This window comes from Theobroma cacao, chromosome 6, assembly GCF_053813885.1.
Source record: "Theobroma cacao isolate CCN51 chromosome 6, ASM5381388v1, whole genome shotgun sequence".
NCBI classification, from domain to species: domain Eukaryota; kingdom Viridiplantae; phylum Streptophyta; class Magnoliopsida; order Malvales; family Malvaceae; genus Theobroma; species Theobroma cacao.
The window spans coordinates 18,112,980-18,185,068 of NC_142644.1; the positions used below are offsets into that span (position 1 = coordinate 18,112,980).

The 72,089-nt window shown below is 33.2% G+C and overlaps 1 protein-coding gene, 1 long non-coding RNA gene and 2 pseudogenes across 4 annotated transcripts; 2 read left to right on the forward strand and 2 right to left on the reverse strand.

Annotated features, from left to right (window-relative positions):
* Positions 1 to 16,721: 16,721 nt before the first annotated feature.
* Positions 16,722 to 18,578, reverse strand: LOC18595758 (protein kinase PINOID 2-like; annotated as a pseudogene).
* A 1,305-nt stretch (positions 18,579 to 19,883) lies between these two features.
* Positions 19,884 to 21,316, forward strand: LOC18595759 (uncharacterized). The gene is made up of 3 exons (XR_016027038.1): positions 19,884 to 20,038; positions 20,468 to 20,657; positions 20,780 to 21,316. It is a non-coding gene; the product is annotated as an uncharacterized LOC18595759 (long non-coding RNA).
* Positions 21,317 to 22,682: 1,366 nt separating this feature from the next.
* On the forward strand, positions 22,683 to 27,038 carry LOC18595761 (F-box protein CPR1-like; annotated as a pseudogene). Its single transcript, XR_016027166.1, has 4 exons — positions 22,683 to 22,788; positions 22,941 to 23,047; positions 23,484 to 23,559; positions 25,272 to 27,038. The product of XR_016027166.1 is annotated as an F-box protein CPR1-like (transcript).
* Positions 27,039 to 28,446: 1,408 nt separating this feature from the next.
* BRCC36A (Mov34/MPN/PAD-1 family protein) lies at positions 28,447 to 35,115 on the reverse strand. Of its 2 annotated transcripts, XM_088807221.1 has the most exons (11): positions 34,797 to 35,114; positions 33,401 to 33,527; positions 32,852 to 32,938; positions 32,041 to 32,126; positions 31,728 to 31,946; positions 30,700 to 30,884; positions 30,247 to 30,405; positions 30,065 to 30,145; positions 29,930 to 29,984; positions 29,313 to 29,547; positions 28,447 to 28,951 (listed from the first exon to the last, which is right to left on the reverse strand). In XM_088807221.1, exons 1-10 carry the CDS (start codon positions 34,905 to 34,907, stop codon positions 29,347 to 29,349), a joined length of 1,311 nt encoding a protein of 436 aa, XP_088663347.1. In that variant the 5' UTR covers positions 34,908 to 35,114; the 3' UTR covers positions 28,447 to 28,951; positions 29,313 to 29,346. The 2 variants fall into 2 exon arrangements, with proteins under 2 accessions (XP_088663347.1, XP_088663348.1); XM_088807222.1 differs by lacking the exon at positions 28,447 to 28,951 and having other exon boundaries at positions 29,388 to 29,547; positions 29,896 to 29,984; positions 34,797 to 35,115.
* Positions 35,116 to 72,089: the final 36,974 nt, after the last annotated feature.

The following is a 72,089-nucleotide window of genomic DNA, read 5'->3' on the forward strand; positions in this document are numbered from 1 at the left end:
GTCTAAATTTTTAACTTTTCTTAAATCTGAGTACCTCTAATCTCTTGTGGACCTTTTATCAGTGTTAAAGAGTAAAAAGTCTGAGCCAAAAGGAAAGAAGAAGGCAAAGTCAACCATACAATGGCATTTTTGTAAATAAGTGGAACTTAGTCAACTATAGGTTAAATATCTCATTTTTTCCAGCACTTTCGCCTCACTTCCAGCAGCTTTTTCTTCTTCTTCCCATTTCTTTTCTCCATTTCACGTTTCCATCTTCCATGGAAGCCATCCCTTGATACCTCAATAACTTTCTCAAAGCAATTTCAATTCTCATGCTTTGGCACACTTTTTCGTAGGATTTTTTGTGCTCTTTCACTTCTACACCTCAAGAACCCTCAAAAGTCTTTCCTCAATACTTTCTCTCACTAGCTAGACATTTTAGAAAGAGAGAGAGACTTTCCATAATAGCTTGACAAAATCTTGGAAAGGAATTCAACTACAAAACCACTAAGGTGAGTAATGAGTTAGGTTTGATTTTAAGTTGTTGATGATGACCAATAAATAGAGTTATGGGTTGTTTTATTGTTGAGGGTTGTTTATTTACTCTTAGTGTGACTAGAGTAGTGTAAACTAATGACTACTCAAATGGTAATTGGAAGCTAGTAAGGAATAACTAGCAAAACTTGATTTAGGAAAATAGCTTTTGGAATAGTATTCATGTAAATTGAGTTGGTGTGATGCTATGTGTGTGATAGGTTCTAACAAGGCCCCACATCTTCACTTGGAGCATTAGTGAAAGTCGGAATCGATTAAAGAATCAACAAAGACAAGTGAGTGAACTTGTATTAAAATGTTTTGGGATAAATGCATATGTATTTGGTTGAATAACTTGAAATATTTTTATTGAACTTTTCTCTAAATATGCATGGGAACAAGACCTTGATGAAAAGTTTTTATGTTGTGAAATATGAATGTGATGAACTCATATGGTTCTACATTATGTTGATGTGTATGTTAAGCATTGAATGGCACTATTGGGTGATAATTGTAACCATGCGTGTGCGGTGTAGGAGTGCACATGACGGTGATAATGGTGTGCTATGTGAGTGCACACACTGATGATATATGCCATGTGCGATGTAAGAGTGCACATGATGATATTGCCTTGTGCGGTGTGGGAGTGCACAAGATGATTCTAGCTATGTGCGGTGTGGAGGTGCACATAAGCTGGTGAGACGAGAGTTGTATACATGTATACACATACATAGAGAGGTTAAGGAAAGTATTATGTGTTTGCATTGAGTATTGAATGTTAATATTTGACAAATGCTTTCCAATGGATTTTCACTGCAGGAAAAATGAATTTCATTATGACCAAAATTCTTTTAATTTTATTGACCTGTTTCTCGCTATAGGGAGAAACTCTCAAGTGTTGGGGGCCTGACTAGCCCAAAATTTCACTGCAGCGAAAATGCATTCTCACTGTAGCAAGAAACTCTCGGGTTGTTGGTTCAAAAATTTGCCCTGAAGTTCGCTGCAACAAAAATTTGTAGCTGCAGCGAGAATGCCTTTCCGTTGTAGCGAGATTCACTCTACTATGCTTGCCTTGTTTGAACTCTACTGTACTTTCACTTTTTAACTTCTTTATTGATCATGGATCTTTCAACACTAAGGCACTCAATAATCAAGAGTTGAATTAAGAGGTTTTAACAAGAAATTGAGCTAAATTGCATTGTTTTCAACATAAATGCACCATGTTTTCTAAAATTTCTCGTATTAATGCTTGTTCCCTTCCTATGTTCACTCACTGGATTTATACTCACTCTTTTTAACTTCATCTTTTTCAAATTTAGAGGTAGTTGGGACCTAGACTAATGCGTCCACTGACAGTCACCTTTCGGTAGGTACCATGGCATTTAGTAGCTGTACCTTCACCCAAGGTCACTCCGTTGGAAGTCAATGAGTCTTTTTGCCAGTGTATATGTACATGTGATGTAAATCACTAAGATACATGTCGTAAACAATAAATGTTTATTTTGATTAACGTTGCCACTATGAGTTGGCAATAGATGACATTATTTTAGATTATATAAATGTAAGTAGTTGACTGCCATTGTAAATTGTTGAAATAATCATACTTGAGAATCACGAAATATGACATTTAAAGTGATGGATAGAATGATGAACAGGATCATACGAAAAGGCTTGCTTGGGCTTAGTGGGCTATGCCCTTTGGGCCCATGCGCCAGTCATGGCCCGGGAATTGTGTTGTGACACTTTTCCACCATCAAGATTATAAATTTCAACTCCTAAACTCATGCATAAGTTGCCATCTATACATGATCTTTCAAAACATTCCCAATTGTGCATAGATTTAAAGGAGGAAAAGTAGGATTACAAAGCAATATAGCAGTTCATGAATAACTCAAACTCTTTTTATTTTCTATTTAAAAGAGTCACTCCTTCCAATATTTTGTTTACTCAAAACTTTGTCTACTATAATATGATATATGATATATGTCTAAAATTTCCTAAATATTTAAGATTTACAAGAAAAACTTCTTTTCTGCTAGACTTGTATAGTTATTAATACTATTAATAGGGTGTTTGATATTGCCAAAAGTAAGTTTGAATCTTTTAATTGTCTTAACTTTTAAGGTCACCAAAAATATCTTACTTAGTGTTTGAGCAAAACAAAACTAAATTGCTTCAATTAGTTATAAAGACTAGGATTTAGAATGTGGGCTCGAAATTACATAGCATGGGTCATGCCATTTAATCCCACCCTCGCTTGATAAAAAACCACATCAACTGTTTTCATTGAGATGCATCAACCCCTAGAATATTTTTATATTCCAACAATAGATTGCTTTTTCCTTTCATTTTTGAACTTATTTTAAATGAGCTCTTGTTATCATTTTGACTATTATTGTAACTTCATGTTGATATTGCCATATCTAATTGGTAAAGCTTCTACAGTATGATATATGCACTTTTCTTCTATAGTATGATATCTAAGATTGGAAACTTGTAAATAAGGCATGTAATAAATTTATCTTTAATATATATCTTCTCATTATTTACTTATTTATTTTGTTGTTAGAAGGGCTTTTAAGTGCTATTAGTGAGCTTCTTCTTTTCGTTGAACAACAAAGGTGTGCACGACACATCTTCGCAAGGTGGGGGAAGAAGTTCTAAAATGAAGACTTAAAGTTCCAATTTTGTCGTTGTGTTAGATCCCCAAACTAGCCAGAGTTCAAGAAGCAAATGAAACTTTTATGCTCCATGAATGAGACTCCATACAATCACTTGATTGAAAACTAGGATGCTGTGTATTGTTGTCAAGCATTCTTTTCCAATTTCTCCAAGTGTGATGTCATTGACAACAACATGTGTGAGACATTTAATGGATTAGTAATAGAAATAAGATGCAAAGCGATCATCAGCATGCTTGAGGATATTAGGCTTTATGTCTTGAGGCAATTGGTTCAAAATAGGGAATACGACATGAAGTGGAAAATTGAGTATAGCCCTTGTATACTCACCAAATTAAAGAAGTCTAGATTGCTGGCAGTTAAATGGGAGGTGGATTAGAATGGGGTCCATTTGTATGAAGTCTTTTGGGAAAATCCTAAAAATCTGGTAAGGGAGAGCTACATGGTATCTTTTGAGCATGCGACTTGTTGTTGTTGGGCTTGGGACATTAGTGGAGTGCCATGGCAACAGGCCATCAACGCTATTTATTATAAGGGAGAGGACCTACAAAGTATTTAGCATATTATTTTAAAAAAAACTGAATACCTTAAGGCCTATCAACAACATCTCCATCTTGTTAGAAGGCCAATGTTATAACCTCAATGAAATGTGGAGGTTGTCTTACCTCCATATGTGAAGAGATCTGCTGGACAACCAAAGAAAGAGAGGAGAAGAGAAAAAGGTGAAGGGCTAAAGAAAAGGATGTCAAAGGTCGAAAAGAAAATAAAATGCTTTATTTGCTATCAAGAAGGACATGATAGGTCAAATTGTCCTATGCGAAATGTAAGTGTTATCTATTATGTATCTTGTTGCTTGATTCAGTTATTATTTATATTGCTAGTTACTTACCTTCTCTAAGTCTTATGTCTAAGTTCAAACAAGCACATAAAAAAGTCATAGTCGAAAGAGGAAATCTTATACTAGTAAAGCGAGTGAAGTTGCTACTGGTGCACTAAGTGAAGCTGCTACTATTGCACCAAGTGAACTTGCTACTAGTGCAAGTCAACTTGCTGTTGATGCAAGTGAAGGTGTTGTTAAGTCCACTGCATTTATTGCTGTTAAAAGGAAAAAAATGGGGGTTGCTAAAAGAAACCAATCTACCGCTACAACTACTAAGGGCTTTGATAACTTTATGATATAGAGTTATTTGGGTTTAATTTTGATAGTAATCTAACGTAGTTCTTATAGTAATACATAGAAATTAGTGAGTTATATTTAATTATTTTAAATTTTAATTTAGTTGAGTCAATCTAATCTTAGTTAATTTTATACTTAATTTGGTGTTAATGTAGTTAAGAGAGATTGTTATTGATTTATTTATGCTTTTGTAAGTATGTGATGAAAAAAGAATTTTAATGAAAGAAGGAGAGCAATTTCAAGGTGTAGACTTGCACTGCACATGTTTCGGTATTTTGACCATAACTCTCTCTACAGAGCTTAAAATGAAGTGATTCTTAGACCATTGGAAAGATAAGAGAAAAAGATACAATTTTATGTTTACCACTTTGTCCATTTTGGCTTAAAAGGTGGTCAAAACTCTTATCGAAATTAATACATTGTAGCAGTCCTAAAACAATTACAATTTCTATTAATTAATTAGGTAAGGCTGCGACCCACATAGTTTGATGTGGACACCCCAACTGGAATAGACTTCCTTCTTCACCCAACTTGGCCTAACTTCAAAAACCTATAAAAATAACCTTTTGAAAGACTTTAAGGAGAGAAGAACGAAACATCATATTGACATCTAAGAGTCAAGCCACAAAGTCATTGAAGCTAAGAAGAATTTGAAAGATGCAAGGAGATTTGGAGATCAAGAATACAATTCTTGAATTTTTCTATCTTTTTTTTATTCTCTTATTCTTTTGGTTTTATTTTTAATGTTTAAACTTTATTCAATGATGATGTGTGACTTGATGGGGAACTAATTCATTAATCTAAGATTATGATTGAACTCAATATGTAGTCTAAATTATTTATCTATCATTTACTTATGTTTAATAGATTTACGTTGTTTATTTTATTTTGATCTTAATGCTTCTGATTGACTGGCCACCAATTAGATTGAATTGGAAACCTACATTAGACTTTGATGAAGGAGATTTGGGTAGACCTTGAATAAAATAGCGTATGATCGAATGCACTTAGTTGATTAGGTGGTTTGATTTGCATATAAGATAGACATATACTTATTAGCCATACGTAGCTAGAATTAGAGCAAAAACCTAATGAATCTTTCTTCAATTTAATTTACATAGACATATAGTAAATTAATTGGGAGAGGTATTTTTATGAAAAACTCAACAGAGAGTTATAAATAATTTAGGACTCTAGGTTATCAACTTAATCCATTAAACTAAGTTAAGAGAGAAAGCTAATAATCAAATGAAGTATTGAGGGATATCATAATCTTGGTCTGATAGTTGATTGAAGTTTTAATTTAATAGTTTTAATTTTTTTAATAAATTTAATTATTTGGATAAGCTTAGGGTGTTATAATTTTAGTAGTTAATAATTAGGAATTAATTCAATTCTCTATGGGATTGATACTCTACTTATCATCATATTATCTTTGCAATACGTATACTTGCATGAGTAGAAAATTGAACAACAGGCTTCATTTTAGAAGATGTTGTTGTCCCAAGATTGAAATTGAAGTATACAAGCCCTAAGAGAAAGGGGACAGTAGTCTACAAACACCAAACCTAATCTACCTTGGCACCTACAACTCCTCCACAACATATTTTTGGTATAAATGTGAGTAACAATTTAGTCCTTGTTCATGTCATGTTGTTTGATGATTTTGCTGGTTGGATATTTGATGATTTAGGGTCCATGCATCTTTCAATAAGTTGGAAGGCCAAATCAATTGGTTGTTGCAATTGGCCATGGGGATTCAAGGTCATTGATATCTAGTAGGCAGTTATTGGTGAGAAAAATTATGACTTGCAACATGATCATATTGCTTTAGCATTATTTTTGTGATTCAAACATTGAATTTGTTCATATTGCCATAGGTAATCACACGCTAGAAGCAATCCAGTAAATCGGATTCGGTTACTGATTTGCCCACTCAAGAAAGCATTGAAAATGCTTAAGAATTTGTTGTGGTTTGTTGTGTGGTTTATATGCTGTCTTGGTACAATTTGTTGGTATATTTGTTTTTGTTGCTAGGTACTTAAATGTTGTGTAAATATTGTTGCCATGATTTTGCCTATAATAGCTAGTTTTTTTTTTTATGCTGGAAGTTCTCGCAAGGCCCAGCTACTCTGTAATTATTTTATTAATAATCGAAAAGTTAAGTACAAAGGGGAGGGGGACCGAAACCTTAACTCTAGAATTACATGAGCATATGACAAAATCGAAAAAAACACTAAAAGTAGGAAAATCTTATTTACCTGCATAACTAGTGATGCTACAGTAAAATAGAGATCACCCACTATTACAAAGAAATAAGGAATTAAAATAAGAAAAATAAATAAGGAGTACTACTCCTTTACAACTATCTAAATCAAACATAAGGTAAATTTAGTCTATCTAACTTAAGCATACCATGTAGTTCACCTTGTGCTTCAGTAATTAGACAAAGATTCTGATGTGTGTATCCTTGGTTTGACAGGAAATATGCAGCTTGATTACCTTCTCGAAAAATGTGCAAGATTCTATAAGAAATACTACTCAAGCCCTTTCTAATGGACGTCAACAAATATCGTATATCGTGGGACCCTTTCTGATATTGATGGATCATCTGAATCACCACCAACGCATCCATTTCTATCCATAGCCTCTCAATATGCTGTTCTTTACATAGGAGTAATCTTCTGAGCAATGCACGTAGTTCTGCCTGCAAAGAATTACAACGACCTATATTCTCTGAGAAACCAAATACAAGCTTACCTATATGATCTCGGAGCAATCCCCCACTTGTTGCACTCTGACAATTCCGGGAACTACCATCTACATTCAATTTATATTCACCTGTAAATGGTTTAACCCAATGAATAATTTGAGGAGTTGTACCATGTTTAGGGGGAAATAGGAAACTCCACATAGCTGCTATATCTTTGTCTACTTTCCACTGCCACTGTTTCAAAGGGGAACCGTCATGTAACTGCCTTAACAATTTCATAGTCTCCCACACCACTCTGTCCGGATACATGCCCAAATGCCTGTGCTTAGCATCATTTCTTTCCAACCATAAAAACCAGCATATGAATAAGGGAATTAATGCGGATATGACCCTTTTTTACATAATCACCAGAATAATACCATGCCCATATAATCTAAGAAATATGTTGAGGAGTTGAAACATAGATTTGAAAAAAATTTGCAAAAAAATTCCAAACTTGTTTCGCTACCGGATTATCCCAAAGAACATGAATTAGTGATTCCTCAGAATTACAGCATACGCATCTAGAAGCCAAATGAAAACCTTTTTTCCTTCATTCGAAGTTCAACCAAGATCCAATTGTTTAATGCTCTCCATAGGAAAAAGGAAATAGATAGTGGAATGCTTCTGTGCCAAATTAAGGATCCCACCACATTAGGGGATTTGCGCTACCTTACTTCCTCCCAAGCACTCCAAGTAGAGAGTTCTCCATTCGAAGTAAGAGCCCAGTAAGCAACATCCTCCTGTGATCTATCGAATGGAATCTGTAAAATCTCATCAACTAAATTCATAGGCAGGTATAATTTCAATTTATCCACGTCCCAAGTATCACCCATATAAAATTTATTAACATAGGACATATCATTTTGGAATGAAGGGAAAGATGTTACCAAGGGATGGTGTCCCATCCAACAATCGTGCCAAAAAAAAAAGCTCCTCTTTTCCTAACCTCCATCAAATCTTCTACAATGTCATAATTCGACCCCCGACCATCCGTTTCCACACTTGAGAGTCACATAACTTCGATTGCACATAGTATTTTGTTCTCAGAAACTGTGTCCATAGGTTATTACCAGTTTGGAATCTCCACCATAATTTTAATGTAAAAGCCTAACATACATCATTCAGATATCGGATATCAAGTCCTCTTTCAGAACATGGAAAAGTACTTTTAGACCAAGCCGCCTTATGCATTTTCTTACTCTTAGTAGAATCACCCCATAAGAAGCTATTAAAATGCCACTCTATTTTCTCTATCACTGTCGCCGATGGTTTGGGGACTTGCAATAAATACATCGAAAGCGAAGAAAGAACGCTTCTAAGCAATGTGATACAGCCTCCTGATGATAGAACCTTATTCTCCCAACCTGAAACACGATCTCGAATCTTAGTAATTAAAGAATAAAAAAGAATTACCTTTTTCAATCCTTTGTACAAAGGAGCTCCGAGATAAGTAACAGGGAGTATTTTATGCTGAAAACCAGTCGTATGAGATATGATTTGCCTCCTAGAGAGTGGACAACTATTAGCTGTGATAAAACAGCTTTTCTGATGATTAATCTGCTGCCCAGATACCTGTTCATATTCTTGTAAGAAACTCAAAACTTTTTGCAAGGCTGAACGATTATTCATATAATAGCTAGCTTTCTTTTGTAATTGGCATATATTGTACATGGCTCTATTTGATTTGTGTCAAACTACTGTTAGCTTACAAGCCTCTTATAAGGGTTTTGTAAATTGTTTTTCATATGTATGTGTGTGTGCCTTTCTTTCCTAAGTAGATAGATGTTCTTTTCATATTATAATTATAATTACATAATTTCCTTAAGAATGTGCTATTTATGAGAGTGATTTCTTTTATTCTAGGCTTGTTTGTAGATGTTATTCTTGTTATGGTTATTGGTCTTTGAAGCTCTTATGAGCTAGAGCAATTTGTTTTGATGAAAGCTTTTTGTGATTTGTAATGTAACCTAGGCTTGAGATTGTTGGAAATATTGGATCCTTGCTTTTGCATAATGGTTCCTTTTGGTTTACATTTTGTTGATGTTCACTTTTTCTTGGGGTTGAGTTACAAATGTTTTGTTAGTCTCCACTAGTTTTGTATAGTTTATTGTGTGCAAGGGAGTTGGTTTTTGTGTAAATGCTAGGCTTATCGAGTATTCTAAAGAGCCCTATGGTTGATTTTGATTTTTAGGGTGTGGTTGTGATTGACAAGGTGTTTTTGTGCTAAAAGTCTAACCATCTTAGTGTAAACTTGAAGCAGCATTGTAATCTTTGCTTAATGGAATTTAGATTTTTAACTTTCAACAAAAAAATTAATTGTCAAAGTACCTTTGAAAGAAATGATCATAAAGCTAATTATGACTCCATTTACTTTTATTTTTAGTCCAATATATTTATTATTGAAATGATACCAACAAGAAAAGAAAATAATTTGAAAAGTGAGTTAACTATATTTTTTTGGGTTCAATTTAATCCCCATACATTGAATTAATATTCAAATTAGTCCCTATACCTTAAATTTTTCTTGAATTTAGTCTTTTTGATTTTTTAGGTGGGAAATTTTTTTTTCTTTGTCTGCCATGTGGCTGTGCCACATTACCATGTCAATGTTGCATGGCACTACCATGATCAGACTGATATGATGTTGTGGCAATGCTACGTCATCATGTTTGGGTGACGTGGCACTACCACATCATCGTGTCATTCACTCATACGTAGCTATTGTAACGACCGCTTCTCGATCACTACCGACGTTCGAGTCTTGTGGGAGGACCCACCAAGTCTCGAGCAAGTCTTATTCGAAACCTTTGTATAACAATGAACCCATTCCATTGATTTATTTAATTACTTGAACCATACATCCTTTATGTAACATAACTTAACATACATTTACATTAATACTATTTACAATCAAATTATGCCACAAATGACTCGACCTTTAGTAGCGAAGTGACTCAAAATGAAATGCCATGAGATGCCTTTACCTATCCGTGGTGAACCATAAGTGCTGATGATTGCACGTTAGGCCAATCACTATCTGCAAAAGGGAAATAAGGGGGTGAGTCTCATAAACTCAGTGATCATCGACTCCGTGAGTAGGGCGTAGATGGGAAACAAGCATAAAGCAGAAAAGATTTGAATATATAAAAACATAAGAACATGTAAACCATTTAAAAGCAAATGGGACATTGTGCCTTAGGCATGGAACCAAGGATTTTTATGCACAAAATATTTAACCATCATTGTGTCAAAACCAGTGTGAGTGAAAGATTTCTATCATCGAAATTATTTCACATCTTTACTCAAATCAAATCAGTATAATCTCGCACGCTCCGGTGAAATCAAATATTATCAAAGCTTATACACAAATTTGCAAATCACCTCATATGCGAGGAGCTAAATCCAACATCATAGTAGAAATAAGGGAGCTGTGGAAAAGCTTATAGTTTTCACCATGCAAAAGCATACAAGTTTGAAAACCCAAAGAGATATCACTCTCGAGTAGGTAATAGAAATAAAACTCGTCGACCCGCTTCCACGTAATAACATCTAGGAGCCTCACACCACTGGATCCCACAGCCATGGCAGTCTCAACGATGTTGGTTGACATCGAAGAATCAAGGGGTCGCAACCACGTAAATCACTTGTGGCCTAGCCACATATATATCACAGACCATGGCCCTATCCATTTCTAACAGCCCGTAGACGACCCAAAGGTTCTCTAGCTAGAGCTCACTTGTGCACAAGGGTCACACTTTTTCGATGTGACATCCGACTTACTCTCGATTCTCCCGGTTTAATAAAACCATTTAAAAATCAAGTTGGTTTCTCAAAAGCTTATTTTAAAACTATTTCCAAAGTACCGATCACAGTAACATGGTAAAACCCCATTTTTGTAAGGCTTTACATTATAAACCTTTGCATGAGGTTTTAATATCAAAACGGCATGGTGAATATGTGATTTAATTCATGAATGTACATCGCATAAACAATAAGGCACATTTTGATAGAAATAGTGGTAAAAAGCTTGTTTCTCGATTTTAAAATCCTTTATGTATATAACTTATATATATATATATATATATGGTCAAGACAAGTTCAAATACTTTGACATTCACAAATTCTTAGGATATCTACTAGCTCATGCTGTCCACAAATGACATTTAAAATAAATCAACACGTCTATCAATTGTATAGCAATATATATATATATAGTATGGAAATTTGGAAATCAACACCCCCTACTCACCTCATAATAGCGGGATATTACTTCGCTATCGACTCGGATGTGTATCTAGCTAATTTTACTTGCCGGTCACCCGTTACTTCCTCCGGCACGCCACCACAGCAACTTCTCTACTTATACACTTCCTAGCAAAAATTGGAACTCAATACACTTAATTATTCTCTAGTACGGTTAACACATCAATCATTAAATCCTTAACCTAATTTCATATTTTTCATCAATTTCAATAACAAGCATTTAACAAGCATTCCACATACTATCAACCGATCATAATCAACACAAAACATTTTAGACATATTACATGCTTACCTTTCGGTTTCAGCTTGAATTTCACACATATAGCTCACAATTTTCTCATACCCATTGTCACCATTGCTACCACAAACATAAACAATTAATACACATCTCATTTCTTTAGTTTACTTGTGATTTCAAGACCTAAATACTTACCCATAGCTTATCTAGCGTAAAATCACCATGGATTCCAAGATTGACCCATAAGCATGCATCTATTTCTTTCAATTCTTGAAGGACCTTTGCTGCCACAAACATCTTCACACAATTACCAACTCATTTCCTCAAGAAATTGTTGGTCCCTATAATATGTGCTAGAGAGAGGGGTGAATAGAACAATTCGGCTCTTAACAATATTGAAAACTAATTTCTAGAACTTAAGAAAATAAAACCAGAGTATAAGATGCACAGTAATTTAGAGTGGTTCGGTCCAAGACCTACATCCACTACCTTGATTATCCACCCAAGGATTTTCCCACAAATTCACTAAACACTGGTGAAATTCATAAGCTTTCACCAAGCTTTACAATGGCTTTTACCAAGCTCAGCCAAAACCTTTTACACTAGTTTTCACAGGCTCAACTAAAACCTAAAGTAGTTTTCCAAGGCTCAACCACAACCTTCAACAATCAAGCTATCCCAAGCTTGAACAATCCCTTAGAGTGACTCCCTCACTCTAAGAATACAAGAAAAGTAATAAAATAAGGTACATATGATCACTGGTTGATCTGAGTGGTACAAGATTGAGTACTAAATACAAATGCAAGGAGTAGGCGTTTAAGTGTAGACAAGTGCAGTGAAGCTTTTCTGGTTTTTCAACTTTCTATAGCTCAAATCTCTTTCAAGGCTTCTAAAAAACTTGATTCTAATTGTTGAAAGACCTTTTTATACTTGGAGATGCAACTTTGGTGGCAGTTTGACAATTTATGGCCATTGGAAACAGTTGAGGATGAGTTCTAGCCGTTAATCTGTCTTGTAGTGCTTTGGTTCAAATTACAGACAGAGAGCTCTTAATCGACTGACTTGATCGACTATGTTGGTTTTGTTTTAGGTTGCAGATTCTGGCAGAGAGCAGTTAGTCGACTGACTTGGTCGACTAAGTTGATTCTATTTCTCAAACTCTTCAGCCCACCATTTCTTCAATTTGAAGTTTGGTCAACCAATATTCTTTCTTGTTTCACCAATAGGCTTCCTCATTGTTATATAGTTACATCTTGTTGTTTTTATTCCTCCTTTTCTTTTGATATACTCTTTGAGGAGTTAAATGATTAATTTCATATATTAATTTTCTTGCACACTCAAGTAAAGATATTAGACACAAATAAATGAAAATATTTTATTATCATCAAAAACTAATGGAGCCAACAGAAATCACAACTAAATTCAAAGCTCCACTTACCTTCCTTAGCTTGGAACTACTAGGCCGAACCTTGTCTTTTTCTTCTTTCTCCTTTCTTTCTTTCTTTCTTCCTTTTTTTCCTTTCTCTCTTTGCTTCCAAGCTAATTCTCTCTCTTTTTCTTTCCATGGTGCGGGTTTTCTCAAGGTAAAGATATTTTGCCATTCCTTGGTGTGGGTGGATTCTCCCAAGTTCCCCACTACTCAAATTTTCTTTCTTTTCTTCTCTCATGGGTAGATTGCCCAAAGCTTGGTTATTTTGGCATTTCCTTATTCTTTTATGTAGTTAAAATTACAAGCCAAAAAGGCTTTTGGACTTTTCCACCCACCACCTTCATTGACCATTCTTTTTCCATTATTTTCTTTTCTTTTCTCTTTACATGTCATGCCAATCAATTCTTCTCTTTGACCCATTCAAGTCACATGCAACTCAATTTCTTTTTTCTTCATTTGACCACCATTGCACCAATCACATTACATGCAAATAAATTTTAGTCTCATTCTTTCTTTTACTTCACATGGTGGGGGTCCCCTATGTCCCCCACTAACTATTCCTTTTTGCACACTATAGTTTGCATGTAATAGTAAATTTCACATGTATATCTCATATTCTACATAATCTAACCTTCTTTGGTTAGTAATTTCCCTTTTAAATTCAAATATTAAAATTTACACATAAGTCCTCAAACTTTTCTTTATTTACCGTGTGAGCCTCCAAACTTTCATCCTTTACAATTTGGTCCTTCCTTTGCACTTGTACAAATAGGATATAAAATTTGCACTTCACCAAGATGTCACCATAATATTTAAATATTTACTTATCCGTTCTAACTCTATTTAATAATGACACGCGAGTCCCACTATCGTCATTTTTTTTTTGAAATTCTTTCCTATTTTTTCTCTCCCACTTAGATTAATCATATAATCCTCCTTCATGACTAATTTCGACAACAGATAAACTATTAATATTTTAATATTATTTTATTCCAAAATTCTCCACTTATCTCCTCAAGACCCAAAATATCTCACTTTGTCCTGGTTCACTTTCGAATCACCTTTTAACTCGCTAATTCATCCTCGATAAAAATATTATTATTTAATTATTATTTTGTTATGTGCAAAATATTTTACTTCAAACTATTCTTTTCACACGTCACTGCTCTTTGACACTTAAATTTACGTCAATTGCCTCTTCGTCTTATCGATACGGTTATATTGACTACTATACGAGGGTATGGGGTGTTACAGCTATGTCATCAAAGTTTACGACATCAGCGCTGATGTCATCTCTTTGAATGGTTAAATGGATGCTATTAGAATGAAGGATTAAATTGGAGCAATTCTCAAAATCAAAGTACTAAATTGCTTCGATTTGAGTATAAGAACTAAATTGGACAAAATTGGAGAATACAAGGACGAGATAGGTCTTTTGACCATATAATAATTATAAAAATTGTTCATGTAGTTTCTCATTTTCCTTTTTTCCTCTCCTAGTGAATTATGAGGTTTAATGCAATCTGATCATATAAGCTAGAAAAATTAAGAATAGAAACAACGGGGGAAAGAGATTGTTATATTAATTATTTTTCTGATGATCTACCTAGTTATTGGAGTTTTTTTCCAGCAAAAATTAATTTTTATTTGAGGTGTCATAGCAACAAAAGTAAATGATGATTTTCCTTTTTATCTCACTTTTTGGGCTCATATTTCATATTTACATTATAGTCATCCTCCCAAATCCATAATAAGTAAAAATCTCTAACTTTTAATTTTATTTTAGCATAATATCTAAAAAATCTCTAATCTATTTAAAAAAATTTAAATAAGTTCTTATTTTTTATTGTCTTCAATTAAACCTTTACAATTTTTATTTCGAGTAAAATAAATCCTTATGATCAATGATTTACTACTTTTTTAGTAAAATTTTACTTGTTGTTCTATGTCATGTAATATTGACGTGACATGTTGATATGTCATAATAGATGATGACATGACCATATAGCATTTTCACTTTCCACATCAATGTTGCATTGATGCTGTGTTATCGTTACATGGGTATAAAATGATAAATAATATTTTAACAATATTTTTTTTTTGACTAATGACAATTATTCAATCGTTAACCATAGAGTCTATTTGGTCAAAAATAATAAGAGTTTGATTAAATACTATAGAAGAATAAGTATTTATTTAATTTTAAAAGAAAATAAAGATTTTTTCATAAATTATGTTATTTATTTTTGTATAAAAGTAAATGAAGAAAAAGAAAACAATTTGGGGTTTGGAGATCAATTTGGGTGAGTGTTAGGATTCTTCCTTGTCATTACAAGCTTCCAACCTAAATTTGGGGTAGGTACATTTTCAATTTAATGCATCATCTCCAGGGTGTGGTTAGTAGTTGAGATAATGTAGGGCCTGGGTGGAAATAAAACAAAAGGCACGCATTCAAGGTTATTGTCGTTTCTAGGCTATGGACAATATATTTTTATTGTCAAATAATTTGTGATAAAGAGTTTTTTTCGTGTAAGAACTTCTCACTTTCTTCATGTGGCCAAACTCACAACAGCTTGTGTATTCATGCATATGTAGCACCTCATTAGATCATTGCTACCATTTTCATCGCCTTCCCTCTCATAGAGAATTAATACATGAATCAAAAGCCAATGATGTTGATATTGTTAAAGTCATTAATAAGTGTGGGGGACATTCGAATTTGAATTTAATTTTTTAAGTAAAGAATATAAACCATACACCTATCATTAAATTAAATATCCGAATATAAATGCATGTAACAATTCCAATTATGATGCATGTTAACATGTTGGTTCTTTAAGCCATTAATTTGTTAAATCTTGAGCATATAATTTCCTAAAAGCCTAAAAGAGTGGAAGCTATGCTATCATTTTTTAATTTTGTGGTATAAGAGAGTTAAAGAGAAAATTTTGCACAACCCATTCCCAAAGCCTGCAAGACAAAGTACACAACAGAAAAGAAGAGTTAAAAAATTCTTTTATGATTTATAGGCAAACTGTTCAACCTAATTCTTCAATACTTTTTAGGGATCCATGTAACTTGAAATATTTCAAAAGATCAAACATCATTGATTCGAGAATGAGGAGACGCTAGGGAAAATATATTGGTTTCAATAAACATAGATAAGTAATTATAACTTATAAGTACTGTCAAAACATTCCCCCTTATCTGTTATATATGTAGAAGTTAATGTTGGAATAAATTATTGGTAATGTTAAGGAAAACCCTTTCTTCCAAGTTGCCTCAGGACATTGTGAGAAGATGAGACAGAGAAAGAAGGGAGCTAAGAAGGGAAGAGATGGAGGTAATTAGTAATTAATATACGTGTCTACAATTAGTTTGCAAGTTTTCATGCACATAAGAATACTACTACTTCAGTTTGGTGTAGTTAAGTATAATTACTAATTGACTTCTACTTGTTAAAGAAAGCTGTGCAAGCAAAATTGAAAGCATAAAGGATTGCATAATATTTTTGACACATGGATGCATTTCTTAGTTTCCATTATTGATGGATACTAGTGAAACCACCAGTACTTCACAACAATTATACATTTGAAGATAGGATGGTGAGAGACCTTATATGCAGCATTTGTCTTTTTGTTGGGCATTTGATTTGGAAATTAGACTTAACCATCTCTTAGATGTTTGTATTTTGGAGGCTTGAGTGATCTAATTAGAGTCCAATGCATACCTTTGCAAAAAAATTATGCTTCTTTATTTCAACAGAACCCACAAATTGCCCATTCTCTTCTTCTGGATTTTTCACCAGAAGCTTGCTTATCAAGTCATTTGCCTTTTCCATGTCTTGGCACTCTCTAGCATTACTTGAACAAGTCCTAGGAAAAGTTATTGGTGTTTAAGGATGTTTCTTAATGTTGGCTCCTCTCTATCACCCTCAAAAGGGGCCTTCCCATACAAGAGCTCATACAAGATTACCCCAAATGCCCACCAATCTACAGCACTTCCATGGCCTAATCCCAGTATCACCTCTGGAGCCAAATACTCTCGAGTGCCAACAAATGAATTTGATCGAGCATCAGTCGGTTCAGCCCCATATTTCAACATCAGATTTATGCATTTCCACTTGTAGTATTATTTCAACATTTGAAGCTGTCTTCTTCTTTTTCATGCTAGACAATATTGGTAAATGAGAATTGCAATTGCGGTTATTGTCCATGGTATTGGTTTTAAATTTTATAAGCTTTGGTGAAACATTGCATGTCAGGGAGAGATCAACGTCAGAGAGCATTATATGGCCGTCTTCTTGAACAAACACATTTTCTGGCTTGAGATCACGATAAATTACACCCATCATGTGAAGATAATCCAAAGCTACAAGGACTTCAGCTGCATAGAATCTGTTGAAGCAACTTTAGCTATAGTGATTTTATATATATCTCCAACAATAACTATATAAGATAAAGAATGATTGAATACCATTAAAATGGGACTCTGCTTGCTTGGACTACACCAAAAAGATGTGACTATTTGTAGTTTCTTTAATAGCCATCAAGAAAGAAAAGAATTCAGATTTGAAACAAAATCAATAAATATTTTAGGCACAAACGAGTCTGGAGGAAAATCAAACGGCTTGCCCCTGTTCAATACAAGGTGAAACATTTGTGAGCCGCAAATTTATCAAAATCTTTGTAGCTTATATCATGTCTAACGTGTCATGTCACTACGCATGCATAAAGGTATCAGTGATGCACGAAACGAGAGCTTCTTTCCTCTAGTTTCTCAAGAAAATATCAATTCAACAGATATGGGCATAGCTACCTCAAAAGTTTTAGCAATATGAAGACTTTCTTTGCTGTTGGGATACTAAATCTCATATTGGACTCGCGCTGCAGAAAAGTGAGCAAGTCACCACCAGGACAGTATTCCATGACCAAACACGAGTACTGACAACAATCAAACTCTGCATGCAATGTTGGAAGGAAAAGATGATCAAACATTCCTAAAATCTTCCTCTCAATTGCAGCTTTATGTAATTTGTTGCTAACTCTTAATGCATCTGTATCTAACACCTTCATAGCATAAAGGCAGTGAGCATCAAACCTGATGGGGGTGTTCTTAATCTAGCAAAGATATACATTTCTCGTACTTCCACTGCCTACTCGATGAAAGAGCCGGAAGTGTTCAAGCAAAGATATACATTTCTCATACTTCCACTGCCTACTCGATGAAAGAGCCGAAAGTGTTCAAGTTCCACATGACCATGTTCCAATAAAAGGCGGTTAATGGCAACCCAAGCAGGATGGTTTCCTTTGTGAGGTTTGTGACTACAAGAGAAAGTGTGTCTGATGTGGGAACCGAAAGAAGATGAGGTTTGGTTTCTACTAGAGCTTAAGATTGCATTGTGAGATAGAATCAGAATTTGGCATAGCATGTGAACTGACCATTGTTCGAAAAGTAACTTTCTTGTGCATTCTTTGCTTTAGGAGGATTCTCAATTTATAGAAACTTGGACTCCTTGGATAGAAGCATGATAAAAAAAGGGGCATTTAATACAAAAATATTAATGCGCACGCACACACATATATATATAGCATTTCTAGTTTCACATAATATCTAATATTGTGCAAATTCAAACAGACTTTTTCTATTGTGTTTAATTAAATCATAATATTTTTATTTTAAACCAAACAATACATAATGACTAATGATTGACTAATTACTATTAGTCAAAATGCGGCTTATATTGTTCAATACCGTATGAAGTTGACATGTCATAATGGATGATAGCATAGTATCCTGATGTGGCTAGATGATATGATAATGTGAAATTTTCATCCTCAACATCACCACTACATGAGTATAAAATGATAAGTGACATTTTAATTAATTACAATTAGAAGTGCAAATGCTTGATTAAGCACAATAGAAGAATAGAAAAATAAGAGTTTATTTGAATTTTTTTAAAATAGTTCAGAGGTATTTTAAAGTATTATGTCATTTAATTTTTAACTAATTTTACCTAAATGATTTAATACATAAATATCATATTTATAATGATAAAGATAATATTTCATGGATCAAGTTTTGATTCATCCACAATAATTAACTTTTTTAAGGTAAATATTTTCATAAGAGAAAATTAAAATTAAATAAAATTTATGTGTAAGATAAAATTTTCTTTGTCAAAAACAATATACTATAACTAATCAAAATTTAGTTAACAAATTTTGAAATTATAAAGGTACAAGGGAAAAAGCAAATGAATTCTCAAAAATAAATATATTAAAGTAAAATTTTAAAATTAACTTTTTAATTAGTAACTATTTAAAAATTATTTATTAACTTATTAAAAATTAAATAATAATTGAGTAAAATTTTATAAATTATAAATACTTATAAAATGACATATAATTCATAATAAACAACAAAATAAAAAGGGTAAAATACACTTACTTCCCTAAGGATTAGCCATAATTACATGCAAGTCTATTAGTATTCAAAATGTAGAATTCACCCCAAAAGAATATTTTCTTTTGACACAAAAATCTTACCGTTGGTCAACTATCAATGTTTCTATGAATTTAATTAGGTGATAATATTTATAAGATAATTTTATCTTTTATTAATTTTAAAAATTATTACTATATAATTTTTAATTTTTCATTTTTAAAATTTTTTCTCTCTTATTCAAAAACATAATAATTCTCTCTACCTTACCTCTTGTCGACTAGCCACCTCATGGCTAGATCTAGTTGGAGTGCTCCAAATTTGGCTAGATCGTGCTCCCCCAAGGGAGCGCCGATCTGGTGCACCCTAGGGGAGTGCAAGATCTAAGGTGTGCGGCCAGATCTTGTGCTCCCCTAAGGAGATCCAGCTGAATATGACATTTCACAGCCAGATTTAGATGCAGGATGGCAAGTTAGTATAAGGGAGTGCTATCTACCGGCCTGAAAGAAAAGAAAATAGTGGAGAAAGAAAAATGGTATTTTAAATATTTCACATTTATTGGTATTTACATGTTTGAAGTGAACTGTCAATTTTGAATATTAATAGATCCACAAGTAATTATAATCAAAACTTAGAGAGATTAGTGTATTACATCCAAATAAAAATTATGAGTCATAATTTTTATCCTAAATAATAATTATTCATAGGTATACATATTTTTAAATTATAAATTTTGAAGCATGGTTGCATTTGCATAGTAAAACATACTCTCTCAATTTTGCTTTCTATTTCAACAATTTGTTTTCAATGTTATATGGGCTATTTGGAACGAGAGAAATGAAATTGTTTTCAAAAGTAAAGAATGAGATGGCATACCGATACTTGAGCTTATCAAAGTCAAAAATGCATGGTGGATGAAAGTTGAATGCTCTGACTATAATTTCTCTATTCGTGATCTTGCCAGATTTCCAAATCAGGGAGTTGTTCCAAAAAAAAGTCGAATGCCTAAGGAAAATGTTGTGGGATCTAAGAAGTGGCAAAATTGTTCAGACACTTGAGACCAAATCCCCTGTCACCAGTGCTGAAGTGAGTCAGGATGGCCGCCATATAACCACTGCTGATGGATCTAATGTTAAGTTTTGGGATGCAAATCAGTAAGTTTTGAGCAGGACTACTCTTGTAGACTCTGTTCTTTTGCCACCATGGCTGCTGACATTTGTAACTGCTGTTATTAGTTTTGCATTGGTTAAAAGCTACTACATGCCATGCAGTGTAGAATCAGCTTCATTGGAACCAAAGCATGGCAATAAGTTCATTGCTGGAGGTGAAGACATGTGGGTCCATGTGTTTGATTTCCATACTGGAGAAGAGATTGTTAGGTGCCTCTTTGATTTTGTGAGATGAGCAGCAATATTGATGATGACTTCAATAATGGCTGATGCGATCGTATTTTTAATGGCGTTTTGTCATAGTGGTAACAGATGTAATCATGTTGTGCTTTAACTATATATTCGTGTAGGTTGCAACAAGGGTCACCATGCATGGTCCTGTCCACTGTATGTTCCTCACCTGGAGGGGAATCCTACGCTTCAGGATCTGAAGATGGTACCATTAGAATATGGCAGACAGGCTCGGGGAATCATGAAAAGAATGATTCAGTACCTCCAAATGGACCTAGTGGGAGAGTGAAGGCTAGCTGTGGCTGCTGAGGTCACTGGTAAGATTAAGAGTGGCTTTCATATCGGCAGGGAAGGGGAGAGGGTAACGCTATATATGCATGACATTCATATATTTATGACTTAATTCCTTCCAACTTGTTGACTAATAAGAATGTTATTCATCACCTTGTTAAAAATTTAAGAAGGAAAAAGTATCTAAGACCCTTACTATAAAGCTTTATTCCACCACCTTGTCTTAGACTGCATTTATCAAAAACTTTGCCCGAACTCTCTGACATTCATCATACATCATCATTGCAATCTGAGTGAAACAACAAATCATTATTGGTCTTATATCCTTATACTGGCATGAATAAGAATGAAAATAAGGTTTAGTTCAAGTTAAGTTGGAACACTTATTAACAGCCAAATAACAAGTTCGGCTCAAATATGCACGAGCAACACCCTTACTGACTGAAAAGAAGTGTCAGATTTCATGCATTTAGTACTTTTACAACTAATGTGCATCATGAGGGCCTTTTGACCCCTTCCAATCCATAAAGTGCATATTTTAAATTAAGTCTAAACATCCACAAAACAAACAAAAACAATAGCAAGCTACATAAATTGGTTCCAAATTTCAAAAGTTTAACAGTAATTTCAGGATCGATTGGCTAACTTGTTTAAAAACTATTTGAAACAAGATTTCATCTGTAATCTCTAAACCAATGAAATTACAAGACATAGCATTCAACCTCACGTCTTTTTACATTAATTCAGAACGATGATCTCCCCAACTAAACTACTAAAGAAAAATTCAGTAACAGTTCCAAAAGTTTAACAATGAATTCTAATACAAGCCACTCCCTCCGTGCTTGTCCTTCATCTAGTCTTGTCTTGCCCTACAAAATGAGAAAAGAATTTACATTCTTTCATTTATTTATGAGACAGAGGAGCAATGATTACCTATCAAAAAAAGAGGTGACACAGGGAGCACAAATATGCAACATTTGGCTACTGTTTTGAGTGGTTGATGCTCATCTACAACAATTCTTATGGGCCGCTCATACTTCACAGAGACAGCCTGCTTTCCATCATTAATTCTAGTTTCTAATACATGTTTTCGGAGTAATCTTTCTCCAAACTTAGCTTCATTAAGTGTTATCAAGTAAATGACTATTTACCAGTCAAGACTTTCACTTTACCTTGTTTCTACTTGGTATTTTGTCTCCAACATTTTTTCTGCATTCTGATATGTAATAAAGAATGAAAATGATATGAAAAATTTAAGCCTCTCATTTGGTACACTGCAAAGTTTAGGTTCAGGAATCCTTAAAAAATTTGAATTTTATCATTTTGCTTCTGTAACTAAGGAGCAAATACTTCCCAGTAGGAACTATGACTCGAAGAAGCATTACATCTCACTTCATTCAACTTTCATTGAATCATAAGAAGAAGCAAACTTTCTATGTAGTTAAAAGTTAGAATGCCTTGAAAACCCAAAAAAAGAAACAGATCAACATGAAAAAAGAGTGGATAGAGCTACCTTCGGGGGTCCAACCGGAGCTCCGTCGAGAGACGGACAGCATCGAAGTCAACAAAGCTGAAGCAGTGGCTGTGGGATACGGCAAAATGGTTTCCACACAGCAGCTCATCTCCACCGCTGATCTTTTTAAAATTTATTCAAAACTCTAGATTAATTCCCTCAAACGATGCCGTATTTTTAATGCTGATGTGTACGTGTGTGCTATATATAGAGATATTAATACCAAAGCTCAGCTACTCTCCTTTTCTTCTTGTCCTTCTGTTTAGTGTCTCTTCAACTCCCTTCCCGTGTCGCCGGCCGTTGTTCACCGGTGCCGCTCAAGAAACGGCTCCGATTCTCGGTATCCCTTCTTTTCCGTTTAACATGTTTTATTTTGTTTTTCTTCCATTTTCTTTTATTTTTTCTGGAGAACGCATTGGGCATTATTTTCCTTTCATTTTCAAGTTCATGTTTTCTTGTTTTTTCTGTTTTATTTTTTTTATTTCATTTTCTTTTATTTTTACCGGAGAACCCATTTCGCATTTTCCGTTCATTTTCCAGTTCATGTTTTCTTGTTTTTCTGTTTTACTTTCCTTTGGAGAACCCATTTTGCATTTCCCTTTCCTTTTCCAGTTCATATTTTCTTGTTTTTCTGTTTTATTTTCTTTTTCTTCCCTTTTCTTTTATTTTTTTCTGGAGAACCCATTTTGCGACTTAATAAGCCCTCTCAAAATTAAATTATCATATAAAAATGGGCTCTCTCGCAATGTCCTTCCCTTTTTTTGCTTTCTGAGTAGCCGGACCGCCGCCCTCTTTGTCGCCGGCCGTTGTTGACTGCCACAGGACCTTCTCAAGCCGCTCTTCCGATTCTCGGTATCCCTTTTTTTTTTCTGTTTAATAAGTTTTCTTGTTTTTCTGTTTTATTTTCTTTTATTTGTTTTCATGTATTTCCATTTTGGCTCCGATTCTTGGTATCCTTTCTATTGGAGATAAAATTATTTATAATATCAAGTATGATACCTACTTTTTATAAATAGAATTTCTTAGTGGTTGCAAGGGCATTAATATTCCTGTCATCATTACCTCTGAAATTTTGGGTGATTCAATCTTGGTTTAGGTTAGCTTCTACCCAGGAAACCAAAACTTGGGGAAGCAGTTTTGAGTAGGAAAGAAAGTAGGACCGGTCTACTATGCCTGAGGAAGAAGAAATGATACTGCCTTAGCAAATGCTTAGCCTACAAATTTTGATTTTTAAACTCTACATAGAAACTCACCTTGCCACAGCTAGATAATTGATACTGTAAAAGCCAAAATCAATCAAAAGCTGCTTTGTCATTAATATAGACTCTATAAGAGAACAAAGGCACAACGTCTTGAATTTACAGTGAAAAGAAATTTCTTCGTTGGAATCTATAGGAACCATCTCTCCATCTTTGTAAACAAATTTTAAATAAAACACGAATTCGATGTTTGGAGAGGTGGTGCCTACAGAGTGACAGCTACATTCCGTTGGAATAACTAAACTATTTTCTGAGCTTTTACAACGACATTTGTGCCACTCTTGACACTTGGATAACTTTCCATGATTTTCAGTTCTCAGGTTTTCATCAAATTTATTGCTGCTATATCCAGCAGCATAAACTTTCCTAACTGTTGAAAGAAGATCCACAGACATTGATGCAAACATCAGCTACTGTCCGCTGGCTTCCATCTGATTTCAATTCTTGAAGCAGGAATTTTTGCATCAAACTAAGGACGTATCTAGAGTGTTTGGATCCTTATCTTTTGTATCTACCATTTCAAGTGATAGAAAGAAATTTGATAAAAGAGCTACTAAGTGTGTTTTCATAGGTTATCTTATAGGAATAAAAGGCTAAAAGCTATACGATTTGGAGATGCATAATGTCTTTGTATCTAGGGACGTCATTTTTCATGAATCTATGTTTCCGTTTAAACATTTGCAACAAACAGCTGATTCTTATACTTCATTGCCCATTCTGCTTGACACAGCTTCATCACCATTTGATTTGCTTCATTCTTTTAATTCACCTGATGTCACTTGACATTCACATATTCATCCATTACATACCCATCAAGAGCATGAAGTTGACACAAGTAATTATGATTCTCAAAATACCATTTCCCCAGAAAACAATGTTTCTGAAATAACCTAATTACTGATTCTATAAATTCTCAGCTTCTTAGAAAGAGTAACAGAGCTGGAAATCCACCAAAGTACCTTTTGCCTACCAATGTGATCTACCTTCTTCTCATTCCAATTCTGTTACTCATTATCCAATAACTAAGTACCTGTCTACATCACAGTTATCTACTTCTCATAAAGCCTTTACGTCTATCCTTTCTAATGTACCCGAACCAAGTCATTGTCATCAAGCTGTGAAGTATGCACAATGGAGAGATGTTATGAATTCTGAAATCTGTCATATAATTTCCTTCATTAAATAAATAAATTTATCTCTAATACCTTCTTTTCCGTGTAACATGTTTTCTTGTTTTTCTGTTTTATTTTCTTTTATTTTCTCTGTTTCCTCCATGTCTCTTAATCAACTAAGGCATTTTTGCAGTGTCGACCATCCACCTGTCTCGTATTCCAGCTGATCTCATCCCCGACATACCTTGTCGACTTCCCGTGGAGACACTACTCTGCTTCAAATGTGTGTCCAAGCTGTGGGCTTCCCTAATAGATAGTTCAGATTTCGCCCAACTTCATCTGCATCAGTCCTTGAAAACCAACACCAATCTCTAGCTTGTTCTTGATAACTCTACGACAAAGGATGAGAAGGCTTGTTCAGTGGACTTCGACTCGTTATGCAACTCGGTGCAAATCCCTCGCCCGTTTTAAGAATATTTGGTTCTTGCAATGGTTTACTTGCTGTATGCCATAGTGAACAAGGCGTCATTGCTTTGTGGAATCCATCAACCAGAAAATGCCATTATCTGCCAACACCAGGTGATGATATAATGGATCATGATATAGTACCTAGATATTGGTATTCTGACAATACAGTACTTGGATTTGGGTATGATGTCTGTAACAGTGACTACAAGGTGGTTAAAATGCTCAGATCCAAGACCCAAAATTGCTTCAAAGTTATGGTTTATAGTCTGAAAGCTAAATCTTGGCGGATAAAGGATTGCCCTTACGGCAATCCTCGGGATTTTATTGATGGTGCTTATGTAAATGGTGCCTTGTATTGGGTAGGGGATGAAATAGGCAAAATTTCTAGAGGTAAACTGATCTTTACTTTTGATCTTGGTACTGAGGAGTATTATGTGATATTTGAAGGTGACATAAGATTCAGAAAGGAAAAATGTGGCTATGATGGTACAATTTTTATTAAATGAATGTGAGGGTGTTGGGAGAATGTTTATATGTTTTTCGTTGGTACGCAACTTGTACACCCGATCATGTAAATTTATGGGTGATGAAGGAATATGGAGCCAAAGAGACTTGGACTAAACTACTTTATCTGTCACGATACATATGACCGATGAATATAATCAATGTTAGAGTTGTAGCATATTTCAAGAATGGTGAAAAAATATTGGTAGATGATAATAGAGATATATGGTTTGCTTGTTTCAATGTGAAGAATGAAACAGCGAAGTGTCTCCTTATTGGCTCCATTCTCCAGATTGAACCAAGCAGACCATGTATCTCCATTATTATCTACTAATATTGTTCATCATTCCTATAATATACTACAGTTCTAACATTAATTATATTTATCGGTCATATGTATCGTGATAGATGAAGTAGTTCAGTACAAGTCTCTCTGGCTCCATATTCTTTCATTACCCATAAATTTACATGATCGGATGTACAAGTTGCGTGCCAACGAAAAACACATAAACATCCTCCCAACACCCCACATTCATGTAACATAAAATTGTACCATCATAGTCACATTTTTCCTTTCTGAATCTTATGTCACTTTCAGGAATTATATAATATTCCTCAGTACCAAGATCAAGAGCAAAGATCAATTTACCTTCAAAAATTTTACTTATTTGATCCCCTATCCAATGCAGGGCACCATTTACATAAGCACCATCAATAAAATCCCTAAGATTGCTTTTCTACAATGATATATGTGGAAAGCCTTGTTTCTTTCTATTAAAAAATTGATTCAACAAACCTTGTTTAGCTTGTCATGCTTGGCGTTTCACCTTGAACGGTAGCGTCTCAATGGAAGTCTTTTTTTTGAATCTTAAAAGTCTTACCTTGCCTTTGTTTGTCCATTCTAAATTCTCCACAAGTTAAGACTCAGATCCTTTTTCCTGTTACTATGTCCTCTACAATTATCCAATTGCAATTTGGTTGTTCAGTTGATATGTAGTCTAGTAGAGATGGTTGTTGTGATCTTGTGTGTATTGTGTATACAGAATATCTTTTGTACAGGCCTTTCCCTCAGGTTGCTATGTGATGATCTCTGTTGATTTGTGTGGTCTTGTATGATCCCATAATAAGCAACCTGGTGTTTTGGCAGAGACATCTTGCATTGCAGCCACGCTGGATGTATTTTGTGACCATTGAAGTGCTGTCTGACTGCCTGAAGGTAATATTTTTTCTTGTACTAATTTGATGATTAATTATAGCTAATCGCATTCCAAAAAATATTTTGAAAACATAAAACATGTTTGGCAAAGATAATGTTGCTTCATGTTGGAATTGTTGTAGATATAACAATAATGAAAGTTTTAAGGATAAAAAATAACAATATATTAAGTAAATTAAATTAAAAATTTTTAAATATGGATGTTAAACAAATATTATTTAATCATATCTAATAATACTATTAAATTAGAATTATTTAATCATATTATAGTTTAATATAATTTAAATAGCATAATAATCATATAAAATATTAAATTATATATAATTATAAAATATTAATTAATTAATTATTGAAGACTACAATTCTATACCACATTAATTGATCTGATTTAATATTAATAATTTCATAATATCAAATTATTTAATATAACATAAAATAATTTCATAATAATTGTAACTATTATAGTATTAATATTCTATTAGTGAATATTATTTCAATTATATAATATTATTGTTTTAAGTAGTACTAAATAACCAAATAATTTTATTAACTCACTTATACTAAATAACATTATATAATCTTAAATCGTTTAATATTAGATTGAACTATTCATTAATAATAATAAATAATATATATTTAAAATTTATATCAATTATTTTATTGAACAATATTATTTCATAATATATTACTTAATATTTTTTTCAAATATATCTAATATTTTCAATAATTTCGTATAATCTTAAAATTGATTGAAAATGTTATACTATTATTTTATTGGTACTCATTATGTAATATGTTTAAAACTTTATATATAACAATTTGTCTTAAAATTATTGAATATTTAAGTAAATTATTTTATATTAAATTTAATATTATTTTATTTAATTAATTTAGTTCATAATTTTTATAAACAATTTTAATTTATAGATACTATTCACTTACGAAAAATGTCAAAAACGGGAAACATTGTTTCTGACAACCATCAAAGCCAAAAAAGTATATATTTCAATAAAGATTATTCCAATACAATTAGAAATTTTATATATAAATGAATAATACATTTAATAAACAGTACTTAAAAACATAATAAAAAATATATCCCTTTCTATAAAAAAAAATTTTACCAGCATAGATAAATAATGCACCATTCCAGTAAGAATACCAGCTGCTAAAGAGTAGAGATCCATGAATAATTACTTACATTTAACGCGAGAAAAATGTGCATACAAAGGGGTTCACCGTTACTTAATGCAAAATGCCCCAAAAAAAAATTTTACCAGCATAGATAAATAATGCACCATTCCAGTAAGAATACCAGCTGCTAAAGAGTAGAGATGCATGAATAATTACTTACATTTAACGCGAGAAAAATGTGCATACAAAGGGGTTCACCGTTACTTAATGCAAAATGCCCCAATCAACAAAAGTACTGCAGGGCCTCAAGGAAACATGATGAAAATGGAAACAAGATTATGTACACCAGCATTGTTTCTTCCATGACCCATCTCGTCCCCAATCATTCTAGTTTCCCTTCAGGAATCTCCTTTTGGAAATACCAGGAAGACAACAACAATCACTAAGAAGCTCTCTTAACAAGCTGCCTCTAGACTAGACCTGCTTTAACTCGGATGCCGAGAACCAAGTTGCAGAAGTTCCTCCGATAAAACCAAAAACACAGTCAAACCCTACAGGAAATGGACTCAAATAAATAGCAGTGATCAACATGTAAATTTTGAGATCGAATTCAGAAACATAATTCAATTTATGATCTATCTAAAAATGGTTACGCAACTTCTTCATCTTTTTTTAATAAGGAACATAATTTCCCAAAGAGAAATTCTTATCATTATCGGTAACAACATTTGGGGTATTCTAATCTTAAAACCTAATAGACAAGTGAAACAAAGTCTACAACACCAGAAAACAACATGCCAGTCTGACACTTGACAATCTCTACACATAACTCATATCTATGCAATGTAAAGAGCAATGAAGAAATAAAATAAGGGGAAAATTAATGGAACAGGCACAGTTACAATTACTCACAAATGCATGGAGAAGAAGTTTGGTCTGGAAATTGTCATGATCGTTTTCTGCTTCGGCTCCCAGGACCAGCATATGTCCTCATACTGATGGACTCAGCTGAATTGTGCAACTCTCTCTGACCAACGAAAGCACTTCCTCGGAATCCATGAGATGAAGCATGATGAGGAGAACTTGGCCCACTCCCCCTGACGGCTTCAGTCTCCAAAGTCTTAGCTTCGTCAGTCAGCATTGCTAACTGTTTTAACAGAAGTTGTTAAGTCTCCAAAATAAATTTCATATCAGAAAGAACTTGATTATATCATGAACCAGCAAAGAGAAATATAGTATTGATTGTGTCTATATCCAAGGACCAATCAAATAGAATATGATCATATTCCACCAAGCATGTCTTGTCCAAAGAAAAAATGGAAAGCAATACTCCTATCCAAAGTGCATAAATCAGAGAACTAACAGGACAATTCTCTGACAAAGTTGGTACATGGAGTTTGCAACTCGTAGTATGGGAATGTCCAAAAATATGACAGGTAGGCCAGTCTAACAGAAAATGTAACTTTTATCTGAGCTATGTTAAAATTAGGAGAACCTGCTATACCAAACAACTCAGTTTCATTCTGTACCCGAATTTCATTCTCTTTTAATCGATCCTGAAGTGCATTGATGGCAGGACTTAAACTGCAAATTATAAGAAAGAACATAAGTACAAACATAAAAGCAATCACAAATGATTAAAGAGATCTGCATCTGTTTCGAACCAGTATTCAATTAACTTGCACATGGACGCCTGATATGTTGAAGTGTGATGGATAAAAGAAAGAGGATGCACTTTGCCGTCTCTAAGTCAAATGAAGCAAGTTAGAATCGGTGATAAATGATAAGTTAAAGTTAGAAAGTAAAAATACTTATGAATGGTATATTAAATTCATATTAATAAAACCTCATATTTTGCAAGATGGCTTGGTTATATGCTGCCCGCTCCTCTTCATATAGTACACGTTGCAAATCCGTAAATGACATTAATGGTGAGTCAAGATTAACAAGAGATGATGTTGGCAAAACATGAAGAGGAATTTCTTTCCTGACATACTCTGCACCACTGTCAGCAAAAAAAAAAAAAAAAACAAGATGAGGATTGCTCTGTACAAACTCCAGATAGAATAAGACAAAATTGATTAGCACAAACTCCAGATAGAATAAGACAAAATTGATTAGCAGATGAAAATGCACCAGAAAAATATATGCAAGTGTAGGCACATGCCAAAGCACACATGGATGCATTTGTGTGTTTTTGTGTATATGCTAGCCAAATTATCTCCTTTGCACAAATTCAAGATCTCTGAGTGACAATTCCAAAAAGGTATCATGAGATCAAGTACATACTCATTTATACCTCATGTCCATGTTTGAGCGGTGCATGGCTTCTTGCATGCTTTCTGACATATCCATGGGGTCAATATCAACAACAGCATTCTGTATATTACTAGCATTATAGTTTCCTTCGCTTTGCTCTCTCCCTAAATAGTTGGCATCAGCATTAGCGAAGAAACCTCCCAAGTCAACAGACCGTCCCCCACCCTGGTCCAATTCCATATGCAGCAACATTGAAAGAGAATCATAAGGAACAACAAGCATAAAATATGACACAGAGCATAAAAGCATGAAACAAATAATAAGTACAACAACAAACTTAAGAGTGGTCACCACTCTTGTAAAACACATCGTCTAGATACCCAGCCATTTTCACCACATTAGTACAATGAAAAATAAATACCATATCTTACCTTAGGATAGTTCTCCAAAAGAAGCAAAAACCTCAATTATAATTTAAAAGCTAAATGTATCGCATTGCATTCATAATGTTCTATTCCCAGCAAACATGCAGACAAGACATTACAATATAGTTTTCAAGCAACTAAGTATACTTCAATTAGGCTTTCTCCTACATAGAAGATAGAAATGGACCTTGGTTTATTGACCTTATGGAGTATATGATCTTAAATACAGCACAATGGTGCAATATTATCTATACAGCTGATCCTGCATGGTAAAAAAGGTACAGTTTGTTGTTTTCTGTTGTAAGCTTTCTTCTCTGCAGACATAGACAGCAGGAATAGCCCAGTGCTTGCCTTGAAGTAAAAACCTTTTTCATTTTTTCCAAAAACATAATTCCTTAGTGAGGAATTTAGAGAGACCACTATGAGATACCATATACTAGAGACAAGTTAAACAAAGCAATAGCAAATCTAAACAATAACCACCTCTTTTATGCCAAGCTAAAATCAAGTGCAGCATAATATCAAATATGTTCCATTCCATTACCTAAAACATTCCTTATTCCCTCTTCGTTTTGCTGGTTTAAGAGTCCTAATATTTAATAAGATATATGACATATTTTAACTTCGTAATCAGAAATGGTACCTTACTGGATACCAGAGTCAATCTGGAATCACCAGTGTCTTGCAGAGGACTATCTACTTTTGCAGATCCCAATGTCACCAATGGATTTTCAGAAGAACTTAAAGATGACTCAAGATCGATGACTGAACTTCTATTCACTGGAGATAAAGCAACAGGTCCTGATGCATGACTCTGCTTCCCATCTGATGACTGAAAAGCAATGACTTGGATTCTTCCCACCTGAAATTAACAAAATTTTATTTTGACCTTTGCAGGGTTAAAAATACTTTTATAAGATAAGTTTTAATTTATCTATCATCCATGAAGCACTAACCTTGTTTGTATCTTCACTAAAACAAGAAAATATTAGTCCAATAAATCCAGAATCTAGAAGTTGATACATTGCCTGAGTCCGCACATCTGCAGAAAGTAGGGGATGGGAGATACTTTTAAGTGTCCAGCAACCAATCATAAATATGCAGCTATCTAAAAAGAAATAACTATAAGTAGTCTTCAGTTAAAATAAATGACCAATAAGGTCAGTTCAATACTTCAGAATTCCAATTGTGCTTATAGCAGAGATTGATCAGAACAAATGAAGAATCCTCTTCTTTAGAGCCTTGTTTCACAACAAGCAAGCACTCTAAAGCTCAGCTACACAGGTTCAAATTTAGGGAGTGTGATTCCACACTTGCTAGGTTTAAACTTCCAGCTAACAAAAATAAATAAAGCATCCGAATTGGCATTTAATGTGTTAAATTTAAAACACAGCCAATTAAAAAGGAGAGTGTACCAGAAAATTGTATAACTTAGACATGCAAAATGGCTAATCATTCTTCCATTCAATAATTCATGATACAAAATAGTAATAAATTCACTGAAGAGAATAGTGAATACTACTTAGGATTTTAAAAAGTAATTGAAAGTGAAGTGAAAATTTTCACTTAAAACTCGAAGAAAACAGCACAGAAAGCTGAAGCACTTTAATAAACATTGATTTCAACTCATAAAAAAGGTAAAACAAATCACATCAGTCTCCTAGATATTTCGATGTAGAGCTTCAAACAGACAAATATATTTCTCTTGGAAAAAAGATGGAGCAACAAATTAATTTTACAAAAAGAAAACTAAAGTTCAAAGCTTACCAACATGAGAAGGAAGAACTGTTATATGAGGATGTGAATGGTACCACCCAATCACTCTTGTTGTTCTGCCAGTTGATGCCGTCATTCTGTGCCTTGAAGTTAATTTCACAACAAAACTAACAACCTCGAACATATCACTATGCATCAGAACATGCAAAAGATATTTATATTCAAAGTTATAGTAGCTCTACATTTTCATACCAAAGGGGTTAGAAGAGCATTGATTTTATGTTAGCACTTCAACGGCTTTCGGCGAAAGCCGGCAAGCAGAAAAACTATCATGCCACATTAAACATCACAAGCAGATTTATAACTATAGCTTCACATAATTACATAAATTATTAACTTGATACCAGAAATATGTCATATTGCACAAAACAAAAAAACCATTTCTTTTTGACACATATTAACAAATTACAAGGTTTGAATCATTACTAAAGAACCACAGTAAATGCCGAAGCAAGCATCTTGAAAATTAACTTCTATATTGTAATGAAGACCAAATAATTTTAAAACCAAGATGGAATAATTGCACAAAGACTAAGGATATATCAGCTTGAGCTGATGCAGCTGCCAATTGTTCAGGATTTGTCTCAACTCGGTCCTTCCGCCGATCTGATCGTGATTGTGGTGATGCTCCCCATATCAATGCAGTGACATTTCCATCTTTTGAGTACTAAAATTTGCAACATTTCAACATAGTATCATAAACAAAGTCATATGAGAAAAGGGAACAGAAAAAGACCAATGAGAAACCATCATATTAAAACTCTGTAATACTCCTTGGTAGGAAACCAAAGATTACTATGATCAGATTGTTCATCAGTTATTGCCTGTATACAAGAGTTTCAAGTTCCTAGTACAGTATTTGAGTAAAAATACTAATCAGATGCATAGTTCCACAAAGTCAAAATGAACAAAAAGGTGGATACACTTCCAACATTATTTTTGTGAAATACATCAAACATACATTTGAAACCATGTTCAACAAGCCCCAATATAAAGAATGCCAGAACTGGAACGTCCGCATCAGTGTGAGGGAAAAAAACACAAGCATTCAAATAAGCTCGACACAAAGAGTAAGGTATTAACTTCTTTAGCTAATCTGCGCTAGCCAAACTGAAGTAGAATTTGTTAAAATCACAGTTCAGTAAACAAACAAAATACCTAAGATGTAAACAACTTCTCAACATCTACAAAGCATTTCAGGCTCCAATAGCAACAAGACAACCTTGTTAATTTACATATATACAATATAAGTGGCATTAAAAAGGACATAAATTAATTGACTTGAAAACCCCAAATGACGTTGAATCGAAACAAGAAATTTTCAAAACTAATAACTTCTCTTTTTAGTGAAGAGGAATGAAGTAATAACTAAGAACACCAAAGTCTACACGAAATCAGGGAAAACCAACAAAGCCAGAACCCCAAAATCCCACTCCAGAAACCAACCAGAAAAGCACAAAAAACACACCAATCAACTTCAATTTCACTCTCAGTAAAAGCACAGAATGTGATAAGGAAAAAGATAAAAATGAACTTTGAAATCAAATATAACCGACAACAAATAAATGAATGAATGAATAATAAAAGCTAGTACTTGCAACTTCAATTCTGCTCTTACTAAAAGCACACAAGTTTATAAAGAAAAAGAAAAGGATAAAACTTGAATTCGAATATAACCCACAGCAGATAACCAAATAGAATAGAATTTGGAAGAATACAATCAAATTTTGACTAAAATTTTAAAAACCCCTATCAGCTAACAATTTAAAAAATCCAAGGTATTTCAAAGCTAATCCCCATATTAACATCAGCACCATATACGAATTACATTACGAAATAATCCCACAATTAAAAGTCAAAAATAAAAAAGCTTGGATTTTGGGACAGGCGATTTATGTAAAACCAATTACTAAAAAAAAAAAAAAATCAAACAAACCTCAATATCACCGAGAAGAAGACCCATGATCTCTTCAGTTTCAGTAGACAATGCATGCGTGAGACAAGTTAACCAAACATCCTCAGACATTTTCACACATGTTAAAGACATTTCTGTTTATGAGTACACCACCAAAAATTATATAGATAAGTTTTCTTCTCTAAAAAAAAAAAAACTGTCTTCTTCTTTCTTTTTTTCTTGGCTCTGCTTCTGCCTCTTTAAGAAGATCTTTGGAAGATTTTCACTTCTCCGAAGAGACTTCTTTTTCCTTTGGGGCGAAGGATCTTACGGGACAGGAAAGTATAAAGGGGAATAGAGTAGAGTCAGTTGTAATTTATTTGTTTACAACCATAAAATCTAGACCGTTGGATTTCTTACATTAAATCCATTCCTTCGAATTCCTGCGACCCCATCATTGTTTTCAACGTTTTTCTTTTTGCATTTGATGATGATGCTATTCACATTTCTTTTTCTAAATTAAAATCTTTATTCTTAAATAACGGTGATTTTTTAAACCTATTTTTTGAAAATTAAAAATTTTAATCCCGTAAATTCAAAAAAACTCTCAAAATACTTTAAAAGATACTTTGGTCCATTTTATTTCAAAATAATGTTTTTAGTCCATTAATTATTAACACCATTAATCAACAGTTAAAAAAAATTATAACTAATACTACATAAATATTTTAGGATACAAATGCCTTTTTAAAAACACCTACTTATGTTCCTTTCTAAAACTTAATAAAATTTATTTTGATATTAATAAAATTCAATATTTGACAAAAAAGAAAAAAACTTCATGTTTTATAAAATTTTAAAACGAGATTTGTGAATGTGGTAATTTGTTGCACTTTAATACTTAATAAAATTCAATATTTGACAGAGAAGATATAAACTTAAAATTTTTTGTATATAATAATCAAATCAAAATCTTTTTATGTCACCCTATAAACCTTAGTCTCAAAGAACAAATTTTGGGCCAAATTATTTTAATAAAATTAGTAATCACAAGTAAAAAATTAATCTCTTGACTTGATACTATCAAATTTGAAATATCTATCATTGGCCAAAAGATTTACTTTTTAATATATTTTTTTCAATAAAAAAAATTCTCAAACTGTTGAAAAAATAAAGAGTTTAATGATAATAGATTTTACTTCAAGAAAGAAGTTTATAGTTTTAATGCATATATGACTTCAAATTTTCAAGCCTTTAAATAAAAATGTTTTATGTTTTTTTTTCTTATTAAGGTTTTTAAGGGATTGATGAGTAGTTTCTTTCAAAAGAAAATATGTTTAAATTAAAAAAATAATATAAAGGATATTTATGTTTTTAAACATTTATGTAATATTGGGTTTAATTTTTTTAACTATTGACTAACGGTGTTAGGACTAAAAATATCATTTTGAAATAAAAGGAGTTAAAGTGTCTTTTTAAAATGTTTTGAGGGGGCTTTTTGAATTTTATCCAATTTTAATACATGTCAATGCAATGTCGATGTCTACATGGTCTCACATCACAATCGAATTTCATTTTTTTAAATATAATGTTTTAAAAAGTTCTTTAACTATTTAAAAAGGGTTAAATAAATCTTTATTCTTTTATTGAGTTCATTCAAAAAATTTATAATTTTATTTTGAATCAAATAAGTTTTTATGATTAAATCTTAACTAGTTGTAACTAATTAAAATATTACTTATCATTTTATACTTATGTATCTTAACATAGCATTGACATGATGTAAATGGTGAAAAATATTTAATAATCATGTCATCTTATAATATTAGTATGTGACATTATCATCCATTATGACAAATTAACCTATCACGTTAAGGTTATATGATATAAAATGACAAGTATAATTTTAATTATAAAAATTTATTTAATTTAAAATAAAAATATAAAAACTTAATTAAATAAAATAAAAAAAAACTTATTTAAAATTTTTAAAACAATTTAACAACATTATTTTTAAGTTGGATATATATTTTTTTAGTATTTCATGTTTTGATCCTTGTTTCTTGGCTTCTCACAACTACTATCTATCTAGCAAAACTAATCAAGTTTCGAACAAAGCATCAATTATGACGCAAGGCAACCAAGCCATAACTTAAATATTTTTTCATTGGTTACCACTTAGAGATTAGATTCTCTAGAACACACTTAACTTTCTTCAACAAATACAACAATATTGAAACCTACTCTTTTAATCACTATTCCATTCCCTCACTTCAAAAAGAAACCCTATTCCCTTTTTTAAGATCTCTTATCCAAGAATTGATCAAAGTATTTTTTCTCTAACTAGGAGTTGCAAGATCTCTTGCTTTGTATTATTTTGAGATTTTTAAAAATTTCTCATAGTTGTACAGTATTGTGATTGTGTTTGTTCATTTTTGCTAAAAGATTAGAGCTATCCTATTAATACAAAATTAGAATCCTTGTGTAATTTATTTGTCTATTAGGTTTCAACGGATTTGTACCTTGTTATTAAAGACAAATATTACATCACCTTTTTCAAAGCATAATGTCATGAGCCAACCTTATATAGGGCTATGACAGGGTAGAATTGCCAAGAAAATTAAGTCTTTTGTATCTTAAAGGGAGATGTCCCCTTTTAAACATTGTAATGGTATTTGGTGACATCTCTTGAAATGCTTGTTAAGTCTTTAAGGGAAGACCTTTTAGAAAAGAAATTGTCCTTATCTCACGCATTGTAACAACTCTTGGTGAAATACTTGTAAAATCTCATAAACTCTTTATAGGGGGTGAGCAATTGGTAAATTGTTGGATTGTACCTAGTACTCCCTTCGAGCCCACGACAACCTCCGTGATGTCCCGATAGACATTCATTACCCGAAATGCCAACCGAAACCTCGCAAGGCTTAATATCAGTTTTCGCACCTCCCTTGTGAGCAATAATTACTAAACATCATATTTTAAAAGATTATAAGCTATTTCCAAATCGAAACAATAAAAAAAATATTTTCTGTCTCACAATGACATTTTGGTCATTTTTCTCAAAAATTTTGAAGCCTGTTGAAAATATAACACATGGGGGAAAATACACATCTCATAACTAAAAACAAGTTTTTATGTTTAAAACATTCATTTAAAGTGAAATCGTAGCTAATAGAATAAAATAAAAATATTGAATAAAATATTACATTTTCTTACAAAACAATATTTATAAAACGCTACATGAATAATTTTTTACAGCATAAAAGCAAAATAAATTCATATATGTGGTAACACAGATAACCAGAGTATGTAATTTAATTTACAATGACGTGTGGGTCCTTGAATGACCAACGGTAACAAAGGTTGTGGACCTATAATTTCTGAGGGGGCGTGTAAAACCCAACCTTATAAACTCATGTCATGACATACATGCACTGAGTAGCATGTTATTATGCTAGGAAAGTACCTAAGAATAGACGAAACCTGGTATCGTACCTAACGATACACTTGAGTTGATTTAACCTTAAACTAGTTCAAATAGGAATCGTAGGATAAAATTTAATATTTTATAGTCAAAGAATGACTAAAAATGATTGTTCAGAGTTCGAAGGTTCATTTGGGGTAAAATTGGAAATTTTGATGTTTAGGGGCAAAATCGTAATTTTGCCACCCGCGAACAAAATTTGAGATTTTGAGAGAATTTAAATCAAATTTGACAAATTGGAGAATGGTATGAGTATAAGGGATGAAAAATATGTCTATGGGCAATTTTTCAATTTTTTGGGCAAAAATGTAATTTTTCACTTTTACGGGGGCAAAAGTGTAAATTTTAAAAATTACTCCACCGAGACTTTGGATAAGTCTGAGAATTTTATCTAAGCTATGGATATGTGGGACAAGTGTATGGTGAAAATTTGAAAACAAATGGATGAAATTTTAAAAATGGGCCAATGGGAAAATGACACGTGGCATTTTTTAAAATGATATAATATTATTTTAATGAAAAGTCAGCCCATTTAAACCCCATTTTAAGTGCTGGCCGGCCATAAGGGAGAACAGGAGAGAAAATAGAGAGGAAAGGAAGAAAAAAAAGAAAAACCAAAGAGAAACAAGAAAATTCAAAGGGAAATTCGCATTTTTCACCCGTTTACGCGACTAACGGTAAAATTTTTCGACTTGAGCTTGATTTCTACCTTTCTTATGCCTTTGTTTCCATTTAGCATGCTTGAGGAGAGAGATCTAAAAGTGACATCAAGGGCTGGACGAAATTCTAGGGGAGAGATTTTGAAATTTTTAGGTTTTGATTTTTAGTTAAATTGGTAGTTTTAGTTAGGTAAATGTGTTTAGAAATTAAATTGGGCAAGAAAGCATTAAATTTTCACAAACCGAATCTGCAATGAGGTACAATGATGATAATCTGATTTTTATTCTAAGATAAATGAAGAGAAAATGATGAAAAATGGTTAAATGTGATAGAAAAACAATGTGGAAAATTAATCAAGTTAATGTCCCATTTTTGGCCGAATTTTCCAAGGAAAAGAGTGAGATGATTTTGGTGATTTTAGAGGAATATTGGCTGATAATTAATGGTTAGAAATGTTGGAAAGAGAATGGGACAATTTAGAGCTAAGATGGAGCGCGTTAGCAATTTATCGGGTAAAGTGCCAAAAATAGGTTAATACCGCGTTTAAGCCGTTTTTGGCTATTGCATTTCATACCATGCATTAGTATAGGATTTAAGTTAAATATATAGTGATTTAGCATTAATGTGATGAATTGAGTAAATTTTTGCAATGTGTCTAGAAGGAGAGCCTTTTGGTAAAAGCAAGGAAATCGTACCCGACGAGTAGTTATCGGGGCACCTAAAAAGCAATTAGTTTGTACAAACGGTGAGTAAACCTATTATTATTGTGAATTATCTAGAGTTATTTTAAAAATGCTCTTTATGTATTTTATGAAACGAAAATGAGATTAAAACAGGATTTTTGATGTTTTAGAAATAAATGTGACAAAAAAAATATATTGTGTTGATTATGAAATTTAGTAATTGGAGGCTGTTAACTGTCTTGAAAATTATATATTTTCTTATGAATGACTTATGAGATATAAGTATATGTGGCTATATTTTGTAAGTGCATTGGAAAATTTATGTAAGCTGTTTTTACTATGCAGGCTGGATAAATAAATAAAAGCCACGTTATACTGTCGAAATTTTATTAAAATTGGTGGGTTAGTCACTGCAGTGACGAGTTTTCGTGGACTGCCTATTAGAGAGGCACGGTAAACTCGGTTATATAGTTACTCCGGTTGTAGAGGCGAGGAGGGTAACTCCCGGGGTAATATTAGAGCTCACTTCACGTCGAACCCCCACGTGAATGTGTAACTCGGCCAACGCCAAGGAACGACTTGTTTTAAAAATAAAAATGTGTTTCACATGTAAATGTTATAACAACCTTGGCAGACTCGGTTAAATGCCTCGGCCAAGGTATCCTCGAGGATTAGTTTTGGCTTAAGCCTTATTTTCTTTTATAAAAGACATAAGTCTTAACAATTGTCTTGGTAAATTACAAATATTTTATGGTTTAAGAAATAAATTGAAAACATTATGAAATGGTTTGTGATTTGTTGTTTAAACTTGCCTCCCTATTACTCGCCTTCAGATATTTATGATAATGTCTGTTTACTCATTAGGATTGCAAAATCTCACCCACCTCCTTTCCAAACATTTCAGGTCTGTGGTAGCTTGTATATACCCTATTTTGTCGAGAATTCCAGTTGACATCTCTACCACACAGACAATAGGTTTCTAGCACCAGCATTGGGTGTATTTTGGGCCACTTGTCATTGTAACCATTATTGTACATTATAACTTAGTAAATTTTTGTATGTATGAATTTATTTTACTTACACATTACAAAAGATTTTTTACACGTGTTTCTATAAATATTGTTTTATATAAAAATACTATATTTTAATCAATATTTTGAATAGTGATATTTGTCTATAAATCCTTTTTAAAAAAAATTATCTTTGGATTTATTTGAGCCGGAAACGACCGGTAATTGTTTAAAATGGAATGTTTAACAACGATTGCTCACAGGAAAGGAAAGAAATTGATATATAAGCCTTGCGATGTCACCACCCGGAACTCCCCATCGAGCCCCGTGACAATCGCCGCAAAGCCTCGACAAACATTCTTCACCCCGAATGTCGATCGAAACCTCGCAAGGCTCTCGTATCAGCTTTCGCACTTCCCCGGTGAGCAATACTTATCAAATAATCAAAATACGAAGGATTACAAATCATTTCCAAATCATAACATAACATTTTTTTTTTGCTCACAGGGGCATTTTTGTCATTTTTGTCGAAAACCTCGAAACTTGCTAAAAATGTAGTAGGTAAGCTGAAAATATATATTTAATGATTTAAATAAAATTAAGTATCTAAAACGTTCATTTGAAAGCAAATTGTTGACAACTAGTACTATTCAAAAATAATAAATAAAATATTCTATTTTCTCATAAAATAAATTTTTATAGAAATATTCGTAAATAATTTTTCGCACATGAAAGTAAAGTAAAAATTGTATGAATAGAAATACAGATAACCAAAATATAAGTTTTGATCTACAATGACACGTGGGCTCCAATTGACCAAGATGATGTAAGACTGTGAACTCTTACTTTCTATAATGCAGTTCCGAGCTTAGTTCTCGTCCTACTCGACTATCTACAAACTGTCCTGAGCCTGAAAAATGTATAGGAAGAAGGGGTGAGATTTTATAATCTCAGTAAGTAAACAGATACCATCTAAAGTATCTAAAGCCGAGTAAATGGAGACAATTAAAATAAGTCATCATACCGTAATTTCACTACCTTTCAGTTCATTTCAACAAAATAAATCAATCCATATAAATCGAGTAATCAACTTGGCTTATGAATTTCTTAAAACTTTGGCTCGTGCCAAAACTCATACTCGGTGATACCTTGCGCAGGGCATCCAACCGAGTCCGCCAAGGCTGTTAAAATTTTGTATACACTTAAAATATATTATTAGTTTGAGAAAAATACAGCCGTTCCTTGGCGTTGGCTGAGTTCCCCTTCACGTGGTGGTTTGGCGTGAAGTGAACCCTAAGCTTTACCCCAAGAGATACCCTACGCGCCTCTCCGTTCGAGGTAATAATATAATGGAGTTTACCGTGCCCCTCTAATAGGCTGGTCCACGGAACCCCCTCTGCAGTAAATAATTAATATATACTCCACCAATTCAATAAAATTCTTTCTAGCGTGGCATGGCAATTTATCGTAATCTAGCCTCTCAAGGCTGAATACACAATATAAATAATTCTGACACCAAAATCATTTTAACCATTCATGCTCATATATTGTCATAAGCCATTCAATTTAAAACCATAAATTTACAACACAAGCAGGCAATCTCCAATTACTCTATTTCCAAAACCAATATTCGATTTTTCAGAAAATTTATAAAATCACAATTTCTCTTAAAACATAGCAATTTACCATTTAAACCCATTTTCTATAAAATCACACAATTGTATAAAACTACTATAGATAATTAAGACGATAATAAGTTTACTCACAGTATTAAGAGTAGAAATACTCCTATCTTTCGCCCTCCGGTGCAGTCTCTTACCCGAAACAATTGACTCACCACCTATCCATAATCCATGACACAAAATTCAATAAATTGTGTCAATTTATCATAAATTATTTCAGGCTCTTATCCATGCGTATGCACTAGATAGGATTTGAAATGTCTAAACAATCGCTTAATTGCGGTGTCCGACCTAACTCGCCTATACACGGTGTAAATTCCTAAAATCCCCAATTCGACTCCAATTCCATCCATTTCAATTTCAATTATCCAATTATATCCACAATACCTCAATGACTGTGAATTTGGTCCAATTTATCAGTTCGGACTATAAATTACGCTTTTACCCCTAGTGGGTAAAAATTTCAATTTATTACACCGAAAATTCCTATTTAATTTCAAACCTCATAATTCATCATTTTTCCACCCAATTCTCTTAAAATAAAGTCAACCTCATCCTCACATACCATTGGCCAGATTCGGCCTAGAGAAATTCATGGAGAAGATAATATTTTTCTTGTTGTTTTGCTCATAAACATGCTAAACTAACACTAAACACTAACATAGCTCAAAATCAAATTTATCTAACAACTTTCTCTCTCTAAACCCATATGACCAGAATTGAAATCATCCTCAAATCACATGATTCAACCATGGAAAATGATGGGAAATGCATGGGAAAGGTAAAGCACAAGACAAATTTAAGAAATGTTACCTTTTTTTCACTTGATTTTTGAATTTTCACCTATTGTCCCTTTAAATTTCTTGGCTAGGGTTTTATTTTCTCCTTTCTCTCTCTTGTTTCTTGCTTGGCCGAATGTTGAAGAAGAAGAATGGGTGGGCTGATTTTTTTTTATACTTTTTTAATTAGTTTAATGAAAAAAAATTATTTTATTCATATTTTGAATATTTTATTAATTCATTTTTTTTTCTAGCCATCCATTTGTCCTACTTTTTCCACCATGCATTCCCTTTGACTTATCCAAGTCTTAAGTGAAATTTTCAGAATTTTCCAAAGTTTTGGTGGAGCAAATTTTTCAAAATTACACTTTTGCCCCTAAACTTTTCAAAAATTACATTTTTGCCCCAAAAATTGAAAATTTGCCATAATGCATAATTTGCACTCCTCATACTCATTTCATACTCCAAATAATTTAATTTGATCAAAATCCTTTCAAAAATTAAATTTTCGATTATAAGTGGCAAAATTACCATTTTATCCTTTTACTCCAAATTATACCGAAATTAAAATTTTTCACTTCTAAACCTCAAATCTTACTCCAATAAGTCAAATGGAGCTAAAACTCTTTTCTAAAAATTCCCATTTTGTCCTCAGGTGGCAAATGACCATTTTACCCCTAGATAGCGAAAATTTCGATTTGACTCCAAATTGATCCTCGAACTCCGAATTACCATATTAAACCATTCTGGGACATTAAAATTCTTAATTTCATCGTGAATTCTCTATTTGATCTAGTTCGAGGCTTAAATCAACTTTGTTGTGCATCTAGGTATAATACCGACTTTTGTAAATTTTTTTCGGGACTCTCTTAGCATGCAAACATGCTATCCATCACATGTATGTCATGACAAATATTTTTATAGAGTCGGGCTTTTCATCTTATCCCCCACTTGGATCAACCATATGATCCTTCTTCATGACTGATTTCGACATCCGACTAAATATTAATATTTTAATATTATTTTATTAATAAAATATTATTTTATTTTAAAAATTTTATCTTGTCTCCTTGGTATCCCAAATACCTTATTATGCCTCACTTGACTTCTGAATCGCCTTTTATCTCACAAATTCTCCTCCAATAAAATTATTATTATTATTTTTATTATTTTCTTACTTGCGAAATATTTTATCCTAAACTACTCCTTTCGTCTTTTATCACTTTTAAACATTTTAATTGACCTCAATTTGTATTCGATCAACTTTATTTATCACTATATCAAAGTATTGGGTATTTCAATCTCCCCCACTTAAATAGAATTCGTCATCGAATTCCCGTCGATGTTGCGTTATCAATCTCCTTCTATGATCCTACTCCTTGTTCCTTCTATAGGGACATTCAATTTATTCACCTCGTTCACCTTCGGTTCAATTAAATACTTTATTTATGGCAATTATCATCCTTTGGAACTGGATCAGTAATACTTTTCATAACCATGATCTCTTATATCGAGACACTAAGCATGCCTTTATCACCATTATTAAATTTAAACCATAACTTCACCTCAATTATACTGATTTCGATCACATATCATACTTACTTATGTATACCTAATCATCATTTTATTAATTCACTCCGTACCAAATTTCTCAACCTTGATTCATCCATCTTATACTGGTCCATACCCTTCCTTTAATAGAGTTCCATTAAGAACTTAAACAATTCAAGGTTTACCTTCAAAGTCACTCATAACTTTAATCGTTCATTACATGTCCGTTAACACTTTAACTCACTGACCTCTCTGGACACTATTGCAAAATCTCCCAATTACTAAGAACCTTTCTTCTCTTTAGTTAGTAAAATTATCAATTTCATATATACATATATACATGCATTTTCAAATGTCAACATCTCTCTTTATATATAGGAATCCATGTGTTCACATGCCTTGGACTACATTCCCCCTTTATTCATCTGTATCCTAATCCTAGTTTCAATATAATAATTCTTATAGTGCATGTCAACCTTCTTGTTATACTTGTGTATAACTTCATATCATTCATATCATTTCCAACCATATGTTTGAGTTTCCTTATACTATATATCATTCATCACAATGTCATCTCCATTGAAATATAATCTATTATGCGTGTATGCTTTATAATCCTATTGATGCCTCAAAGATTTATCTCAACTTGATCATTGCATCTCATGCAATACCATAATTCCTAAGAGTCATCCTTTTGTCCTTAATCATCTTTCATGCCTCTATATTACCTTGTATCTTTCTTGCATTACGATATTGATTTGTCACTTAAGACTCGAACCCATTTGAATCATGTATGCCTTAAGCATTTTCGAATTCCAATTTCCATAATATATTAGGAAAGTTTCATTATCTGACTTCATTTTCAAGGTCAACTTCTATCATCCTTTGTTCCACTCCTTCATATGAACATAACATCATTCTTCCTTAACCAATTTATAAATTGTACTTGAAATTGTAAAACTTAAAACTAGATTCTCCTCAAGTATTTTTCAATATTAATACTAATATCACTCTCAGCTTACAACGTCCTTTTTATAAACACATAACTTAGTGCTTGCTTTAACGAGATCTAAAGTAAAACTTCTCTTGAGTTTTTCCTTGGGAATATCTATCTTAAACTTATGTCTCACAACGTATGATCCCTTAACTTGTGATTTAGTCGTTAGGCTTCTCAGCAAGTTTAAAAAATTTTATGTTTCATACTTGCTGTGTATGATTATAATCTCTTCTCAAAGATGTTTATGTATTCCTAAAACACTTAATCTTAAAGATATATAAATACGTACTCATCCATTCAATCCCTAACTTATCTTCATAGGTTTCTAGGGTGCCACACAATTAGCCTCATGTTGTTACTAATCCTTGTCATTTTACTGTATCAAAACAGATATTACAAATTCTCGTAATGATATTCTATATAAACTGATTTTCTATACCAGTCTCGTAATTCTTCCTTCACACTTTCATTACTTGGTATCTCATCTCAATATAGTCATCTCAAGAATCTTTCAAATTTTTTTAATTATATGCCCATATACAACGCAATAAAGAAGTTTTTCAATTCATTTGGGTGAACATTCTCCAGAATATTTAAGACTCTCAGATAATAAGACACAATGACCAACAACCAAAATTCAATTTGTAAGCTCATTATCGTGTCACTCCCATCTTACTCATGCATCATAGGCGTGAGGTATTCGGAGCATTACAACGTTGAACAGTCAATGCTAAAGTACTGTAGCTATTGGAAATTTTCTCATCAAAGCTATTTGTCCGCATTCAAAGTCACCACATCAATCATTCTCAACCAGTGGTTTCCCTTCTAGATATATATCATGAGTTTCATAAGTATAGGTACCTTCTATTTTCTTGTCATACACACTAAGCCAGATTAATACTTTCATCTCATGTCATCTTTTAACTTTTATCAATATTCATAAAATTCCACCTCAAAACATCCTTTCCATACAATATAATAAATTCATGATGCATATACCACTCCACACATAAATTGCTTACTATCTACAACTTTTCTCAAATTTATTGTCATCCCTATCCAATTATCTTCTTTATCTTATACTCCAGTAATCTTATTGACTTTCGGTATAATTAACTACGAAAATAGCTCAGTTTCCTCCTTACTTTATTCTCACAATCCTTACTGAATTAAAATTTTATATTCCCCATATTCCATAATTTAACTTCATAGGGTTATATTTGTCAAACCTTGCTTTGTAAAATAATTATTATGTCATTTACATGCTCGATAGAATGTTTGTATATTTAGGAAGTTCGAGAAATTGTTAAAAGACGATTTGCCCCTAATGGTACCATTGAGTCGATTAAGCCTCGAACTAGTTCAAATAGGAATTTTAAGGTGAAATTAAGAGTTTCACAGTTCAGGGATGACTCAAAATGGTAATTCGGAGTTTGAGGATCAATTTGGAGTCAAATTGAAATTTTCACTATCTAGGGGCAAAATCGTAATTTTTCCACTCACAGATAAATTTTGAGATTTTGAGAGAATTTAGATCACATTTGACAAATTGGAGAATGGTATGAGTATAAGGGATGAAAAATATATCTATGGGCAATTTTTTAGTTTTTGGGGCAAAAATGTAATTTTTCACTTTACGGGGGTAAAAGTGTAATTTTTAAAAATTTACCCCACCAAAACTTTGAAAAAGTCTAGAAATTTCATGGAAGACATGGATAAGTGAAGAGGATTGAGTGGTAGAAAAATAAAGTCAAAAAGATGACTAGAAAAAAATAAAATAATAAAATATTCAAAAGGTAAATAAAATAATAATATTTTATTAAGCCTATTAAAAGGCTTGAAAATTCCAGAATTATTCATTGGGAGGGTCAGCCAAAACCAGCAGGAGAGAGAGAGAAATAAGAACAAACCCTAGAGTGAGAAAATTCAAAGAAAAAATGTGATTTTTCAAGGAATCAAGTGTTTAAAGGTATGATTTTTCAAGCTTAGCTTAAGATTTATCATTTCCATGCATTTCTCCTTATTTTCTATGGTTAAATTATGTGTTTTGATGATGGATTCAAATCTGATCATATGGGTTTAGAGAGAGAAAGTTTTTAGATTAATTTGATTTTGAACTATGTTAGTGTTTAGTGTTAGTTTAGCATGTTTATGAGTAAAACAACAAGAAAAATATTCATTTTCTCCATGAATTTCTCTAGGCCGAATCTAGCCAATGGTGTGTGAGGATGAGGTTGACTTTATTTTAAGAGAATTAGATGGAAAAATGATGAATTATGAGGTTGGAAATTAAATGGGAATTTTTGGTGTAAAAAAATTGAAATTTTTACCCACTAGGGGTAAAAGCGTAATTTGTGATCCGAACTGATAAATTGGACCACATTCATAGTCATTGAGGTATTGTGGATATAATTGGATAATTGAAATTGAAATGGATGGAATTGGAGTTGAAATGGAGATTTTAGAAATTTACACCGTGTATAGGCGAGTTAGGTCGGACACATGATTAAGCGATTGTCCAAACATTTCACACCCTATCTAGTGCATACGCATGGATAAGAGCCTGAAATAATATATATTGATTTGACACAAATTATTGAATTTTTGTGTCATGTATTGTGGATAGGTGGTGAGCTATTTGATACGGGTAAAAGACTACACCCGAGGATCGAGAATAGGAGTATATCTACTCCTAGTACAGTGAGTAAACTTACTATCGTCTTAATTATCTAGAGTAGATTTATTTAATTGTGTGATTTTATGGAAAAATGGTTTAATTTGAAAATTATTGTGTTTTATGGTAAAATGGGATTTTATAAAATAATTTTATAATATTTTTGAAAATTTAATAATGATTTCAAAAATAGAGTAATTGGAGACCTATACTATGATTGTGTTGTTTATCCATGATTTTACATTAATGGCTTATGATAAATGTGGGTATGACTGGTTATTTTTATGATTTTAAAAATATGTGAACTGCTTTATTTGCCTTGAATGTGTTAAGTGAGCCATGTCATACTATTGTGATTTTATTGGTTGGTGGATTATAAAGTGGGCACTGCAGTGACGGGGGTTCCGTGGGCCAGCCTAATTAGAGGGGCACGGTTCCCAATTATTGAGCTTACCTCGATTGGAGAGGCGCGTAGGATAACTCCCGAGGTAGGATTTGAGTACACTTCACGCTGGCCACCACGTGAAAGTGGGACTCAGCCAACGCCAAGGAACGGCTGTGTTGTCAGAGGTGAAATGTGTTTGTGTGTGTGACAATAAACAGCCTTGGCGGTCTCGGTAAGATGCTTTCGCGAGGTATCCCCGGGAATGGATTTTTGGCAAGGGCCAAGTTTTTGAAAAGTGCATAAGCCATGTTGAGTAATTAGATGAAATCTAATTATTTATATGGGTTGGGATGAATTATTTTAATTGTCTCCTATTACTCGGCTTTAGATTATTTTGATGATATCTGTCTACTCACTGGGATTTTATAATCTCACCCCTTCTTCCTATACATTTTTCAGGCTCAGAATAGGCAATAGACTGTCAATTGCATCGAGAAGTAAATTTCGGAGTTGCATCCTAGAAAGCAAGGTTATAGACTTAAACCTTCTCAGTTATTTGGGGGCTCACGTGTCATTATAATTTAAATTACATACTCCAATTTTCTATATTACAGTATGTATAAATTTATTTTGTTTTTATGTGCAGAAAATTAATTTTTTGATGTTTCAAAAATATACATATATATATATATATTGTTTTACATTAAAATAGATTATTTTAATTAATATTTTTAGTTTATTTTATTATTCAAAAAAAAAAGAAAAGGAAAAAAAAGAGAGAGGAATGGAAAAACTGGTACAAAAGCCTTACGAGGTCTCGAAAGGCGTTCGGGGGAAGAATGTCTATCGAGTCTTCGCGGCGGTTGTCACGGGCTAGATGGGAGTTCCGGGTCGTGACAATATTTGTGCCCAACTATTACCTCATAGTGTCATAACATCACTGAATAATCCCCTTCATGCTTAAATTACAATCATTAATGTAATCACATTATCCATTCCGAATGTCATTTATAATCTTATTGCTTCCTTCTATAACTTTCCTCAATAGTTATATCACCAATTTATCTCTGTTATACTAAAAGATTCCCATACATATCCAATTATTTAAACTGCTATTTTACATTCCGTTCGAGTCATACAAAATAAAAGCCACTCCTAACTCCTTTACACAGGTAACTACTACATTTTCCCTTAAACGACACTTGCCTAGATTTATGACAATACAACTTCAACTAAAGTATTAAACATCTTTAGGTTCCTCATTGTCCTGATTCGGGCACATCAATGGATCCTCTTCCTCTTGAGATTTTCTCCTTTGTTCTTCAATCTAGGCTTGTTGTATTCTCCTACGTTCCTCATCACTTATCGGTGCAGCATTTCTTCCACAACCGAGAGGAAAATGTCGTACACCTGACACTTTTCTAAGGGGTTTACTTGCCACTGTTACTTTCTCCTTATCCTTTTCTGGTTGTCCCTTTACATTTCTCCCACAGCCTGGTGAAAAGAGTCGGACTACTGTCACGCTCTTCTTAGAACGAATATATCCCCTTGCAATTTCTTCCCTCGTCCATTGTCTAGGGTGCTCTCCAGGTTGTTCTGAAAGGAAATCTTGTTCAATTTTCGATGTATTGGAGCTACTCTCACTTTCAAAATTCTCGCTACTCTCGAAGCTCCCCTTATTATGAACCCATTCTGATAAGTTCTTAGGAATTCTATTATCAAAAATTCGAGACGGACCACCTTCCGAATCACCTGTATCAAGGTGCCATTTGCTTCTAGTCGTAGAATCTAGAGATCTCTCGCTATCACTATGAGAGGTATCGAGACTACCACCACTTCTAGACATGGTGTGTATGTCACCAATGCACCTCAAAACTTATATGCAATCAAATAGTAATTGTTTAATTATTTATACATCTCAAAAGTAGGTAGATTTCTATATGAAGATGCATACATTCTATTCAATCTAACCTAACTTAACTTATCTTAACTTAACTGGACTTGGGGCCACACAGTGTCAGTGTAGATTTCTTAAAACAATCTTAAAATCAAAAACTTTAAAATCCAAAGCTTTAAAATCAAAATATCTGATCTTTAAACCATGCTCTGATACCAATAAAATTGTCACCACCCGAAACTCCCCATCGAGCCCGTGACAATCGCCGCAAAGCCTCGACAAACATTCTTCACCCCGAATGTCGATCGAAACCTCGCAAGGCTCTCGTATCAGCTTTCCCACTTCCCCGGTGAGCAATAGTTATCAAATAATCAAAATACGAAGGATTACAAATCATTTCCAAATCATAACATAACATTTTTTTTTTTGCTCACAGGGACATTTTTGTCATTTTTGTCGAAAACCTCGAAACTTGCTAAAAATGTAGTAGGTAAGCCGAAAATATATATTTAATGATTTAAATAAAATTAAGTATCTAAAACGTTCATTTGAAAGCAAATTGTTGACAACTAGTACTATTCAAAAATAATAAATAAAATATTCTATTTTCTCATAAAATAATTTTTTATAGAAATATTCGTAAATAATTTTTCGCACATGAAAGTAAAGTAAAAATTGTATGAATAGAAATACAGATAACCAAAATATAAGTTTTGATCTACAATGACACGTGGGCTCCAATTGACCAAGATGATGTAAGACTGTGAACTCTTACTTTCTATAATGCAGTTTCGAGCTTAGTTCTCGTCCTACTCGACTATCTACAAACTGTCCTGAGCCTGAAAAATGTATAGGAAGAAGGGGTGAGATTTTATAATCCCAGTGAGTAAACAGATACCATCTAAAGTATCTAAAGCCGAGTAAATGGAGACAATTAAAATAAGTCATCATACCGTAATTTCACTACCTTTCAGTTCATTTCAACAAAATAAATCAATCCATATAAATCGAGTAATCAACTTGGCTTATGAATTTCTTAAAACTTTGGCTCGTGCCAAAACTCATACTCGGTGATACCTTGCGCAGGGCATCCAACCGAGTCCGCCAAGGTTGTTAAAATTTTGTATACACTTAAAATATATTATTAGTTTGAGAAAAATACAGCCGTTCCTTGGCGTTGGCTGAGTTCCCCTTCACGTGGTGGTTTGGCGTGAAGTGAACCCTAAGCTTTACCCCAGGAGATACCCTACGCGCCTCTCCGTTCGAGGTAATAATATAATGGAGTTTACCGTGCCCCTCTAATAGGCTGGTCCACGGAACCCCCTCTGCAGTAAATAATTAATATATACTCCACTAATTCAATAAGATTCATTCTAGCGTGGCATGGCAATTTATCGTAATCTAGCCTTTCAAGGCTGAATACACAATATAAATAATTCTGACACCAAAATCAGTTTAACCATTCATGCTCATATATTGTCATAAGCCATTCAATTTAAAACCATAAATTTACAACACAAGCAGACAGTCTCCAATTACTCTATTTCCAAAACCAATATTCGATTTTTCAGAAAATTTATAAAATCACAATTTCTCTTAAAACATAGCAATTTACCATTTAAACCCATTTTCTATAAAATCACACAATTGTATAAAACTACTATAGATAATTAAGATGATAATAAGTTTACTCACAGTATTAGGAGTAGAAATACTCCTATCTTTCGCCCTCCGGTGCAGTCTCTTACCCGAAACAATTGACTCACCACCTATCCATAATCCATGACACAAAATTCAATAAATTGTGTCAATTTATCATAAATTATTTCAGGCTCTTATCCATGCGTATGCACTAGATAGGATTTGAAATGTCTAAACAATCGCTTAATTGCGGTGTCCGACCTAACTCGCCTATACACGGTGTAAATTCCTAAAATCCCCAATTCGACTCCAATTCCATCCATTTCAATTTCAATTATCCAATTATATCCACAATACCTCAATGACTGTGAATTTGGTCCAATTTATCAGTTCGGACTATAAATTACGCTTTTACCCCTAGTGGGTAAAAATTTCAATTTATTACACCGAAAATTCCCATTTAATTTTCAACCTCATAATTCATCATTTTTCCACCCAATTCTCTTAAAATAAAGTCAACCTCATCCTCACATGCCATTGGCCAGATTCGGCCTAGAGAAATTCATGGAGAAGATAAATATTTTTCTTGTTGTTTTGCTCATAAACATGCTAAACTAACACTAAACACTAACATAGCTCAAAATCAAATTTATCTAACAACTTTCTCTCTCTAAACCCATATGACCAGAATTGAAATCATCCTCAAATCACATGATTCAACCATGGAAAATGATGGGAAATGCATGGGAAAGGTAAAGCACAAGACAAATTTAAGAAATGTTACCTTTTTTTCACTTGATTTTTGAATTTTCACCTATTTTCCCTTTAAATTTCTTGGCTAGGGTTTTATTTTCTCCTTTCTCTCTCTTGTTTCTTGCTTGGCCGAATGTTGAAGAAGAAGAATGGGTGGGCTGATTTTTTTTTTATACTTTTTTAATTAGTTTACTGAAAAAATATTATTTTATTCATATTTTGAATATTTTATTAATTTATTTTTTTTTCTAGCCATCCATTTGTCCTACTTTTTCCACCATGCATTCCCTTTGACTTATCCAAGTCTTAAGTGAAATTTTCAGAATTTTCCAAAGTTTTGGTGGAGTAAATTTTTCAAAATTACACTTTTGCCCCTAAACTTTTCAAAAATTACATTTTTGCCCCAAAAATTGAAAATTTGCCATAATGCATAATTTGCACTCCTCATACTCATTTCATACTCCAAATAATTAAATTTGATCAAAATCCTTTCAAAAATTAAATTTTCGATGATAAGTGGCAAAATTACCATTTTATCCTTTTACTCCAAATTATACCGAAATTAAAATTTTTCACTTCTAAACCTCAAATCTTACTCCAATAAGTCAAATGGAGCCAAAAATCTTTTCTAAAAATTCCCATTTTGTCCTCAGGTGGCAAATGACCATTTTGCCCCTAGATAGCGAAAATTTCGATTTGACTCCAAATTGATCATCGAACTCCGAATTACCATATTAAACCATTCTGGGACATTAAAATTCTTAATTTCATCGTGAATTCTCTATTTGATCTAGTTCGAGGCTTAAATCAACTTTGTTGTACATCTAGGTATAATACCGACTTTTGTAAATTTTTTTCGGGACTCTCTTAGCATGCAAACATGCTATCCATCACATGTATGTCATGACAAATATTTTTATAGAGTCAGGCTTTTCATCTTCGCCCCCACTTGGATCAACCATATGATCCTTCTTCATGATTGATTTCGACATCCGACTAAATATTAATATTTTAATATTATTTTATTAATAAAATATTATTTTATTCTAAAAATTTTATCTTGTCTCCTTGGTATCCCAAATACCTTATTATGCCTCACTTGACTTCTGAATCGCCTTTTATCTCACAAATTCTCCCCCGATAAAATTATTATTATTTTTTTTATTATTTTCTCACTTGCGAAATATTTTATCCTAAACTACTCCTTTCATCTTTTATCACTTTTAAACATTTTAATTGACCTCAATTTGTATTCGATCAACTTTATTTATCACTATATCAAAGTATGGGGTATTTCATGCGAGGTTCCGGTTGGCATTCTCAGTAATGAGTGTTAATCGGGACGTCGCGGCGGTTGTCATGGGCCTGAGGGAGGTTCCGGGTCGTGACAGGGCGAGTCCAAAATAACCGTCGACGTAATTAGCTATTTATTGACTGTCCTGAGCCTGGAATGAGTGGAAATGAGGGTGGTGAGTTTATATAAACTCAATGAGTAAACAAACATCATCTAAAATATCTAAAGTCGAGTAAATGGAGACAACTTAAAATAGTTCATCGTACTATGATTCATAACGTTTCAAACTTATTTCAACTAAATAAAATAAATTCATTTCACTCAAATAATCAACATGGCTTATGAATTTTTTAAAAACTTGGCTCGTGCCAAAACTCATTCTCGGGGATACCTTAATCAGAGGCATCCAACCGAGTCTTCCAAAGCTGTTAAAGAAAAGACATATATCCATAAATCATAGTTGTACGTTTTAAAACATAGTCGTTCCTTGGCGTTGGCTGAGTTCACCCTCACGTGGTGGTTCGACGTGAAGTGAACTCTAAAGCTTTACCTCAGGAGATACCTTTTGCGCCTTTCGTACCAAGGTAACATATAATCGGGTTTACCGTGCCCCTCTCTAATAGGCTGGTCCACAGAAACTCGTCACTGCAGTGACTAATCAATATCCCACCAAATCAATAAAAGTTTCGACAGCATGACATGGCAATTATATTACTACCCAGCCTGTTAAGGCAAAACAAACAGTTTATACAATTTCAACACAATTTCCAATTCAGCCATTCATGCCAATATCACCATAAGCCATTCAATTCAAACCATAAATTTACAACACAATCAAACAGTCTCCAATTACTCAATTTCTAAAATCATCATTCAATTTCAAAATGATTTGTAAAACTCATTTCATTTAATCACATTTTACTTACAAAACATAAGGATTTACCATTTAAACTCATTTTTCCATAAAATCACAAAAACGAATAAAAACTACTTTCGATAATTAAGACAATAATAAGGTTACTCACAATATCGAGAATCAAGGTACTCCTAATCCCGGTCTTCGGGTACAATCTCTTTATCTTTATCGGAAGTTTCACCACTTAGACATAATGCACAATAAGCAATTTACTATATTTGTGCTAAATCGTTATAAAACTAATTTAGGCTCTATATGAATGCATGAAATGGGATGTGAAATGTTCTGATTATTATCTAAATATGGTGTTCTACGTAGCTTCAATTGTGTATGGGGTTGAAATGGTATTGACCTAATTCACACTATATGCCTGTTAATTGGCCAAAATATCCAATTCAACTCCAAATAAATTCATTTCACTTTCAATACTCCAAATCATCCAATATAAGCTAGAAAACATGAATTATAGCAAAATCATCCTCAACATTTTCTCTTGGAAAAATTCGGCCATGGAGGGTTCATGAATAATATGAGATTTTTCATGCTTGATTTTTACACTTTACATCATAAAACAACTAAAAATACCTAAATAGCATGAAATTCATCAAAGTCTATTTTCCAATTTCTCTCTTGAAAAATTCAGCCAATGGGTGTGGGTGAAGGGCATGAAATTTCTTGCTTGTTTTCCATGCTAAACATCACCAAACAACTAAAAACACTAGAATAACATGAAATATAGCTAAATCCAAGATCAAAATCCCTCACCCCATGTCCGTCCAGCAAAGGTATCTTCATGCAAACTTGATTCTCAACCATGGAAAATGAAAAAGAATGCATAGGAAAGGTAGATCACAAGTAAAAATCAAGAAATTTTACCTTTACTTGCTTAATTCCTTGAAATCCACCAATATTCCCTTGAATTTTTGCTCACTAGGGTTTGTTCTCTTCTTTTTTCTCTTTGTTCTTGTCTTAGCCGACCATGAAGAATGAAATAAGAGAGGTGTGTGCTAGTTTTTTTTTTTAAAGGAAATATTAAAATAACTAAAGCTTGCCATGTGTCACCTTTTAATTGGTCCATTTTTAAACTTAATAATTAAGCATTCTCCCACCACCACATAAAATATCTCAATTATCCAAAGTATAATAGGTAAAATTCAAGGGCTTGACAAGTGTCATGGTGGTGCAAAATTTAAAAATTCCAATTTTGCCCCCATAGACACATAGAATGATCGTTTTGCCCTTATGCTCAGAAAAATATCGGAATTAAAATTTTTCACTTCTCAAGCTCAAATTATGTTCCAATAGTTAAACTTGATCAAAATTTTATCCACCATTCCAGTTTTTCCCTCAGGTGACAAAATGACCATTTTACCCCTACATTATAAAAATTTCAATTTAACTCTAAATCAATCCCCGAACTCCAAATCACCATATTAAGTCATTTTAAGGTTTAATAACTCTCGAATGCATCTTAAAATATCTATTTGGACTAGTTCGAGGCTTAAATCAACTTAATATTACCATTAGGTACAATATCGTCTTTTAACGATTTTTGAGGCATTCAAGTATGCAGACATTCTATCAAGTACCTATACAATATGGAAAATATATTATAGAGCTAGGCTTGACAGTATGCCTATAGCGAACCATCTAAGGTTGTCCCTATGGCCCAATGATGGCTTGTCTTGATCCCTTTGTACTTATCTTGATATTAATAAAATATTTTCTTTATATGGCTTTCGTGGTTGTTTATATGACATTTGTTATACTTTATGATTTTGATGTTGTGTTGCCTTAAATTAATTTGTGGTTATTATTAACAAGTTATTGGTTGGCTTGTGCGAAAATGTCCACTCAAATGCCACAAGGACTATCACATATTTAAACGAATGAGCGTAGTTCGTGACACATATGATAAATAGTACTTATTGAATTAAGAAATAAAACTCGTTTAGTTACAAAGATTTGAACAAAGGCAGCAATGAACCGTGATAATAGAGCTAGATTTCTTTACAAGCAATTGCAATAATAGAGCTAGAGTTTAGTAAAGTAAATGCATTGTAATTTGCAAATTACCATCATTAAGCGGTAGAAATATTTCATTATCAATTTTAGCTCCATATATTGCCAAGCTAATAGGGCATGCTATGTAGATTTCTTGTGGAATTTTTTTTAATAGTACATATTTTATTGCTTTAATGTTAAAAATAGAAAAAACTTTATATTGTATTTACATAAAAAATGAAATAGAAAAGAAAATAAGCCTTTGTATATAAACCTAGAGTTTGGGATATCTAGGTATTTTCACATAGTGAGTTAAATGTATCTATTGGCTCCATTAATTTTTAATGATGATAAAACATTCCCATTCATTTGTGTCTAATATCTCTATTTGAGTGTGCAGGATAAAAATTGTATGTCAATAATAAATTAATCATTCAAAGGACATATCAAAATTTATGAAAATAAAGAGTCACAACTGATCAACAAAACAGAAGCCTTTTAGTTGAATAATGAAGGGTGTTGGTTAGTTAAAATTAAAATTAAAAGTTGGCGGGCTCAAGAGGATTGAAAGACAGAGAACACTTAGTCGACCAAGATACGTGGTAGTCAACTAAAAGTATATTGCTAAAAATTTAGATTGCAAGGCAAAGACCACTTAACCGACTAAGAAGAATATCAGTCGACTAAGAGCTTACTGTCAAAACTAGGATTAGAAGATAGAGATGAGTTAGTCGACTAAGAATGCAGTTATTCGACTAAGATCATTCTGTTAGAAATTTTGAATTAAGCACTAGAAGACAGATTAACAGCCAAAACTGCCATCAAACTGTTTCCAACGATTAGAAACTATCTAACACCCATCAAATTTGATTTTTCAAGTATTTAAGAGACTCCCAACGGCTAGAAAACATATCCAAGGCTTCCAAGAACTAAAAGAGCTCAAAAACTAGCAAAAACTTTCTACATTCTTCTGCACTTCACACCTATTCTTGTAAAAGATTCAAGCACTTCACTTTGTACCACTTAGATCAAGTCAATGACCATAGGTACACATTTATTTCTTTTCTCTTTGTAAACTTAGAGTGTACGAGACACTCTAAGGGAATTTATTCAAGCTTGGATTACTTGATAGAGTGTATAGGTTCTAACTTAGCCTAGAAAAGTTAGTTCGGGTTTTGGTTGATCCCGACAAAAACCATTGTGAAAGATTTTGGTTGAGCCTAGTAAAAGCCATTGTAAAGCTTAGTAGAAGCTTTGTAAATTTCACCGATTTTAGTGAGTTGATTCTGAAAGTCCTTGGTTGAACAATCAAGGTAGTGGATGTAGGTCTTGGACTGAACCACTTTAAATTCTGGTGCATTATTTTCTCTGTTTTGTTTTTATTTTCATTCCTACTTATATTTTTCCCTCATCTTGCTTCAGACTTCTAGTTGTTAACCCTCAACTTGCTCGAAATTAGGAGCTAATTTTTGAAAGAGCCAAATTGTGTTGTTCACTCCCCCTCTAGCACATTTACTTGGGACCAACAAGTGGTATCAGAGCCTAATCCCCATTCTTAAGGTCTAACACCCTTTGGGAAGATCCAAATGGCTCTTCAAAAATCAATAGTTGCTGAGGGACAATTAATAAACAGATCACCTTTATTTGATAGCTCAAATTACCCTTATTGGAGTACTAGGATGTCAATATATATTAGGGCAATTGATTATGAGATGTGGGATGTCATAACTGATGGTCCCTTCATTCCCTCAACCATAAATGTAGTGATCAACAAGATGATTCCTAAGCCAAGGTTTGAATGGACCGAAACTGAAGCCAAAAGAGTCCAAACGAATTTGAAGGCAATCAATACATTACATTATGCTTTAACTCCCACCGAATTCAATAAAGTGTCAAGCTGTACCATAGTTAAACAAGTGTGGGATAAACTTATGATCATTTATGAAGAGGCTTCTCAAGTCAAGAGTCCAAAATAGCCCTCCTAACCCATAATTATGAAATGTTTAAGATGGAACCTGGTGAAGATATCACTAGCATGGTAGATAGATTCACAAACATCATAAACAAACTCAGTCAACTAGGCAAACCAATCTTAGAGCATGAAATTGTCGAAATACTTCTTTGAAGCCTACTAAAAAATTGAAAGCCAAAAGTGACTGCCATTCGTGAAGCAAAAGACTTAAATGTCATCACCCTCGATGAGATTTGTGGATCTCTCCTCATTCACGAGTTGGAACTCAAGGAAGAGGAAGAAGAAGATAGGAGAAAAGCTAAAGAAAAGAAGAAAGTATTGCCTTAAAAGCCAGCATCATTGAAGAAGAATTGGATAGCCTATCTTGTGATGATGATGAGGAACTGGCTATGGCTGCAAGAAGGTTTAGAAAGGTCAAGGGCAAAAAAGATAGGAGATTGGCTAAGAAAGGGTATAAAAGAGATTAAGGCTCATCATGGAAAACTAGAAATAAAAATGAGTTCAACAAGAAGGAAGAACTTATATGCTTTGAATGCAAGAAACCAAGATACTTTAGATTAGAATGCCCCTTGCTGAAGAAAGAAACGTCAAAGAAAAATAAGAAATCAAAGAAGGCAATGGTGGTAGTTACTTGGTCAGATAATGATACTTCAAGTTCTGATGCTGAAGAGGAAAAAACTGAAGAAAGAGCTAATCTATGTCTGATGACACAAGATGATGAATCCGAGGTATCCTCATCCCCTTGCAATATTTCTATTGATGAACTTCAGGATGAATATGAATGTCTATATGATGAATTCGAGAAACTTGTTTTGAAATACAAGACTTTAAAGAAAAAAACTACATCTCTTGAAACAGATTTAGAAAAGATTAAAGTTGACTTTAATTCTATTTTTGAACATAGAAACATTCTTTAAACGAAATTAGAATAATCAAAAGTAGATTTTGAAATCCTAAAATTGGAATTGGAAAACAAAACTAAAGCCTTACAAAAGGTAAGTGAAGAAAATGCTACACTCAAAAGTTTGAAAAGTGAAACTTCAAAAAGAGGTACATTCTTCAAGAAAAATTCTGATAAGGCATCATCTAGATGTTATATTTGTAATAGAATTGGTCATTTATCTTATGATTGCAATAGAAAAAGAAGTATGCAGAAAACAAGAAAAATTTAGGTTCTAAAAGGATCCTATGTTGCTGCTAACTTTCAAGGACTCATCAAAGTATGGGTACTTATCAAGAAAAACTAAATATTTGTTTTGTAAGTTGAGCTGAACTCAAAAGACACATGTTCAAGAGCTCAACTAAAGAAGAAGCAACCTTGGTATATGGACAGTGGCTACTCAAGGCACATGACTGGAGATGAAATGCTATTTGCTCAGCTGGACAAGAAAAAGGGAGGTACTGTATCCTTTGGTGATGATTCAAAGGTAGAATTCATGGCATAGGAATAGTTGGTAAGAACTCTTAAACTCAAATTAGTCATGTGTTGCTGGTTATAGGTCTGAAACATAATTTATTAAGTATTAGCCAATTGTGTGATAATGGTTTTAAGGTATGCTTTGATTTAACTAAATGTGAAGTGATAAACATAAGTGCTAACAAAGTCTCATTTATAAGAAAGAAAATAAAGAATATGTATGTTATATTTCTTAAGGATCTTGAGATGGATTGTGAAACATGTCTTGTGGCAAATATTGAAAATGATGGGCGGTTATGGCATAGGAGACTTGGACATGTGAGCATGCATACCATATCAAAATTAATTAGGAAAAATCTGGTTAGAGGATTGCATAAGCTTAAACTTAAGGATAATCAAATTTGTGATGCCGGTCAATTAGGTAAACAAACTAGAACGTCTTTTAAAATCAAGAAGGTTGTCTCCACATTTAGACCTCTTGAACTACTGTACATTGATTTATTTGGACCAATTAGCACAACTAGTCTAGAAGGCAAATCATATGGGTTCGTGATAGTTGATGACTACTCTAAGTATACTTGGGTCTATTTTCTTGCTCATAAGAATGATGTTTTACCTATATTTATAAATCATTGTAGAAAGGTTGAAAATGAAAAAGGACTTGTCATAGTTAGTATTAGGAGTGACCATGGAAGTGAGTTTGAGGGATGAGTTAGAAAATTTTTGTAATGAAAAGGGGTTGGATCATAATTTTTTTGCACCTAGAACACCCCAGCAAAATGGAGTTGTAGAGAGGAAAAATTGAACCTTAAAAGAAATGGCCCAAACCATGCTTTGTGAGAATAATTTACCTAAATACTTTTAGGCAGAAGCTGTCAACACAACAATTTACATCCTTAATAGAGTGTCTATAAGAGCCATGATGTCAAATACCCCATATAAGCTATACAAAGATAGAAAACCAAATATCTCTCACCTTAGGAGTTTTGGCTGTAAATGCTATATGTTGAACAATGGAAAACATCCTTTAGGAAAGTTTGATGCAAAGAGTGATGAAGCTATATTTCTAGGATATGCATTAAACTCAAAGGCTTATAGAGTCTTCCATAAAAGATCTTTAACCGTCGAAGAGTCCATCCATGTAGTTTTTGATGAATCCAATAGTTTGTAAAAGGAAATTTTTGATGATGAAAATGATACGGATGACCTTGAAAGACAAATGGAAGAAATGAGTTTATATGACAAGAAAAACAACGAAGAAAATACTCTAGGTAGAGAAACAAAACCTCTACCCTTAAAAACCTTGCAAAGGATTGAAAATTAACATCATGATCTTCCAAAAAGATGGAGGTACATCAAGGATCATCCATAAAAGCAAATCATAGGTGATATTTCTCATGTAGTTAAAACTAGGAGGGTAACTAGAGAGACATGTGAGTTTTCAGCTTTCATCTCACAAATTGAGCCTAAAAACTTTGAGGAGGCAGAAAAAGAAGAAAGCTGAATATTGGCCATGCAAGAGGAACCTGATTAATTCAAAAGAAACTGTGTATGGTCATTAGTCTCTAGGCCTTTAAATCATCCAATTGTTGGCACAAAATGGGTGTTTAGAAATAAAGTAGATGAGCAAGGAAATGTAATTAGGAACAAAGCTAGGCTAGTGGCTCAAGGGTATAACCAAGAGGAAAGAATTGATTATGATGAAACCTTTGCCCTGTTGCTAGGATAAAAGCTATAAGATTGTTGCTGGCATTTGCATGCTTTATGAACTTCAAATTATTCCCAATGGATGTAAAAAAATGCATTTTTTAATGGATTCATTCAAGAGGAAGTCTATGTTGAGCAACCACCAGGATTTGAAGACTTTGAAAAACCAGATTATGTTTTCAAACTTCATAAGGCCTTGTATGGATTGAAACAAGCTGCTAGAGCTTGGTATGAGAGGCTTTCAAAATTTCTAATTGACAAAGGGTATGTTAGAGGGAGCCTTGATACAAATTGTTTATTAAAAAGTGCTTAAATGATTTAATTATTGTTCAAATTTATATGGATGATATTGTGTTTGGTGCAACTAATGAGGCTTTATGCAAGAACTTTGCTGAAGAGATACAGGGTGAATTTTGAATGAGCATGATGGCGAGCTGAAGTACTTTCTTGGTCTTCAAATCAAACAAGGTAAGGAAGGAATCTTCATCAGCCAAGAAAGATATATTCAAGACATGCTGAAGCTAAAATTAATTAGCACACTAATGGGTTCATCCACCAAACTTGATGTTGATGAGAAAGGAAAAAGTGTTGATCAAAAACTCTATAGAGGTATGATTGGATCATTACTTTATTTAACAGCTAGCAGGCCTGACATTCAATTTAGTGTATGCTTGTGTGCAAGATTTTAGTCACAATCCAAAGAATCACACATGACTACTGTTAAAAGAATTTTTAGATACCTCATAGGTACACAAAACTTAGGAATATGGTACCTTCGAGAATCATCCTTTAGTCTTATTGGATATTCAGATGCAAACTTTGCTGAAAGAAAAACGGATAGAAAGAGTATTAGTGGAACATGTCAGTTTCTAGGAAGTAGGCTTGTATCTTGGTCAAGCAAGAAACAGAATTCTATTATACTCTCCACAACTAAGGCTGAATATATTTCTTTAGGAAGTTGCTGTGCTCAGATTTTGTGGATTAAGCAACAATTAAAAGACTTTGGAATAACAATGCATAATGTACCTATATTTTGTGATAACACTAGTGCCATCAACATCTCAAAAAATCCTGTCCAACACTTTAGAACTAAACATATAGAAATTAGGCATCACTTTATTAGAGATCATGTGATAAAAAGGGATATCAAGATTGAATTTGTTAAAATTTTACAACAATTAGCCGACATATTTAATAAGCCCCTAAATGAGGATAGATTTTATGAGATTAGGAGGAATTTAGGCATGGTTAATATGCAGGAGCTATAAGAAAATTTTTAGCTTTTACTCATAAAACAGAAGGCACTTAGTCAATTAAGAGAATCTTAATCAACTAAAAGTATTTTGTCCCTTGAAATAATAAGACTCGGCCAAATAAAGAGAGAATAAATAAAATAATAAAAGGAAATAGAAAACAGCCTACCGGGTAAAGAGAAAGAGGAGAAAAATTGCCTAACCAAAAAATAAAATTGAGAGGCAAATTTTTTAAATTTGAAAGAGAAAGTTACCAATTATATTTAAAGTGGGGGAGACAGACGGTTATGAGAAAGATTAACCTCTCTTAACTTAGTCTCACTTCATTTTCTCTCATCTGAAACCGACCCTTCTGAAATTAAAGTCTTTTCTTCTAAAACCCATGAAACCCTAAGCTAGAAACATTTCAAACCCAAATGGCAAAGACTTCTTTGTCAAAAGACATTTTGGAAAAGAAAAAGGGGAAACGACCAATGGAGGAGAGTCCACAAGCTGAAATACAGAAGAAGAAGATTGTGTCCGCCTTTGTGGTTTAGACAACTGGGAAAAAGTAAACAAAGAAGGAACACAAATCTAAGAAGAAGAAAGAGAAAGAAATATCCTCCAAGAAAGGTAAAACTTCATCCTCAAAGTTTAGAAATAAATTTCATGAGGCTAGGTTCAAAAAGATTGAGAATGCTCCTATTACATGTGGTAAATATTGACCAAGAGAGCTTTGATGAAACCCCTGAAATTTAAGTAGGTCCATCAGGTTATTTTAAAGAAATGAAATTGAAGAAATTTAGCATTTTTATAAACAGAACATATAGTGTTAGTTTGGTTAAAGAATTTTATGCAAGCATAGCATTAGATAAGGATGAACTTGAGGATCTTGATGATTTCATTAATGACGGTTTGAATGTTTTCTTAAATGGAAAAAAATTTGTGGTAATTGTTACAGATTGGGAAATCTACTTAAAATTGAATATGAGGAGGGTGATTTTGAGATTCATGAGGATTATGATCCCTCATTATTGTAAGAGATAATCACAGGAAAGAAAGAGAGATATTCGTCCAAGAGTAATGCTGGTCTTATCAAGAGCCCTCAAATTAGAATTCTTTAGTATTTCATTGTTGCAAATTTAAATGGAAGAAGTAAAAGTTTTAGCTATGTCAGTCTTCAGGACATGTGGTTGATGGAGCATGCTTTTAGTGGTGCTACACTCAATTTAGGCCGATTTATGGTTGAGAGGATGAGGAAAGCCTATCAAATTGATAAAGTAAATCTGCCATATGGAAATGTGATCACCTCACTGGTTAGGAAGAAAAGGATCTAGGGTTCTAGGTATGAAATGGATCAAGTAAAAAGCAGAGATCAAGCAATTTACCTAGAAAGCCTACAAAAAATGGGGTACAAGCTAAAGGGTGAAAAGTTTTTTAAAACCCCCAAGGTCACTCCAAGAGGAGAATCATTTCTCTCTGTTCAATTTGAGGTAGCCCCCTCCTAGTTCTCAAATGAAATGCTTTTGAATCTTCTCATGTGAATTGATGAAAAACTTACTGACCAGAATGTGAGGATGGAGAAAATTGAAGAAAAGCTGGCAAAACTTGAAAATATGTTGAAAGAAAAAAGGAAATTGACTTTTGAACTTGCTGCTGTAGACACTTCGGCTCCTTTAAACTCAACACTAGCAAGACAGGCTGCTAAAAGTTCTACCTTCAAGCCAGAAGGTTCCATTTTTCAAGCTGCAAGTCCTGTCATCCAAGCTGAGGGTCTTGAACCAGAAGTTGATCAACCAAGAAATTCTTTAACTCTTGAGCCTCAGAATGAAGATGAATCCGATCAAGGTACTAAAGTGCTTGGCTCATCTGAGAATTACCATCCCACCATGAACCTTAGACAGAACAGCCATATCCTCTTAATTTTGAGGAAGTGTCAATCATGGACATTTTTCATCAAATAGTTCAAGAAGAGCAAGTAGAGAAAGAAGCAACAAAGGCTAAAGCTTAGAAGCAAGCTGCAGAGCAGACTGACCAACCTGGTAAAGACAAAGGAAAAGCTGCAGCACCAGCACAAAAAAAGCTTAAATGGCATGGTAAAGGAAGGAAGACTATGGCCACAAAAACGAAATTCCTCAAGAGAAGAAAGTCCTTTAGGATAGCAAAAAAACCTAAATCCTCAAAAATTTCCTCTGTACAAGATCTACTGCAAATCTCAAACCAATCTTCTCCTGAAGCCTCACCTAAAAGACCATCACCTAAACCCTCACGTAAACCCCTTAATGTCCATTTTGGCACCGATGAGTCTACCCCTTCTACTTCTTTAGAAACTGATTGAACACCCTTTGGTTTGATGATGACAAAAAGGGGGAGAATTATAAAAGAAAACTTAAGGGAGAGATAATAGGAAACTTAGGAGAAATAGAGGGTAGAAATGATCTAGGGGTGGGGCAGATATGATTTAGGGGCAATTCAGGAACTCTGACTATGATGATTAAACTACTTTTTATTTTGCTGACAGTTGAACAATTGAATTTGACTTAGTTTTTTATGTTATTGTGTTAACAATGGGATGCTGATAAGTTGTTTATATTATTTAGTTGCTGATGGTTAAACATTTAAATTTGTTTTTGCTGTTCATGATGTTCTTGATGTTTATGGTATTTTGACTACTTTTGTTTAAAGATTTGGTGCGGATATTGGGCTGTTATGCTGATGATTGATTTTCGTTATGATAATGTGAATGGAATGTGTTTGTAAATATACATAGATGCTAGAATTGATCAAGTCTGATAATAATATACTGATGACAGACAACTAGCTGAAATGTTGATGATATTCTATCATCCAGTCACCTATTTTTGATTATTCTATAAGTGTGCATAAATATAGTCTGTCAAATACTTGAATATATAATGTCATTGTTTGTATGACATAAATAAAAACTTGCTAAAATGAAAAGTAAAGTATGCACACACTTAGGGGGAGGAAATTCTCATTTTGTGTAGAACTAAAAAGAACATAAGGACACTGTGCTGATTAATCAAGGAATGTTTTCTCATCATCAAAAAAGGGGAGATTGTTGGCTCTATTAGTTTTTGATGATAATAAAACATTCCCATTCATTTGTGTCTAATATCATTACTTGAGTGTGCAGGACAAAAAATTATATGCCAATAATAAATTAATCATTCAAAGGACATATAAAAAATTATGGAAATAAAGAGTCACTACTGATCAACAAAATAGAAGTCTTTTAGTTGAATAATAAAGCGTGTTGGTTAGCTAAAATTAAAATTAGAAGTTGGCGAGCTCAAGAGGATTGAAAGACAGATAACACTTTGTCGACCAAGATACGTGGTAGTCAATTAAAAGCATATTGCCAAAAATTCAGATTGCAAGATAGAGACCACTTAATTGACTAAGAAGAATATCAGTCGACTAAGAGCTTACTGAAAAAAACTAGGATTAGAAGACAAAGACGAGTTAGTCAACTAAGAGTGCAGTTAGTCGACTAAGATCATTCTGTCAGAAAATTTGAATTAAGCACTATAAAATAGATTAACAGCCAGAACTGCCATCAAACTATTTCCAACGATCAGAAACTATCTAACACTCTGATTTTTCAAGTATTCAAGGGACTCCCAACAACTAGAAAATATATCCAAGGCTTCCAAGAACTAAAAGACCTCAAAGCTAGTAAAAACTCTCTACATTTTTCTGCACTTCACGCCTATTCTTGTAAAAGATTAAGGCACTTCACTTTGTACCACTTAGATCAAGTCAGTGACATACGTACACCTTTATTTCTCTTCTCCTTGTAAACTTAGAGTGTGCGAGACACTCTAAGGGAATTTATTCAAGCTTGGATTGCTTGATAGAGTGTGTAGGTTCTAACTTAGTCTAGAAAAGTTAGTTTGGGTTTTGGTTTATCCCGGTAAAAACCATTGTGAAAGGTTTTGGTTGAGCTTAGTAAAAGCCATTGTAAAGCTTGGTAGAAGCTTGTGAATTTCACCGATTTTTAGTGAGTTGATTCCGAAAATCCTTGGTTGAACAATCAAGATAGTGGATGTAGGTCTTGGACAGAACCACTCTAAATTTTGGCACATTGTTTGCTTTGTTTTCTTTTTATTTTCATTCCTACTTATATTTTTCCCTCATCTTGCTTCAGACTTCTAGTTGCTAATCCTCAACTTGCTCGAAATTAGGAGCCAATTTTTGAAAGAGCCAAATTGCGCTATTCACCTCCCTTTAGCACATTTACTTGGGACCAACAGTATCCACACTAATAGCAATATCTTTTAATATCTCTTTTAGACATTCCTAGTCCAAACTAGAATAGACTCCAAACCCTATCCAAATCCTAATATGGCAAAAGTACTAACCTAAACTTCACAATGGTATTTGAATTTGTTAACTTTAGTAGTTTTAAAATGATTATAGTTTTGAAATGACAAAATAATAAAGATTACTTGAACTTATTTGAGTGATCCTTGAACTTGGTTGAATTTTCTTGAAGTTATTTAACTCTTACATACTTACTTTTGAAGTGTCTAAAAGATTGACCAAGTTAATTATGTGAGTATCAAACTTTCTTGAATAAGTGTTTTAAACCTCCCTTGCATTTGCCTTTGAAATGTTCAAGTGTTTATGCTCAGAGAAAAGGTTCCAAAGGAAGATTCTTACATTTTTCAAGCTAGAAGGATTAACATTCTTGTTGGGAGAGGGGTTTTATAACACCTCGTACCCCTGTATAGTAGTCAACATCACCGTGTCGATAAGATAGAAGGTTAATTGACGTTAATTTACGTACCAAAGAGCGGTGATGGGTGAAAAGAATATTTTGGGGTAAAATATTTCGCACGTGAGAAATAACAATTAAATAATAATATTTTGTTGAGGATGAATTAATGAGATAAAAGGTGGTTTGAAAATGAATTGGGGCATAATAAGACATTTTGAGACCCGAGGAGACAAGTGTAAAATTTTAGAATAAAATAATATTTTATGAATAAAATAATATTAAAAAATAAATATTTTATCTGTTGTCAAAATTAGTCATGAAAGAAGACTATATTACTAATCTAAGTGGGGGAGAAGAAATAAGAAAGAATTTTGAAGAAAAATGACGATAGTTGTACCCGAGTGTCTTTATTAAATAGAGTAAAAACGGGTAAGTAAATATTTAAATATTATGCTGATACCTCGTTGAAGTGCAAATTTTATATCCTATTGGTACAAATGTTAAGGAAGAAAAATAGAAGAAAATTGGAAATAAAATATTGTTGGGAGAACTTAATTAAAAAGGGTGAAAACCTTAAAGGGCTAAAGAGTGATTTTACCATTAGCTTGGTCAAAGCTTCCAAAGGAAGCTTTGACTTCCTTTAATTTCCTCTATGGCCAACCATCCCATTTGGGATTATTGGGAATGTAAGTTTACTAAAAGAAAAGAGAAAAGAATTTTTTTTACTATGCATTACTTTGACCAAGAGAAAAAGCTTTTACTTTTCTTCTTTGACTCTTCCTTCTTTCTTCCACTTGGTCGGCGAATTAAGGCCAACTTTTCTTATTTTTGTTCTTGTCCAAAAGGCTTCTAGAATCTTCACTTTTCATCACCTTACTCATTTCTTTTTCTTTCTTCTTGTACGCCACATCAAGAAATAGTAAAAATGGCTTTGTTTTGCAAGGAAAATCGTGCTTTTGGAAAGAAAATAGATAAGCATGGCTTGGAGGAAAGGAAAGGAAGAAGGAGGAAGCAAGAAAAAGAGCGAAAGGAAGCTTTGGAACATTCCAACCGAGAGGAAGAAGAAAAAAGAAAGAAAGGGAGTTTGACAAAATGTCACCCGAGAGCAAGAAAAAGAAAGAAAGAGAAAGGAAAGAAAGAAAAGAGATAAAGGAAGGAAGAAAGGAGAGAAAATCTTGGAGGAAGAAGTTCGACCTTAGAGGAGAAAGGGAAAATCAAGAAGTTTTCGTCCCCAACAACACACACCATTGTTGAGGTTTGAAAAGATTTTGGTGGTTTGCCTTGTGGATTTCAAGGTAAGGAAGGTAGAAATTGATATTTTGTTTGAAAGCATGTATTTTGAACCAATTATGATGTGAGGTTTTGTTTGTGGTAGCAAGGATCAATAAAGATCCAAGGAACTTGAGGCATGTATGTGGAAGAATCTTGAAATGCGTGGTGATTTTGAGCTAGATTAAGTGGTGGGTAAGCGTTTTAACCACTAAATCACAAGTTGAAAGGAAAATTGAGATATGTATTGATTGTTTGTGCTTGTGGCAGCATGTGGACTTAGAAAATATTTGATGGAAGTAAATTTATAGTTGTTGCCATATGCTAGGTTATTGTTGTAGAAATGATAGTTAAGCTTGATAAATATCCTTAGAAAAGATTAATATATGTGTTAGAGTCATAAATAAGTTGTCGGTATTTATAATTTAAAGAATTATGCAAGCAAAGGATAAAGGCAACTTTGGTAAAAAATGTGTCAAGTTTTAAGTTAGTTGAATAAGGATTCATGATTGAATGAAAAAGAGAAGTAGAAATGATATACACTAAAGATATTGAATTTGGATTACTTGTTAGGAAGTGCAAAAGTAAAGATAGTGTACTGTGGTGGCGTGCCGAAGGAAATAACGAGCGACCGACAAGTAGAAATAGCTAGATACGCCTCCGAACTAATAGTGATGTAGTATCCCGCTATTGTAAGGTGAGTAAGCGGTGCCTATTTTAAAATTTCGTACTTATATATATATGCATGATTTATTTTAAATGCAAAATTATGGAAAGCATGAGCTGGTAGAATTGTAGGAATTTTGTGAATGCTTAAGCCTTTGAAAATGCTTCGATTAAGTATATATATGTATAAGCTACATACATAAAGTGTTTTAAACCGGGAAACAAGTTTTTCAACATGATTTATATCCAAAAAGTGCCTTATTGTTTGTGTGATGTGCATTCATGGATTTAAACACATATTCACCATGCCATTTTTGATAATAAAATCTCATGTAAAGGTTTATGACATAAAGTCTTATAAAAGGAGTTTTATTATGATAATGTGATCGGTATTTTGAAATGATTTGAAATGATCCCTTGAAAACCCGATTCAAATTTTTAAATGGTTTTATTAAATTGGGAGATTCGAGAGTAGGCCGATTGTCACTTCGGTTAAGTGTGACCCTCGTGCACGAGTGAGCTCTAGCTAGAGAACCTTTGGGTTGCCAACGGGTGGTTAGGCATGGTGGGAGCCACGACCTGTTATATATATACGTGTCTAGGCTACCAGTGATATTCGCGGTTGTGACCGCTTGATTTCTTCGATGTCGGCCAACATCAACGAGACTGCCATGGCATGTGGGAGTTGATGGAAGCAATGCTCCTGAATGTCATTACGTGGTAGCAGGACCACAAGTTTTGTTTCTATTTCCTACTCGAGAGTGGCTTCTGCTTGGGTTTTCAAACTCGTATTACTTTGCATGGTGAAAACTATAAGATTTTTCGCATCTCCCCTATTTATACAATGGTATGAATTTAACTCTTTGTGTACGAAGCAATTTGTAATCTGTGTATAAGCTTGAATTACATTTGATTTCATGGGAGTTTACTAGATTCTATTGATTTGATTTAAGTAAAACGTCAAATGATTTTGACAACAAAAATCTTTTACGTACATTGGTTTTAATGTGATACTTGAGATGTTTTGATTTGAATAAGGTTATTACCTATTTCGATGTGGAAACTTTTACTTATCCTAATTTAGTATACTACTTTAAATGATTACTTCACATAAGAAATTCTTGGTTTTTCACATAAGGCATAAACTTCCTTTGAATTAAATTGTTTACGTAATCTTGCATCTTTAATGTTCAAACTTATCTGCTTTATGCTTGTTTTCCATCTACACCTTACTCACGGAGTCTATGATCACTGAGTCTGTGAGACTCACCCCCCTTATTTCCTTTTGCAGATAAATAAACCACTCAAGTGCACTGTTTCGCAGACCGACACTTACTGCAGCTTAGGTAATTGCACCTTTTAGCCTTCCATTCCAAGTCGCTCCACTGTTAGAGGTCGAGTCGTAGCACTTTGTTATTACTATGTAAATGGATATTGGTTTTGAAATAAATGAATTGGAGATTTTGGACTTTAATGTATATATTCATGATTGTATGACTTAAGGGTCAAATTGATTTATTATGCTTATTGTTCAAATCATGACACAAGTGTATATGGTTTAAGCATTAATACGGTTTGGTAAACGTGTATAGTGATTAAAGGGTATTTCTATTAAAGCTTGTTCGAGACTTGGTGGGTCTCTCCCACCGAGGTCTCGGACTCCGGTAGCAACCGATGAACGGTCGTTGTGGGTTTAATCATGTCATTCAACAGTTGAAACAAAAATAAAATAAACATGAATATAAGAACACAACGGAATTGAAACTAAAAATTGACTTTCCTCCCAAGGTCACTTTCATTGAATTTTGGATGATTTACAATATAATATATTGAAGGTATGATTTGATCATTATCTTAAGGACAAAGAAAAGCTAGTTTTCTTGTCCTAATAACACCGGTTAACCTTTAGAAAGTCTTT

Bases quoted from the DNA above. Each gene is read 5' to 3' on its own strand.
- BRCC36A (XM_088807221.1), bottom strand. From the start codon at position 34,907: ATGTCTTTAACATGTGTGAAAATGTCTGAGGATGTTTGGTTAACTTGT. The intron at 32,127-32,851 runs GTAAGCTTTGAA...TACTTTCTGCAG, and splicing joins AGTTCTTCCTTCTCATGTTG to ATGTGCGGACTCAGGCAATG. The intron at 29,985-30,064 runs GTTCGAAACAGA...TATAATTTGCAG, and splicing joins TGCAAGTTAATTGAATACTG to TTTAAGTCCTGCCATCAATG.